Source organism: Psittacula echo (genome assembly GCF_963264785.1).
Source record: "Psittacula echo genome assembly, chromosome: 5".
Lineage (NCBI taxonomy): Eukaryota > Metazoa > Chordata > Aves > Psittaciformes > Psittacidae > Psittacula > Psittacula echo.
In genome coordinates this window covers 7,908,590-7,973,264 of record NC_137739.1, presented here as the reverse complement: position 1 = coordinate 7,973,264, position 64,675 = coordinate 7,908,590, and the positions used below count along the sequence as shown (strand labels likewise).

At 43.9% G+C, this 64,675-nt stretch overlaps 3 protein-coding genes and 1 pseudogene across 4 annotated transcripts; all 4 read right to left on the bottom strand.

The window, feature by feature from the left end:
• Positions 1-7,963: 7,963 nt before the first annotated feature.
• Positions 7,964-17,380, bottom strand: LOC308222338 (ubiquitin carboxyl-terminal hydrolase 42-like; annotated as a pseudogene). Its single transcript has 16 exons — positions 17,211-17,380; positions 17,113-17,165; positions 15,832-16,032; positions 14,499-14,609; positions 14,236-14,338; positions 14,008-14,075; positions 13,800-13,870; positions 13,173-13,255; positions 12,414-12,525; positions 11,654-11,794; positions 11,352-11,452; positions 10,754-10,892; positions 9,330-10,054; positions 9,056-9,186; positions 8,862-8,950; positions 7,964-8,591 (listed from the first exon to the last, which is right to left on the bottom strand). The product of its transcript is annotated as a ubiquitin carboxyl-terminal hydrolase 42-like (transcript).
• A 3,442-nt stretch (positions 17,381-20,822) lies between these two features.
• On the bottom strand, positions 20,823-30,491 carry LOC308222337 (ubiquitin carboxyl-terminal hydrolase 42-like; the record flags this gene model as incomplete). Its single annotated transcript, XM_080620235.1, has 14 exons — positions 20,823-22,299; positions 22,970-23,058; positions 23,443-24,174; positions 24,875-25,013; positions 25,473-25,573; positions 25,775-25,915; positions 26,535-26,646; positions 27,294-27,376; positions 27,921-27,991; positions 28,129-28,196; positions 28,357-28,459; positions 28,608-28,718; positions 29,727-29,927; positions 30,290-30,491. The coding sequence occupies 14 exons, from the start codon at positions 30,489-30,491 to the stop codon at positions 20,823-20,825; spliced, it is 3,630 nt and encodes a 1,209-aa protein (XP_080476361.1).
• Positions 30,492-34,431: 3,940 nt separating this feature from the next.
• On the bottom strand, positions 34,432-44,182 carry LOC308222336 (ubiquitin carboxyl-terminal hydrolase 42-like; the record flags this gene model as incomplete). Its single annotated transcript, XM_080620234.1, has 14 exons — positions 34,432-35,908; positions 36,435-36,523; positions 36,911-37,639; positions 38,340-38,478; positions 38,938-39,038; positions 39,240-39,380; positions 40,000-40,111; positions 40,759-40,841; positions 41,386-41,456; positions 41,594-41,661; positions 41,822-41,924; positions 42,085-42,195; positions 43,418-43,618; positions 43,981-44,182. 14 exons carry the CDS (start codon positions 44,180-44,182, stop codon positions 34,432-34,434), a joined length of 3,627 nt encoding a protein of 1,208 aa, XP_080476360.1.
• Positions 44,183-48,421: 4,239 nt separating this feature from the next.
• Positions 48,422-58,317, bottom strand: LOC308222335 (ubiquitin carboxyl-terminal hydrolase 42-like; the record flags this gene model as incomplete). Its single annotated transcript, XM_080620233.1, has 14 exons — positions 48,422-49,898; positions 50,569-50,657; positions 51,043-51,774; positions 52,475-52,613; positions 53,073-53,173; positions 53,375-53,515; positions 54,135-54,246; positions 54,894-54,976; positions 55,521-55,591; positions 55,729-55,796; positions 55,957-56,059; positions 56,220-56,330; positions 57,553-57,753; positions 58,116-58,317. 14 exons carry the CDS (start codon positions 58,315-58,317, stop codon positions 48,422-48,424), a joined length of 3,630 nt encoding a protein of 1,209 aa, XP_080476359.1.
• Positions 58,318-64,675: the final 6,358 nt, after the last annotated feature.

The following is a 64,675-nucleotide window of genomic DNA, read 5'->3' as shown; positions in this document are numbered from 1 at the left end:
AGTGCAAGGCTGTGAAAAGCAGCCAATAAAGTATTTCTGGAGAAATGTGAGATTACAAAAGCACTAATAAGCCGTGAAGCACTTTTGTATCAGTTCTTCCCTTCTGAAAATCTATTTATTCAACCAGGTGAGGATGCCTGCCTAGAAGCAGGAAGGAAATGCCTTGGGAGTTAATTTGCTGTATTTAGTTGAAGTTCTTCTACCCAGCAGGAATAACTATTTGAGAGTAATGTGTAACTAAGGCGATTGTAGCAGGAAATGTAGTATTTCTTAGCATTAAAATCTCCGAACAACACAGCTTAGATAAATCAGAAAGATTATTCAGATGCCCTGTGTTTCCTACAGGTTCTCCACTCACTGGTCTCCTGATGCAGGACCAGTGAAGAAGAAGTGTGTCACAGTCTGATAGCATTTAATAATAAAAATTAAAATCACCCTATGAATTTGTCTTCAGCTGGCCACTTTAGAGAGACAAAACCAGGCAACTGAGAGTTTTTCCTAACTCACTCACTCCCAACCAAGGGAGAAACCATCTAACAAAATTGTGCAATCCTCTGAAATCCTGCAGGACAATGGGCAAAAGCATTATGAGTTGAGTTCTCTATGAGGTTGTACAAAACATACGAAGCAAGTGAAAAATGTGGCACCAGATCAGGTCCCACAAAACAAGTTATTTGCCTTAACTGTCTTCAGTGAGCTGTCGAATATATTTTCACCCTCCACCCTTCTGCTCACACTCATGGGGTGGAGCTGGTTTGTGCTGGGGACACTGGGGCCTTCCACATTTTTCCTTTTCTTTAGGGCCCATGGGGTTTCTTTCAGGCCACTCTAGCACCAGCTTTTCCAATTTATCACTGGGTAATCCATCCATTCAATCTTTAGGAATAGCCTGTCATCACCCCAATGTCCACAACCCTTGCCTCTTCTCAGGACTATTTCTAGCTCCTGGGCAAATACTTTCTTCTCTGTCTTTCGATCAGGTGAACGCAGTCCTTCCAGGGCAGCAACGGCCCTTTCACTTTGGGATGTTGCTCTTATCTTTCCCTGTAACTGGATCCCCATGGCTTCCAAGGAGTCGGGAAGAGCCCGAATGAGGGAAGTCCTGTGTTTTCGGGATCGACCGCTATCATCATCGGGGCCTCCTGTTTAAGTTCCCGATCGTACATCCTTTGCAGACATGCTGCTTTCTGCACATTTGCTACCCACTGGTCGACTGCCCCTGTGATGGCGAGGGGATCTCCCCTCTCCAAAGGGTCAAGTCCTCCAGCCCACTAAGCTGCTCTTGGAGTTAAGGACCAGGGTGCGCAGTGGTCGCCGGTGGTTAAAAATACTGCTGGCCCCAAATATCCCTCAGCTTCCTTCTCACTCCGTAAAAATCCACCTCCCCCAGACAGCGATACTCTCCAAACAGATTCTGTTTCTGATTCCTTTGGAGTACGACCCGATTGCTTTTGAAGTTTAGCTCACTCCGGAGCAGGATAACGGAACCTCTCTGGTGGCAAGCGGTGGGAATTGGTTCTCTCCGCCTTCCTAAGCAGATTCCCTATTTATCAAGGGGCGGAGAGAAGCGGCAGGAACGTTTCACTTTTCTACGCTTAGTCCCGCCTCTCCCAGGGCCCTGTGGGGATATTCAGTTGTTTTCTCCGCCCTGTGCAGGGGCGCTTTTCTCTGCAAGGAGTTGCTCTTTCAGGGCACATTGCAAGCAGTTAGCCTGATTTTTCTCATTGTCTAACGGTTCTTTTAAGTTAACTACCTGGTCCTGCAGGGCTCGGACCAGGTCTGGTGAAGTTTGTATGAACTGAGATTCAGCTGTTTGTTGTTCTGCGCCAGCCTCCGGTGCAGCAGTCAAGATGGCGCCCAGTACGGCGCAGACAACGGAGTTACCCTCTCCGGGCCGCAGTTTTGCGTCCTTTTGCAGGGCGCTTATTCGATCTGTTACACTTTGCAAATTATGCCGATTTTTCTCGGCCCATTCTGCCCCTGGCAGAGAGAGGCGAGCCTTCTGTTTCTCTAAAAGACCACACAACACATCTCTGCCCTCAGGGGCAGCTTCACTGCTATCCATTTCTGAACGGGACGATCGCCTCAGGGAGGCAGCACGTTTTGCTTCAACGAAACCCACCTCTGAAGTCCCTGAGAGGCCCGCACCTCACGCAAACCAAGTTAAATACAGCAATAGGTTGGGGTTGTCACCTCAGGGGGGCAGCAGGTCTGTTTCAACAGAATCCACCCCTTACGTCCCCGAGAGGCACACACGTAATACCTTTTTACTTTCATAAAAAAGAATCCAGCTGCCAAGCTAGGAAACTCGCAGTTCTTTGATCACTTTAACCGTAACTGGAAGCCAGGTAGGTACACGAAGTAGAGAGGCACTCGAAGCTCCCGCTGCCCCGCTGTCGGAGCCCAGTTCCGCTTCCTGCTACTGCTGGCGACCCCGAGCCCCGGGACCGCGATTAGTACGGAGCAGCCAGAGCGGCCCCGGGGTTGCGTCTGTCCGAACGGGGGTTCGGGTTTGTCAGCTGCGGGGTCTGCTGCTCTGTCCGCCCCGGGGTCGGGCTCTGTGTCAGGGACTTGTTGTGTGCCAGAGAAAGCACGTAATTGGCGGGAGGAGGTGCATAAGTTAAACACTGCAGAGTAGCATTAAGGTAACACGTATTGCCCAGATTCTGCAGTCCAACTCCAACATTCAGTGGCTGTTGCCAATCCATGCAGATTTTCTCAGGTGGAAAAAGAATTCTTTGTGGTGGGGCAATTCCATCGTTAACAACTGCAAGAAAATTAGATTTCCAAAACTATTTACGGTTTCTGTTTGACAAAGGATGTTTAAAAGGTAGCACTCTGCAGCAGCACCCAAACCCACCAGGTCTACTCCACAACGCAAAAAACCGTGATGGAACAGCTTAAACACTGCCACTTGAATTTGCAGGTCAACAGACTCTTTTGAACTATGGTTTATTTATCCGTTTCAATTCTTCCAGTACAAGACAAACTACCACTCTGGCCTTTTTCCTTATTGTAACTTAAACCACAAATTTACATTTGTAATTCTATGCTAATAAATACAAGAACTAAGATGGAAAAACATGCGAGTAACTAGCAGAGCAGGTAGCCCTACAGATGCCAGACCTCCTCGGGAGCAGGGTTAGCATTCAGAGACTTGTGAATAATGGAAGCCATAAACACAAAGGTAAAATGTATTTTTCTCTGCACAACACAGAAGACCTGGGTAAGTCTGTGTATTCTAAAAAGCTCCTCAAAACCGATTGTTACAAGTGGATTTTTAAATCGATAAAACCGTAGGTTTTCCAGCACCAGTCCCTTCAGTTGCCTTAGGCGACTCACAAATTTACAGCCTAGCGCTGAAGGCTTTATTCATCACAACCCTGTTTTATATCAGCGCAACAAATGAGAACTGCGTTTTCTACTTTTCGTTTTGGTTTTTTTTGGTTTTTTTTTGAAGGGGGGAAGGACAGAAGGCACACTTACTTAGCTCTCCCTGGCCAAAAGGCTTGGGTTTTTCAGAGGTTCTGCAATAAACAGAACCTCCCGGTCCCTTCTTTGGCTCTTCTGCAGGAGGTACTTGGCCCAAGTTTGTGGTGGATGGTGTTGTTTTCCTCGCGTGACATTTGTTGGCCCGCCTGAATGACAGGTTTTTAAATATTGCAGATATTCTCCTCATTATAGTCATTGTTCGTATCTGGAACAGAGGTAAAAGTCCTGGTTGACTTAAGAATATCACGGAGCATTCCAGAAGGAGATCCTGTCACTCAGTCTCAAAGAAATAACTTGAAGAACTAAGTAACTGGTAAAAATTATTATAAAACCCCAAACAACAACCAAACTAAAAACCCCACTCACAAAACTGCGTTTAAGTGGGCAGTAGCGATTACGCATTTGTCTCATGACAAAACAAACATTTGCAGCAGTGACTGTAAAAAAACCAGTAACATACACAAAAATGCCTAAGTAGAAATAAGGAGCAATACAAAACTACTACAGGTAGACATGAAGACATGAAGGCACTTTTATGTCTCTTAATGGCAAACTCCATTTCCACAAAGCAACGCTACCGGCAGAAAAAAGTCCAAAGCGAGTGAAAAAAAAAAAAAAAGAGGAACATCCCGAACACAAACACGCCGCACTCGTTTACTGTCATAAAAAAGAATGCAGCTGCCAAGCTGGGAAACTCGCAGTTATTCCAGTTAAGGAAGATATTAACTGGAAGCCAGTTAGGTACACGAAGTAGAGAGGCATTCGAAGCTCTCATTCCTCGCTGTCGGAGCCCAGCAAGGCTTCCTGCCACTACTGGCGCCTCCGAGATCGGGGACCGCGAGTTGTACGGAGCAGAGAGCGGCCTGAGGGTCTGCGTCTCTCCGCACAGGGGTGCCCTCTGTGTCCGCACAGGAGCCGCAGTTTGTGACCCCCCAGGGGTCTCGCTGTCCTCCCAGGGGTGCGTGCCCAGTGTTTCACCGCGGTCTGAGGGTCTGCTTCTCCCGGGTCGCAAGATAAGCTCTCAAAGTCGGTTAACGTCCAGTCCGAAATGGAACTGCCCGGCCTTCCATCACCAGCGCTGAGCCTGAGGCACCTACCCGCTCACCCTCCGCTCTGCCTTTCCGAGGCGTTTTGGTCCCTAAAAGCATTTTGGCACCGCTGCTCTCACGGACCGGCGCGGCACGCAGCACGTCCGCTGTCGGGAGCGGCAAGAGCCCAAACACAGCCAAACCAACCCGACCCTGACGCGGCAGGCGAGGGCAGAGCACGGCTCCGAGGGATCCCTCGCTTCCCCTCGCCTCGCCCTTCTCCCTCCACCTCACGCTCCGACCCAGCCCCACCGGGCACCTCCGGCCCGCGGCAACCGGTGCTGCGGGGGCAGGCGCAGCGCCGCCCCGCCTCAGCGCTCTCCCGCCCCGTCCCGCCCCGCCCCGGTCCTGCCGGGCCAGGCGGTGGTGGCCGTGGCGGCGGTGGCGGCGTCGGCGGGGCTGGGTCCGTCCGCCCCATACTGGGGACGTCGCCCAGCCCCGCCCCGACGGGGAGTCCCACCCCTCCGCTGCCCGGCAGGCAGGAGGACAGCGGCCGGGTGCCCGACCGGCGCCACAGCGGCCGCCAGAGCTGAGAAGAGCCCAGCCCAGCCGAGCCGAGCCGAGCCGGGCCGAGCCGGCTGCTCCCGCCGCTCTCTTTCCCTTCTTTTTGCCGTGCCGGCTCCGCTCAGCAGCTGAGCTGTGTGGCCACTTCCATCAGCCGCGGTGCCAGTGCAGTGCAGGCAGAGAAATGTACAGGAAACTTCGGCTCAGCCGGACTGGCTTAAAATTGACGCTATTCTGACAAAATAAGCTCTACGTTACTGCAACATTTTGAACCGCTTTAAACTGGTACAAAACTGAACCTCTGCCAACTGAGCAGCAACTAGAATGCTTTCTAGGTGAAAACAATGCATATTTTTCAGATTTAGTACATCCCTATGTAGATATGCTGGCTGGAAAAGCTAGGTCTCTTGTAGACCAAATCCTACAAGCTAAGACTTGTGGCTTACCAGTTCCATTTCTAGATTTTCTTAGAAAATGTTTCTAGCTACAGTTTGAATATAAAATGTAAACGCCGCACAGATAGGGACTGATCTAAGTAGTAACTTGGCGTACACAAGTGATTTGCATGACATACTCTGTATCAATCATTGTTTAAAATGTGACGTTCTATGTAAATCCACTGCAATCGTAACGTTTTCATTTATCAGGAGGACCTGTTGCTTCAGCCTGGAGCCTTTCTCTAAAATAAAGTGTGAAACCCTACTGTTGCATAGCTCCTCATTTACCAAGAATACATGGGAGGTGCGTGCTGATTTACTGGTTTCAGAGGTTAAGATCTGATTTTGCAACTGCTCTTGTAAGTCAAAGGCCTCTTTGCCTACCTTTAGGCACACTGATTTAAATTGACAGGTTTACTTTTTCAGAGAGAAAATTCCTCACCTGCAAAATAGATTGTTCTTGTAAAGCTGAACACTCATAGCTGTGTTGCTGTGAATGTTACTCCATTAAGAGCTGGTTTCCCACCCTGAATTAAAGAGGGATTTTGTCCGTTCCCTTCCATGAGCTTCAGTCAAATATAAGGCAAGAACAACTCAGATCTCTTGTCCTCAAGTCGATTAATCAGACCAGACAGATAAGTCAGAGGAACTGTATTTCATTGAGGTTCCCAATCACTGCTCTCCTGATGCAGGACCAGTGAATATGAAGTGCATCACAGTTTGATAGCATTTAATAATAAAAATTAAAATCACCCTATGAATTTGTCTGGAGCTAGCCACTTTAGAGAGACAAAGACAACTGAGACTTCAGGCAAGTGACAGTATATTCAGAGAACGGAATTGAAACGTATGGATTTTGTCTTGATGGTAAATGTTTCAATCAGAAATTCTAAGTTTTGATGGTCCACATCGATAAAGTCCAGTTTGAAGATAAAGAGTTGTTGTTTTTGAAGGCAAAGATTCATCTTTTTTGATGGCAAATCCAGGTTCGATGATAAACAGTCAGGTTTGGTGCAAACAGTCAGGTTTGGTGGTAAAAAGTCACATTTGATGGTAGAGAGTCAGTTCTGATGGTAAAGGCAGGTTCAATGGAAAACAGGTTTGGTGCTAAAGCGTCAGGTTTGATGGCAAAGCCAGGCTTGATGGTAAACAGTCAGTTTTGATGGTAGAGTCATTCTTGATGGTAAACAGCCAGGTTTCAGGGTAAACCATCAGCCTTGATTGTACACAGTTTTGATGGTAAAGAGTCAGGTTTGACGATGAGACGTAGCTGGTTTTGTCAGTAGGTTTAGTTTAGGTAGCGAAGGATTCCATCAGTGAGCTTTGCATCTGAAAGACAAAAGAAGCCAAAGTCACTCCATGTCATGACATTCAATGTCAAACCCTGTCTCAGTGGTTTGGTTTCTGAAAGAGAAGTCTCAAGCCTGCACACAGCTCCACCTGCTCTGTGACTATATTATCCGACGGACTTGAGAAGGCAGCTTCCCCACTTCCAAACTGACTGCAGTTTGGATCTATGCTAAGGTGAAAATTCCTACTTGAGACCCATTCATTTAATATTTTTAAAGACAGACCTTCCACAACAGGAAGTTCGTTAACATCTATGGACCTGAGGAAATACTCAAATTCTGCAGACTTAACAAATTGCTTTTCACAGCCCTCATATCCCACTTGTGTTGCAAGCAGTGGATCAAAGTGGGGTTCTAGCACTGTGTTTATCGGCTAACATCTCTTACGCCTACACAGATAGTGCACTAATCTTAATGCCCCTGACCTGTGTAGTGGGGTGCAAGACATTGAATTTCTTCCTATACTTTTGACTGGTTTAGAAAGAACCAGATTTGGCCACCTGCTGGCAAAACCATTCACTAAAGCCAAACCAGTCCCAGTCACTGCAAATGCGGAAGGCTGAGGGAAACACGCAGCTTAAAAATAGGAAAACGGATGCAGCGTTTGATGCGTGTATGGAATGTTACTTCTTTTACCACAGGTGATGACTTGCTGTGTGTCACCTATTTTGTAGTAATTTCTGCACATCTGACTTTGGATGCAGCAAACATAAGCCCTCAGATTAAGGACCAGTAAGTCTTGGTTTGTACACAAATCCTGACAGGGGCTATTTGTGGAATATGTGGAATTAAAAATACATAATTGTTGTAACCTAATCAAGAACAGTGCGCAGATCTGGCTCTGCCCTGGGTTCAGCAGGCTGGGCTTAAACCACGACAGGTTCTTAACTTTGTGCTCCAGGTCTAGCGTTCTAACGCTATTCAGCAACATCTTTCCTACGTTGGCTTGACCAACCTAATGACCAGCCTAATGACCAACTGGTAGTCAGATTATGCTATATAAATCACTTAGAAACAATGGGGAAAAGGCAGGCATGAGAAACACACAGAAAAGAGTTAGGAAAAAAATGGCAGATTATGCTGGAATCCCTGCTTACTTGTAATCCTTCTCTCGATATCTATCATCTATCTTGAGGCGTTTCTTTTCCACTTCGCTTTCGCTTCCTTCTGTGTCACGGTATTTCCTCTTGCCAAGCCTCGGTTTTTCATTTGCCCAGATAGAGTTCTCAAATTGTGCACAAGCTGAGGCAGGTGGAGGTGCGTACCCTTCCCGAGAGTGTTTTTCCGACTGCTGCTGAGGTACTGAACCATGACGGAAGTTCTCTCTGTGGCTGCTCAAGTGATGGGCTCCTTCCTCTCTGCCGTGAGCGGTGTGAGCCCATCTGCTGTGGCAGTGATGATCCCTACGTGATTTGTAGAACTGACTCAATTTGTCAAAGTCTTCAACAAAATGAGAGGACTTCCTCTCTCTACCAACTCGTGTTCCATGAACAGAGTCATAAACCTCGTGATATCTGCGTTTTTCCCATCTCCATGCTTCATCTTGATAGTATCTTTCCCTGCTCCAGGTTCTCTCTCCTTTGGAATGGTAATACCTATTCCTGTCTTGTTCTGTTCTTTCTCTGCTTCGGGATCTATAACGAGAGTATTTTCCTGAGCTTCTGCCATTATTTGGACTGTTTCTTTCCTTATGGGAAGGTCTGTATTGGCTTGCACATATCCTAGGATGCAAAAAAAGAGAACAGAGAAAGAATTCCAATGGTAAAAAGTGGGAAATCATCCTATGAAGAAACAGAAGCATTCCAGGAGGCATCTGCCTGTGTTTAGTACCAGAATAATACATGCTCGGTGCTGACATCTGCAACCCTACATGTACAGTGTGGAATTTGCTGTACTGGTTCAAAGCTTTCTACTAAATAGAATTAGTAAAGGGGTAAAACAACGATAAACTTGTATGAAATCTTGTTTTCATCAGAGTATACCCGGTTTACCTTGTTTGCGCTGACAGCCTGTTCAGGTGGCTGTAGGCCAGGGATTCTAAGATTATTTCTTGAGGAATCGGTGACTCAGCTTCAGGTACCTACAATTAAAATGCAGACGTTAACAGACAAAAATATACTACCTTTAGCTGAAAACTGTTTCAAAATTTCCTCATTAGTTATTAAGCAAGATCACTTTGCCTTACGTGCACTATTGCCAAATCACACATCACCCCTTCCCCACCCCCAATATATTTATGAAACTTATCAAGTACTATCTCAGCTGAACTTTTGTGAAGCTGACATGTTCTCACATGCCAGTTCAGCTCTGCAAATTCTAAGGGGACAACAGCACAAAGTGTTAACGATGAAATTTGTGCTGTGTGTTTTCACAGTATTTCACATGAATTAGGAACATTTTAACGCTCCTGAATACTAAGGACACCATAGGTGAGAAGTTCTAGATGGAACAAACATAACTCGCTGGTTCAAGCAATCCATTTGTTTTAGCAAAGAAAATCTCAGAAGGTTTAGCAGGCTGGACCCGGCAAGCAAAATCGTCAAGTTTCAGTCCCTTTTTGTTTAGATCCAATATCTAAACTAACAGCACCATTTAGTGAATCATTTTTTGGCAGCTCATGATGGGATCTCTCTTTTTCAGCCCTCTCACAGGGAGAATGGGAATTCTGCAATGTGCTGACCACCTTCCCAATCACAATTCCATTGGAAGATATGCTGAAATTCATTTTAAATGCCTCAGATTTTCCTGAAGACTCTGCACTGGAAGGAACCGTAGCATCGGAGCCAAGTGTAGGACTTACATTCACTGCTGGCTCTACAATCATTTCATCAGGAACTTCCTGTCTGGAAATGTCAGCAGCAACTGCCACTGTGGAGGCATCTGAGGTAGACTCTGCTCTGAAAGAGTTTGTAATTGTGGAGGAAGGAATGGCCTTGCTGAGATCCTCATTCTCCAAAGCACTGGTAAGATGGCCAGCCTGTGACACGGTCTGCCGCTCAGGCAATATGTTATGAATACTGTTAGTGATCTTCTGGGCTTTCGATGGATCCGTAGCTGAAGGCCTGGTAATTGCCCAGTTTTGAATGCAAGCTGTTGGTAGAGCTGAAGATAGCCTTTTTATGGAGATACCAACAGGATTTGTATCCTCTTCTAGGGGTCCATTTCCATTTAAATGACTTGAATTCTGTATTTAAAAAGAAAAGATTGCAAGATGAATATGTGCAATCACACAGCACTTATGAAAACATTAAATTCTCCTACTAAATATTTCTACAAATTGCCTCACTACATAAGAAGAAAAACACCCCACTTCCAATATCGACCTAAGTCCAACAAGTGTGTTTAATTCCTGCTGCTTTTGGTTTACTGCATATTGGTATCAAATGAGCGTCAGTTTTGAAACCCACACAAACAACTTAACATTGACTAAAGCTCTTCCCAAATGTATTTACTTTCCCCTTTAAACATTCCCCGAAAACACTGCAATAATTGCTCTGGTACGCAGGACCAAGAAAAATCGTTTTCACTGACTCAGCTAAATGAACACTGGCGGAGTGATATTGAATTATTACTACTACTATTGTTCTTATCATCATCATCATCATCAGGAATTAATAGGCTCCTTCAAGCGTCTGAAAAGCGTAGCTCCCAGTGCTTTAGAAAGCACTTTGAGTTGGAAGTATAATGAAGTAGCATGGCTGCACAATTTAGGATTAGCCACTGTTGGAATAATTCTGGCTGTTGCTGACGGTTGTGAAGAAAGCTGCAGTGTGGGAGGGAAAATAAAACTCAGACGCTACAAAACAACAACACACCCCCCACCCCCAGTCAAAAGAAAACAACATTATCAATTTGGTGCCATTATCTGCTCCCTGCAAATTACCTTAATCATATGAGGAGGAAGCTGCGGTCCCATAAATCCATCCTGCTTACTATTAGGCCCCCACTGACCAAGGAATGAACAGGGGTCAGACGGTGCTGGTAAGTAAAAACCACGTTCTCCAAGTGTCAAATCATAGCGCCTTGGGAAAAAAGCAGTGATCTCAGTTTAGAGTTTTTCTTTCAGCCTGGTCTTGGATTAAACCCCCTTCTAAAATTTTATAAGAACAGATGATGTGACACACAAGACATGTACAAAAGGCTCAACCAAGACTACAAACTAAAAAACAGACAATGGTCTCCCTACAATGACTATCCTTGCCAGAGCGACAGCTCACCCTTACATCATCTATGGCGTAATTTCTCCTCTTCTACATTAGCCAGCTACAAAGACCAGATAGACAGCAATGTACACAAGCGCACCAGTTTAACGCCAAGCAATGAAAGGCAGTAAACGCTGTGGGCAAGTTCAGGTTAGACAGAACCAAATTCCAGAAATTGTAATCTTTTCCTAGCACAGAAATAACAACACCTGAAAAAAAGACAAGTATCAGTAACAGGAAAGTAAATATATTCTGAACAGGTTCAGGAGTTGGTATTACCTGACATAAAAAAGTAAATAAGCTTGCTGATTGAGAACCGTTTGGATATCAGAAGGCTCCACTACGGCATCATTCATTCGATACCAAAATCCATTGCCCGCCTGCAAATTAAAGACAGTGACATCTTTAGACAAAATGCATGTTGCTCAAATGCCGTCACAGGTAGAACTCTTGAGCACAAACCATCCAAACCAAATCAAATGGAACACACCATCCAACTTTTCCCCATCAAAACGGTGGTTACCAGTAACATTGATTTTCTTTGTTTATTTCACCCTGGGAGAAATCAAGCTGGTACCCACCTTTATGAAGCAGATATAGTGTCCTGCACTGCAGCCAAACCCCAAATGAACAAGAACTGCATATAAAGAATAGATGAGTGGTTCTCCCATCGATTGGGACATATAGGCTCGAAGATCCAAATATTCAGGGTATTTTACATCCTAAACACAAAACAGGAAGATTCAAAAATTACCCGGAATCACTTGGTGGAACAGCCTGAGAAAAACCCTTCTGAAAACACAGGCTAGGATCACACAAATATATTCTTGATTCATTGAAAAATACCTCTTCTCAGAAACAACATTTAGTCATTTAAGCTGCAGAGAACTCTTTTCTGCAGAATTAGCTCTAAGAGTGAGGTATACCCCTATGGTTACCGTAAGCCACAGTTGTTAGATGGACTTTTCTTAGACTATTGTTATTAGTCTCTAGTTACAGCCTGCAAGCATTAACAACTTTTAAATCATAGAATCACAGAATCATAGAATAGTTAGGCTTGGAAAGGACCTTAAGATCATCTAGATCCAGCCCCCCTGCCATGGGCAGGGACACCTCCCACTAAACCATGCCACCCAAGGCTCTGTCCAACCCGACTTTGAACACCGCCAGGGATGGAGCAGTCACAGCTTCCCCGGGCAACCCATTCCAGTGCCTCACCACCCTAACAGTAAAGAATTTCTTCCTTATACCCAATCTAAACTTCCCCTGTTTAAAATGATATTTTCTTGGGGAAATCTCCCATTCCAAGAAGATAAAGCTGCTTTACAGCTGCAAATATACCTTGTTGATCTTGCCACCAGTAAAATCTGCAAATCTTTTCAGCGATATGACGAGAACTTTGGAGGAGCGATGTATTGTGTACCTCTTGGAGGCAGAAACCATGTTTTCGCACCTTAAAAACCAGCACGGACAAACGGTTAACGGCAAATTCTTCCCCCTCCCAAAACTCAAACAAGTGTTCATCTCTCGCACAGGCTTATGAACCCATACGCTGCACTTCAGGCTTGTTAACAGACAGAAGGTAACAGGATGTAAGCGGACAGCTCTACAAAACAAAGGATTTAGAACATTATCTTTCGATAGCCAAGCAAACATCTGAGCATCTATCCTAATGACAAAAAGGAAAGGCTTCCCAACAATTCAGCATGAGAACCCTGCAAGACATTTTTTAGTGAGCCATTAGAGGCTGCTCATGTTAACGACCACCGTTCACACGCACTGAGACCCAATCCCACTTTGTTCCACAGGGAACACTAGGACCTTCAGCAAGCTGATTGTTGCCTCCCACCCCAAATCCTTGTCCTTAGCTCCATGCTTCAGCTCACCACTACTTAGCAGACATCCCCTGTAACTTCTGGCCAGACAAATATTTCTGTGTGCAACCTCACTCTTACGAAGGCTAATAAACACCAGTAGAAGCAGCAGTAAGGAATAAAAGTCTAATATGAGCTAATGGCCAGAATTCTTCTATTTCCAGATATTCATGTGATACATGAAACGCGTTCTCTTGTGTTCAGATGGAATTAGTAAGAATCTTACTTGCTACACTTATAGCTGTTTTCTCCGCCCAGTTGTTCAGGTTTCACAAATTGTTCTAGAGCCTCGGTGACAGACGTAACGGCCTGGATGAATAAGAAAGTAGAGCACTAAGTCACTGGAAAAGCAAAACTTCAAACACTTCCTGGTAGTTTGCGAGAGAACCTTGCTAGTTCATCCTCAAGCAACCTACTGCCAACCGGCAACCACTGTGAAGGAGGCAGAAACCTCAGAGTACGCTGAGCATTTACCTCCTGTGGAAACGATTCTACTCTGAAACAAAACAATAAAGTTTGCAGTGCCACAGACAGCTCCTGTGCTATGCTATGGCATCAAGAATGAGAACAGTGAAACCCATCAGCCTAAGGACAGACGTATGCTGAAGCAGAATAATGGAGAAGTGTGAGAGTATAGGTGTTTGTGTAGACATAATTACTGTTTTTACAGCTTAAACCCACTGCAAACATGGAGAGCATCTAGATGCCTTCCACACAAGACCAAAGGATTGCCGCTCCCATCCAGCATCAAGCTCTTTCCTTTTAGCAGTGTATCTTTTTCAGTAAAATGCCTTTCTTTGGAAGGCTCTACAGGTCCCCATACAGCTCAACCCATATTCACAAAACACCTTACCTCTATATCCAAAGTAATATCGAGGAATGGTTCGTACGTATCAGAAACGGCTTGGCAGTTCAAGCATTTCACTGGAATCAAAATACAAATGCTTAACACTGACTGGACAAATTTAAAGTCTTCACACGTATTACTTTAGTCAAAGTCCTTTACTACAGACAAACAGACACAGACCAGTTCAAAGGAGAGGAAGATTTTTAACAAGTACCTTGGGATCTTAGGTATCCTCCAAATATTTGATAAATAAGTGTGGTGGCTTGAGAAGATATGTCCAACCTGGAAAGAAATGATAAATCAGACCTCAGATGATGCGAGGCTCAGATTTAACTCTTCAAACAGTTTTTACCAAGGACACGGATTTTAATGCAGTATAGTAAAGAAAGGAGTAAAAGGGGCTAGAGAACAATCAAAAGTTAAATAATTTGTTTATGCTTACTTGGTGCTTCCATTCAAGCAAGTTTTCTGCAAAGCATCAACAGTGAAGGACAAGAATTCATGTGCATCCTCTTGACTGCCGTAACGGAAATGCTTTCCTATTCCTAATAAATAAGAAGGTGGTCATATTTATCTCGTAGAAATTGAAAGAAAACTTGTATTTCTAATATCTTCCTTCCAAGCATCAAAATCATTTCTATGCATCAAATAGTTCTTTGAAAAGTTACCAAATATATCAAAATAAAACCATCTGAAATTACTTACTTTTAAGGCCATGGATAACAGATGTAGGTTTGATAGCGTTATTAGAGCAACACAGGACTTGGTTAATGTGAGCTTCCAATGTACACATCATACAGAAGCCTTTTTCATGACCTGAAGAGTGAAAGAAGCAACAGTCTAGCCAAATATGCATTGCTACAAAAAAACCAAAAACCAGCCTTATGAATTAATACTCTTTAAGCTAAAGGTACAATGTGCATTCTTCATGTGCATCCTCTTCTCCTAAGGCGTCAATATCCCGACAGTTTTGTGGCATTTTAAGACGCAATCCTGTACAGAATTTAAATGATGACTGAGTTTGCATTAAAATGCATTTTCTGATGAGCAATCTAAGTCACTATTGCAATGACTTTTTTTTTTTTTGCAGGCTGACACGAATGTGAACTCCACAGGCTGCCGAATATATGACAAAACACTACTGACATTGATGACACAGCACTAAGAGAGAATGCCTGTTATTTTCAGCATACTGCTGTGAGGTGAGCTACGTGACACAGAGCTAAGAAACCTCCGGGAGAAAGGAAAGATTAAATTATTTCTGCCCTCCCTTTTGCAACAGGGTTCTTAACTGGAAACATTTTTATCTATGTTAAAAAAACACACTTACATTTCTAGGAATAAACACTAAGATGCCAAACCAAAAAGCATGCATGTACCTTTGTCAAAATAGACCTAGAAGGATACGAAAAGAGGCTCTTACGCCTAAATCAATTCAAGCATAGAAGTGCAAAGAATACAAATTCCAACGTTCAAAAAATACGAACTTTTAACTAGAATAAAACCAGTCTACATTTTAATACTGCCCCACACAGATTTCCATTTCAGGACAGCAGAAATTGGCTCGTAGTGCTTTCTAGGGTGTGGGCCTTTTTAATGGGTCAAGAGTGAACGTGTCATTTATTGCAATATTAATACACTACGGTATCTAGGCTGCAGACACAAAGAAGCTATGATGCCAACATCCTAAATTTTACCTCCTTTCTACCAGCAGGAAACCCAAATCCCAAATGTTCATCAAATGCCTTCCTTTGCAACATACTTCTTTATTCACACAAAGCAAGAAATGGTCTTTACTTGCAAGTTTACCATTGTGCATTAAATGAACAAATGAACTTTATATGCCATTCTGAGCTCCCTGCTAAATAACCATGGAATCACAGAATCACTTAGGCTGGAAAAGACCGCGAAGATGGCGTTCAAAGCTGGCTTCTACAGGTAAAACTGGAAAGCCACGAGTTTTCTCCACAGAATCCCTGTTGTTCTTCCACCTTTGCAGCTGCCCAACATATTTATAATAATACTAGAAAGTACTCACATGACTTGCTGTGTTCAAGAGACAGCATGTAATTGGCCAGAGGAGGTGTGTACGTCAAACACTGCAGAGTAGCATTAAGGTAACACGTATTGCCCAGATTCTGCAGTCCAACTCCAACATTCAGTGGCTGTTGCCAATCCATGCAGATTTTCTCAGGTGGAAAAAGAATTTCACGTGGTGGGGCAATTCCATCGTTAACAACTGCAAGAAAATTAGATTTCCAAAAATATTTACGGTTTCTGTTTGAAAAGGCTGTTTAAAAGGTAGCATTCTGCAGGAGCGCCCAGAAGAACCAGGTCTACTCCACAACCCAAAAACACATGATGGAACAGCTGAAACACTGCCACTTGAATTTGCAGGTCAACACACTGCTTTGAACCATCATTTTCCAGCACCAGTCCCTTCAGTTGCCTTAGGGGACTCACAAAATTGCAGCCTAGTGCTGAAGGCTTTATTCATCACAACCCTGTTTTATATCAGTGCAACAAATGAGAACTGTGTTTTCTAACTTTTGGGGTTTTTGTTCTGAAGAAAAGGGGGGAAGGACAGAAGGCACACTTACTTAGCTCTCCCTGGCCAAAAGGCTTGGGTTTTTCCGTGTTTCTACAATAAATAGAACCTCCTGGTCCCTTCTTTGGCTCTTCTGCAGGTTGTACCCAGCCAAAGTTTGCGGTGCATGCTGTCACTTTCTTGGCACGCCATTTGTTGGCCCACCTGAATGACAGCTTTTTAAATATTGAAGGTATTCTCCTCTTTATAGTCATCGTTCATATCTGTATCAAAGATAAAAGTTCTGGTTGACTTCAAAATATCACAAAGCATTCCAGAAGGAGATCCTGTCACGCAGTCGCAAAGAAATAACTTGAAGGACTAAATAGCTGGTAACAAATATTAAAAAAACCCCAAACGACAACAACCAAACTAAAAACCCCACTCACAAAACTGTGTTTAAGTGGGGAGCAGCGATTACGCATTTGTCTCATGACAAAACAAACATTTGCAGCAGTGACTGTAAAACAACAACATACACAAAAATGCCTAAGTAGAAATAAGGAGCAACAGGAAACTACTACAGGTGGACATGAAGACATGAAGGCACTTCTATGTCTCTAAATTGCAAACTATATTTCCACAAAGCAACACTACAGGAAGACAAAAAAGCCCAAACCAAACCAACTACAGAAAAGTAAAACCAAACCCCCGAAAAAAAACCAAAAACCAAACACACACACACAAATTCGAAATAAGGAACATCCCGAACGGACACACACACACACACACACCCCCACACCCCCAGAGGCCACACTTGTTTGCTTTCATAAAAAATAATCCATCTGCCAACCCAGGAAACCCGCAGTCAATTATCACTTTAACCTTACCTGGAAGCGAAGGGCTCCGAGTTTGTCAGCTCCGGGGTCGTGACCGTGGTCTCCGTCCGCCCAGGGGTTTCTCTGCTCTCCCAAGGCGCGTCTGCCCAGTGTTTCACCGGGGTCTGAGGGTCTGCTTCTCCCGGGTCGCAAGATAAGCTCTCAAAGTCGGTTAACGTCATAGTACCAGTTCCAAATGGAACTGCCCGGCCTTCCGTCACCAGCGCTGAGCCTGAGGCACCTACCCGCTCACCCTCCGCTCTGCCTTTCCGAGGCGTTTTGGTCCCTAAAAGCATTTTGGCACCGCTGCTCTCACGGACCGGCGCGGCACGCAGCACGTCCGCTGTCGGGAGCGGCAAGAGCCCAAACACAGCCAAACCAACCCGACCCTGACGCGGCAGGCGAGGGCAGAGCACGGCTCCGAGGGATCCCTCGCTTCCCCTCGCCTCGCCCTTCTCCCTCCACCTCACGCTCCGACCCAGCCCCACCGGGCACCTCCGGCCCGCGGCAACCGGTGCTGCGGGGGCAGGCGCAGCGCCGCCCCGCCTCAGCGCTCTCCCGCCCCGCCCCGCCCCGCCCCGGTCCTGCCGGGCCAGGCGGTGGTGGCCGTGGCGGCGGTGGCGGCGGTGGCGGCGTCGGCGGGGCTGGGTCCGTCCGCCCCATACTGGGGACGTCGCCCAGCCCCGCCCCGACGGGGAGTCCCACCCCTCCGCTGCCCGGCAGGCAGGAGGACAGCGGCCGGGTGCCCGACCGGCGCCACAGCGGCCGCCAGAGCTGAGAAGAGCCCAGCCCAGCCGAGCCGAGCCGGGCCGAGCCGGCTGCTCCCGCCGCTCTCTTTCCCTTCTTTTTGCCGTGCCGGCTCCGCTCAGCAGCTGAGCTGTGTGGCCACTTCCATCAGCCGCGGTGCCAGTGCAGTGCAGGCAGAGAAATGTACAGGAAACTTCGGCTCAGCCGGACTGGCTTAAAATTGACGCTATTCTGACAAAATAAGCTCTACGTTACTGAAACATTTTGAACCGCTTTAAACTGGTACAAAACTGAACCTCTGCCAACTGAGCAGCAACTAGAATGCTTTCTAGGTGAAAACAATGCATATTTTTCAGATTTAGTACATCCCTATGGTAGATATGCTGGCTGGAAAAGCTAGGTCTCTTGTAGACCAAATCCTACAAGCTAAGACTTGTGGCTTACCAGTTCCATTTCTAGATTTTCTTAGAAAATGTTTCTAGCTACAGTTTGAATATAAAATGTAAACGCTGCACAGATAGGGACTGATCTAAGTAGTAACTTGGCGTACACAAGTGATTTGCATGACATACTCTGTATCAATCATTGTTTAAAATGTGACGTTCTATGTAAATCCACTGCAATCGTAACGTTTTCATTTATCAGGAGGACCTGTTGCTTCAGCCTGGAGACTGTCTCTAAAATAAAGTGTGAAACCCTACTGTTGCATAGCTCCTCATTTACCAAGAATACATGGGAGGTGCGTGCTGATTTACTGGTTTCAGAGGTTAAGATCTGATTTTGCAACTGCTCTTGTAAGTCAAAGGCCTCTTTGCCTACCTTTAGGCACACTGATTTAAATTGACAGGTTTACTTTTTCAGAGAGAAAATTCCTCACCTGCAAAATAGATTGTTCTTGTAAAGCTGAACACTCATAGCTGTGTTGCTGTGAATGTTACTCCATTAAGAGCTGGTTTCCCACCCTGAATTAAAGAGGGATTTTGTCCGTTCCCTTCCATGAGCTTCAGTCAAATATAAGGCAAGAACAACTCAGATCTCTTGTCCTCAAGTCGATTAATCAGACCAGACAGATAAGTCAGAGGAACTGTATTTCACTGAGGTTCCCAATCACTGCTCTCCTGATGCAGGACCAGTGAATATGAAGTGCATCACAGTTTGATAGCATTTAATAATAAAAATTAAAATCACCCTATGAATTTGTCTGGAGCTAGCCACTTTAGAGAGACAAAGACAACTGAGACTTCAGGCAAGTGACAGTATATTAAGAGAACGGAATTAAAACGTATGGATTTTGTCTTGATGGTAAATGTTTCAATCAGAAATTCTAAGTTTTGATGGTCCACATCGATAAAGTCCAGTTTGAAGATAAAGAGTCGTTGTTTTTGAAGGTAAAGATTCATCTTTTTTGATGGCAAATCCAGGTTCGATGATAAACAGTCAGGTTTGATGCAAACAGTCAGGTTTGGTGGTAAAAAGTCACATTTGATGGTAGAGAGTCAGTTCTGATGGTAAAGGCAGGTTCAATGGAAAACAGGTTTGGTGCTAAAGCGTCAGGTTTGATGGCAAAGCCAGGCTTGATGGTAAACAGTCAGTTTTGATGGTAGAGTCATTCTTGATGGTAAACAGCCAGATTTCAGGGTAAACCATCAGCCTTGATTGTACACAGTTTTGATGGTAAAGAGTCAGGTTTGACGATGAGACGTAGCTGGTTTTGTCAGTAGGTTTAGTTTAGGTAGCGAAGGATTCCATCAGTGAGCTTTGCATCTGAAAGACAAAAGAAGCCAATGTCACTCCATGTCATGACATTCAATGTCAAACCTTGTCTCAGTGGTTTGGTTTCTGAAAGAGAAGTCTCAAGCCTGCACACAGCTCCACCTGCTCTGTGACTATATTATCCGACGGACTTGAGAAGGTAGCTTCCCCACTTCCAAACTGACTGCAGTTTGGATCTATGCTAAGGTGAAAATTCCTACTTGAGACCCATTCATTTAATATTTTTAAAGACAGACCTTCCACAACAGGAAGTTCGTTAACATCTATGGACCTGAGGAAATACTCAAATTCTGCAGACTTAACAAATTGCTTTTCACAGCCCTCATATCCCACTTGTGTTGCAAGCAGTGGATCAAAGTGGGGTTCTAGCACTGTGTTTATCGGTTAACATCTCTTACGCCTACACAGATAGTGCACTAATCTTAATGCCCCTGACCTGTGGAGTGGGGTGCAAGACATTGAATTTCTTCCTATACTTTTGACTGGTTTAGAAAGAACCAGATTTGGCCACCTGCTGGCAAAACCATTCACTAAAGCCAAACCAGTCCCAGTCATTGCAAATGCGGAAGGCTGAAGGAAACACGCAGCTTAAAAATAGGAAAACGGATGCAGCGTTTGATGCGTGTATGGAATGTTATTTCTTTTACCACAGGTGATGACTTGCTGTGTGTCACCTATTTTGTAGTAATTTCTGCACATCTGACTTTGGATGCAGCAAACATAAGCCCTCAGATTAAGGACCAGTAAGTCTTGGTTTGTACACAAATCCTGACAGGGGCTATTTGTGGAATATGTGGAATTAAAAATACATAATTGTTGTAACCTAATCAAGAACAGTGCGCAGATCTGGCTCTGCCCTGGGTTCAGCAGGCTGGGCTTAAACCACGACAGGTTCTTAACTTTGTGCTCCAGGTCTAGCGTTCTAACGCTATTCAGCAACATCCTTCCTATGTTGGCTTGACCAACCTAATGACCAGCCTGATGACCAACACCTAGTCAGATTATCCTACATAAATCACTTAGAAACAATGGGGAAAAGGCAGGCATGAGAAACACAGAGAAAAGTGTTAGGAAAAAAATGGCAGATTATGCTGGAATCCCTGCTTACTTGTAATCCTTCTCTCGATATTTATCTTTGGACTTCTTTTTCTTCTTGACCTTCTCATCTTTTTTCATTCTTTGGTCATCTGTCTTGCGGCATTTCTTTCCCATTTCACTTTCCCTTCCTTCTCTGTCACTGTATTTCCTCTTGCCAAGTCTAAGTTTTTCATTTTCCCAGAAAGCGTTGTCAAAATGTGCACGAGCTGAGGCAGGTGGAGGTGCGTGCCTTTCCCGAGAGTGTTTTTCAGACTGCCGCTGAGGTACTGAACCATGACGGAAGTTCTCTCTGTGGCTGCTCAAGTGATGGGCTCCTTCCTTTCTGCCGTGAGCGGTGTGAGCCCATCTGCTGTGGCAGTGATGATCCCTACGTGATTTGTAGAACTGACTCAATTTGTCAAAGTCCTTATCAAAATGAGAGGACTTCCTCTCTCTACCATCTCCTGTTCCATGAACAGAGTAATAACCCTTGTAACAGCTGCGTTTTTCCCATCTCCGTGCTTCATCTTGATAGTATCTTTCCCCGCTCCAAGTTCTCTCTCCTTTGGAATGGGAATACCTATTTCTGTCTTGTTCTGTTCTTTCTCTGCTTCGTGATCTATAACGAGAGTATTTTCCTGAGCTTTTGCCGTTATTTGGACTGCTTCTTTCATTATGGGAAGGTCTGTACTTCCTTTCATTGTAATAGTCCTGCTTATGATGATATTGCTTATTTGTTTCCATGCTGCGAGAGCGCCTCCTTTTGTAGGAACGATCATCCGCTTTGCTCCTGCTTTGCTTCTGCTCTTTAATCTCAGAGTATTGTCTCTTCTTTCGGTAGCGTTCTTTGTCAGGGTTTTTGGAGTCGTGTATCTTCTCCTCGTATTTTTGCCTATTATCCTCTTCGCATTTTTTATTATTCAGCCCCTCATTTTGCCTGGAGAACTGACTCTCCAGAACTTTATCCAGCTTTGCAATAGAAGAGTCATTAACAGGTGGTACCTCTACATAGTTATTAGAAATGTCCTCTGTATCTTGGCATTTATCTGTAATACCTAGAGATGCAGGCTTTTTAGGACTACATTCAATGTCAGACTTCACAAAGGAAGTTTGCCCTAATTTCTCTTCACTCTCAGGAGACCCTTTGATATACGAAGGATCTCCTTTTGCAATGAGTGCAGGTTCTTTTGGTCTTCTTGGTTTGTCTTTGTCTCTGCTGTCTTCGGACTCACACTGCCCAACGTATTCCCATTCAGTATCCAAGGACTTTTTCCTGACCTTGTGCTGACCATTGATACTGGGTTGTACGTTATCAGCTTTTGTTATAATACTTTCAGCAACTTCTTTGGTAGCAATGGTTTCACAGTCTGATACAGTAAAAGGACTCTCAATCTCACAGCCAAGGTCGGAAAGAGGCGTCCCGGATTGTTCATAAACAGACACTGTTTCCGTCACTACGGTTTCCATAAGACGATCGCCCTCAGACTTCTGAGGTGCAGGGACACTGCACAAAATAAAAACACATTTTTCACTTGGAAAAGTTCACCTAAAAGATAAATGTTGGGAGCACAAATCCCCTTAAGTAAAAGATTTGCTGGCTACTGGTAAACTCTGTCTGTTTCTAAACTCCCTTACACGGTTTGGAAACTGTAGCTTTCTAAAGAGACTCTGTAAGGCAGTCCCCTTTAGAAACCGATTCTTATACATTCAGCAGCGCCCAGAGAAGGTGTTTTTCTTCTCTTGAGCCTGCAAGGAGTACATTAAAAACCCACACCCAGCACATTTGTCTCCCTCTGCTCACTGCTCTACATCACATCAGTAGCCAGCACCACTAGGTTCGCTCTCCCCTAACTAGAAAAAAGTCAACTCATTAATGTCCGTCCCTCCCCCCAAAATGGGAGGGCAGGAGGTGGGGAATTTACATTGGAAAAAGAAATCCAATCGTTAAAAAAAGGAAAATAATTCCGTGAAGAAACAGAACTATTCTGAGAGGCATCTGCTCGTATTTAATATCAGAATAATACATCTTCAGTGCTGATGTCTGCAACCCTACATGTACAGTGTGGAATTTGCTGTACTGGTTCAAAGCTTTCTACTAAATAGAATTAGCAAAGGGGTAAAACAATGATAAACTTGGATGAAATCTTGTTTTCATCAGAGTATACCCGGTTTACCTTGTTTGCGCTGACAGCCTGTTCAGGTGGCTGTAGGCCAGGGATTCTAAGATTATTTCTTGAGGAATCGGTGACTCAGCTTCAGGTACCTACAATTAAAATGCAGACGTTAACAGACAAAAATATACTACCTTTAGCTGAAAACTGTTTGCAAAATTTCCTCATTAGTTATTAAGCAAGATCACTTTGCATTACGTGCACTATTGCCATTTCAAACATCACCCCTTCCCCACCCCCAATATATTTATGAAACTTATCAAGTACTATCTCAGCTGAACTTTTCTGAAGCTGACATATTCTCACATGCCAGTTCAGCTCTGCAAATTCTAAGGGGACAACAGCACAAAGTGTTAACGATGAAATTTGTGCTGTGTGTTTTCACAGTATTTCACATGAATTAGGAACATTTTAACGCTCCTGAATACTAAGGACACCATAGGTGAGAAGTTCTAGATGGAACAAACATAACTCACTGGTTCAAGCAATCCATTTGTTTCAGGGAAGAAAATCTCAGAAGGTTTAGCAGGTTGGACTTCACAAGTAAAATCATCAAGTTTCAGTCCATTTTGTTTAGATCCAATATCTAAACTAACAGCACCATTTAGTGAATCATTTTTTGGCAGCTCATGATGGGCACTCTCTTTTTCAGCCCTCTCACAGAAAGAATGGGAATTCTGCAATGTGCCGACCGCCTCCCAAATCACAATTCCGTTGGAAGATACGCTGAAATTCATTTTAAACACGCCATTCGACGCCTCAGATTTTCCTGAAGACTCTGCACTGGAAGGAACCGTAGCATCGGAGCCGAGTGTAGGACTTCCATTCACTGCTGGCTCTACAAACATTTCATCAGGAACTTCCTGTCTGGAAATGTCAGCAGCAACTGCCACTGTAGAGGCATCTGAGGTAGACTCTGCTCTGAAAGAGTTTGTAATTGTGGAGGAAGGAACGGCCTTGCTGAGATCCTCATTCTCCAAAGCACTGGTAAGATGGCCAGCCTGTGACACGGTCTGCCGCTCAGGCAATTTGTTATTAATACTTCTAGTGATCTTCTGGGCTTTTGATGGATCCGTAGCTGAAGGCCTGGTAATTGCCCAGTTTTGAATGCAAGCTGTTGGTAGAGCTGAAGATAGCCTTTTTATGGAGATACCAACAGGATTTGTATCCTCTTCTAGGGGTCCATTTCCATTTAAATGACTTGAATTCTGTATTTAAAAAGAAAAGATTGCAAGATGAATATGTGCAATCACACAGCACTTATGAAAACATTAAATTCTCCTACTAAATATTTCTACAAATTGCCTCACCACCTAAGAAGAAAAAACACCCCACTTCCAATATCGACCTAAGTCCAACAAGTGTGTTTAATTCCTGCTGCTTTTGATTTACTGCATATTGGTATCAAATGAGCCTCATTTTTGAAACCCACACAAACAACTTAACATTGACTAAAGCTCTTCCCAAATGTATTTACTTTCCCCTTTAAACATTCCTCGAAAACACTGTAATAATTGCTCTGGTACGCAGGACCAAGAAAAATCGTTTTCACTGACTCAGCTAAAGTAACACTGGCGGAGTGATATTGAATTATTACTACTACTATTGTTCTTATCATCATCATCATCATCAGGAATTAATAGGCTCCTTCAAGCGTCTGAAAAGCGTAGCTCCCAGTGCTTTAGAAAGCACTTTGAGTTGGAAGTATAATGAAGTAGCATGGCTGCACAATTTAGGATTAGCCACTGTTGGAATAATTCTGGCTGTTGCTGACGGTTGTGAAGAAAGCTGCAGTGTGGGAGGGAAAATAAAACTCAGACGCTACAAAACAACAACACACCCCCCACCCCCAGTCAAAAGAAAACAACATTATCAATTTGGTGCCATTATCTGCTCCCTGCAAATTACCTTAATCATATGAGGAGGAAGCTGCGGTCCCATAAATCCGTCCTGCTTACTATTAGGCCCCCACTGACCAAGGAATGAGCAGGGGTCAGACGGTGCTGGTAAGTAAAAACCACGTTCTCCAAGTGTCAAATCATAGCGCCTTGGGAAAAAAGCAGTGATCTCAGTTTAGAGTTTTTCTTTCAGCCTGGTCTTGGATTAAACCCCCTTCTAAAATTTGAAAAGAACAGATGATGTGACACACAAGACATGTACAAAAGGCTCAACCAAGACTACAAACTAAAAAACAGACAATGGTCTCCCTACAATGACTATCCTTGCCAGAGCGACAGCTCACCCTTACATCATCTATGGCGTAATTTCTCCTCTTCTACATTAGCCAGCTACAAAGACCAGATAGACAGCAATGTACACAAGCGCACCAGTTTAACGCCAAGCAATGAAAGGCAGTAAACGCTGTGGGCAAGTTCAGGTTAGACAGAACCAAATTCCAGAAATTGTAATCTTTTCCTAGCACAGAAATAACAACACCTGAAAAAAAGACAAGTATCAGTAACAGGAAAGTAAATATATTCTGAACAGGTTCAGGAGTTGGTATTACCTGACATAAAAAAGTAAATAAGCTTGCTGATTGAGAACCGTTTGGATATCAGAAGGCTCCACTACGGCATCATTCATTCGATACCAAAATCCATTGCCCGCCTGCAAATAAAAGACAGTGACATCTTTAGACAAAATGCATGTTGCTCAAATGCCGTCACAGGTAGAACACTACAGCACAAACCATCCAAACCAAATCAAACAGAACACACCATCCAACTTTTCCCCATCAAAACGGTGGTTACCAGTAACATTGATTTTCTTTGTTTATTTTACCCTGGGAGAAATCAAGCTGGTACCCACCTTTATGAAGCAGATATAGTGTCCTGCACTGCAGCCAAACCCCAAATGAACAAGAACTGCATATAAAGAATAGATGAGTGGCTCTCCCATCGATTGGGACATATAGGCTCGAAGATCCAAATATTCAGGGTATTTTACATCCTAAACACAAAACAGGAAGATTCAAAAATTACCCGGAATCACTTGGTGGAACAGCCTGAGAAAAACCCTTCTGAAAACACAGGCTAGGATCACACAAATATATTCTTGATTCTTATAAAAATACCTCTTCTCAGAAACAACATTTAGTCATTTAAGCTGCAGAGAACTCTTTTCTGCAGAATTAGCTCTAAGAGTGAGGTATACCCCTATGGTTACCGTAAGCCACAGTTGTTAGATGGACTTTTCTTAGACTATTGTTATTAGTCTCTAGTTACAGCCTGCAAGCATTAACAACTTTTAAATCATAGAATCACAGAATCATAGAATAGTTAGGCTTGGAAAGGACCTTAAGATCATCTAGATCCAGCCCCCCTGCCATGGGCAGGGACACCTCCCACTAAACCATGCCACCCAAGGCTCTGTCCAACCCGACTTTGAACACCGCCAGGGATGGAGCAGTCACAGCTTCCCCGGGCAACCCATTCCAGTGCCTCACCACCCTAACAGTAAAGAATTTCTTCCTTATACCCAATCTAAACTTCCCCTGTTTAAAATGATATTTTCTTGGGGAAATCTCCCATTCCAAGAAGATAAAGCTGCTTTACGGCTGCAAATATACCTTGTTGATCTTGCCACCAGTAAAATCTGCAAATCTTTTCAGCGATATGACGAGAACTTTGGAGGAGCGATGTATTGTGTACCTCTTGGAGGCAGAAACCATGTTTTCGCACCTTAAAAACCAGCACAGACAAACGGTTAACGGCAAATTCTTCCCCCTCCCAAAACTCAAACAAGTGTTCATCTCTCGCACAGGCTTATGAACCCATACGCTGCACTTCAGGCTTGTTAACAGACAGAAGGTAACAGGATGTAAGCGGACAGCTCTACAAAACAAAGGATTTAGAACATTATCTTTCGATAGCCAAGCAAACATCTGAGCATCTATCCTAATGACAAAAAGGAAAGGCTTCCCAACAATTCAGCATGAGAACCCTGCAAGACATTTTTTAGTGAGCCATTAGAGGCTGCTGACGTTAACGACCACCGTTCACACGCACTGAGACCCAATCCCACTTTGTTCCACAGGGAACACTAGGACCTTCAGCAAGCTGATTGTTGCCTCCCACCCCAAATCCTTGTCCTTAGCTCCATGCTTCAGCTCACCACTACTTAGCAGACATCCCCTGTAACTTCTGGCCAGACAAATATTTCTGTGTGCAACCTCACTCTTACGAAGGCTAATAAACACCAGTAGAGGCAGCAGTAAGGAATAGAAGTCTAATATGAGCTAATGGCCAGAATTCTTCTATTTCCAGATATTCATGTGATACATGAAACGCGTTCTCTTGTGTTCAGATGGAATTAGTAAGAATCTTACTTGTTGCACTTATAGCTGTTTTCTCCGCCCAGTTGTTCAGGTTTCACAAATTGTTCTAGAGCCTCGGTGACAGACGTAACGGCCTGGATGAATAAGAAAGTAGAGCACTAAGTCACTGGAAATGCAAAACTTCAAACGCTTCCTGGTAGTTTGCGAGAGAACCTTGCTAGTTCATCCTCAAGCGACCTACTGCCAACCGGCAACCACTGTGAAGGAGGCAGAAACCTCAGAGTACGCTGAGCATTTACCTCCTGTGGAAACGATTCTACTCTGAAACAAAACAATAAAGTTTGCAGTGCCACAGACAGCTCCTGTGCTATGCTATGGCATCAAGAATGAGAACAGTCAAACCCATCAGCCTAAGGACAGACGTATGCTGAAGCAGAATAATGGAGAAGTGTGAGAGTATAGGTGTTTGTGTAGACATAATTACTGCTTTTACAGCTTAAACCCACTGCAAACATGGAGAGCATCTAGATGCCTTCCACACAAGACCAAAGGATTGCCGCTCCCATCCAGCATCAAGCTCTTTCCTTTTAGCAGTGTATCTTTTTCAGTAAAATGCCTTTCTTTGGAAGGCTCTACAGGTCCCCATACAGCTCAACCCATATTCACAAAACACCTTACCTCTATATCCAAAGTAATATCGAGGAATGGTTCGTACGTATCAGAAACGGCTTGGCAGTTCAAGCATTTCACTGGAATCAAAATACAAATGCTTAACACTGACTGGACAAATTTAAAGTCTTCACACGTATTACTTTAGTCAAAGTCCTTTACTACAGACAAACAGACACAGACCACTTCAAAGGAGAGGCAGATTTTTAACAAGTACCTTGGGATCTTAGGTATCCTCCAAATATTTGATAAATAAGTGTGGTGGCTTGAGAAGATATGTCCAACCTGGAAAGAAATGATAAATCAGACCTCAGATAATGCGAGGCTCAGAGTTAACTCTTCAAACAGTTTTTACCAAGGACATTCATTTTAATATAGCATAGTAAAGAAAGGAGTAAAAGGGGCTAGAGAACATTTAAAGTTTAAATAAGTGGTTTATGCGTACGTGGTGCTTCCATTCAAGCAAGCTTTCTGCAAAGCATCAACAGTGAAGGACAAGAATTCATGTGCATCCTCTTGACTGCCGTAACAGAAATGTTTTCCTATTCCTAATAAATAAGAAGGAGGTTATATTTATTTCCTAAAAAATGAAAGAAAACTCACGTTTCTAAAAGTATCAAAATCATTTCTACGCATCAAATAGTGCTTTGAAAAGTTACCAAATATATCAAAATAAAACCATCTGAAATTACTTACTTATAAGGCCATTGATAACAGACATAGGTGGGATAGCATTATTAGAGAAACACAGGGCCTGGTTAATGTGAGCTTCCAATGTACACATCATACAGAAGCCTTTTTCATGACCTGAAGAGTGAAAGAAGCAACACAGTCGAGTCAAATAAGCATTGCCACCAAAAGAGAACAAAACCAAAAAACAATATCCATGAAAAACGCTATAGATATTGATGACACAGCGCTGAGAGGGAATGCCTGTTATTTTCAGCATACTGCTGTTAGGTGAGCTACGTGACACAGAGATAAGAATCCTCTGGGAGAAAGGAAAGATTAAAGGAAGTATGTACGAGTATTTCTGCCCTCCCTTTTGTAACAGGGTTCTTAACTGGAAACTTTTTTACCTATGTTAAAAAAACACAGTTAAATTTCTAGGAATAAACATTAAGATGCCAAACCAAAAAGCATCCATGTACCTTTGTCAAAATAGACCTAGAAGGATACGAAAAGAGGCTCTTACGCCTAAATCAGTTCAACCGTAGAATGGAAATACGAAGAACACAAATTCCAAGGTTCAAAAAATACGAACTTTTAACTAGAATAAAACCAGTCTACATTTTAATACTGCCCCACACAAATTTCCATTTCAGGACAGCAGAAATTGGCTCGTAGTGCTTTCTAGGGTGTGGGCCTTTTTAATGGGTCAAGAGTGAACGTGTCATTTATTGCAGTATTAACACACTACGGTATCTAGGCTGCAGACACAAAGAAGCTATGATGCCAACATCCTAAATTTTACCTCCTTTCTACCAGCAGGAAACCCAAATCCCAAATGTTCATCAAATGCCTTCCTTTGCAACGTACTTCTTTATTCACACAAAGCAAGAAATGGTCCTTACTTGCAACTTTACCATTGTGCATTAAATGAACAAATGAACTTTATATGCCATTCCGAGCTCCCTGCTAAATAACCATGGAATCACAGAATCATTTAGGCTGGAAAAGACCGCGAAGATCGCGTTCAAAGCCGGCTTCTACAGGTAAAACGGGAAAGCCGCGAGTTTTCTCCACAGAATCCTTGTTCTTCTTCCACCTTTGCAGCTGCCCAACATATTTATAATAATGCTAGAAAGTACTCACATGACTTGCTGTGTTCAAGAGACAGCATGTAATTGGCCAGAGGAGGTGTGTACGTCAAACACTGCAGAGTAGCATTAAGGTAACACGTATTGCCCAGATTCTGCAGTCCAACTCCAACATTCAGTGGCTGTTGCCAATCCATGCAGATTTTCTCAGGTGGAAAAAGAATTTCACGTGGTGGGGCAATTCCATCGTTAACAACTGCAAGAAAATTAGATTTCCAAAACTATTTACGGTTTCTGTTTGAAAAAGGCTGTTTAAAAGGCAGCATTCTGCAGGAGCACCCAGAAGAACCAGGTCTACTCCACAACCCAAAAACACATGATGGAACAGCTGAAACACTGCCACTTGAATTTGCAGGTCAACACACTGCTTTGAACCATCATTTTCCAGCACCAGTCCCTTCAGTTGCCTTAGGGGACTCACAAAATTGCAGCCTAGCGCTGAAGGCTTTATTCATCACAACCCTGTTTTATATCAGTGCAACAAATGAGAACTGCGTTTTCTAACTTTTGGGGTTTTTGTTCTGAAGAAAAGGGGGGAAGGACAGAAGGCACACTTACTTAGTTCTCCCTGGCCAAAAGGCTTGGGTTTTTCCGTGCTTCTACAATAAATAGAACCTCCTGGTCCCTTCTTTGGCTCTTCTGCAGGTTGTACCCAGCCAAAGTTTGCGGTGCATGCTGTCACTTTCTTGGCACGCCATTTGTTGGCCCACCTGAATGACAGCTTTTTAAATATTGAAGGTATTCTCCTCTTTATAGTCATCGTTCATATCTGTATCAAAGATAAAAGTTCTGGTTGACTTCAAAATATCACAAAGCATTCCAGAAGGAGATCCTGTCACTCAGTCGCAAAGAAATAACTTGAAGGACTAAATAGCTGGTAACAAATATTAAAAAAACCCCAAACGACAACAACCAAACTAAAAACCCCACTCACAACACTGTGTTTAAGTGGGGAGCAGCGATTACGCATTTGTCTCATGACAAAACAAACATTTGCAGCAGTGACTGTAAAACAACAACATACACAAAAATGCCTAAGTAGAAATAAGGAGCAACAGGAAACTACTACAGGTAGACATGAAGACATGAAGGCACTTCTATGTCTCTAAATTGCAAACTATACTTCCACAAAGCAACACTACAGGAAGACAAAAAAGCCCAAACCAAACCAACAACAGAAAAGTAAAACCAAACCCCCGAAAAAAACCAAAAACCAAACACACACACACAAATTCGAAATAAGGAACATCCCGAACGGACACACACACCCACACCCACACCCCCAGAGGCCACACTTGTTTGCTTTCATAAAAAATAATCCATCTGCCAACCCAGGAAACCCGCAGTCAATTATCACTTTAACCTTACCTGGAAGCGAAGGGCTCCGAGTTTGTCAGCTCCGGGGTCGTGACCGTGGTCTCCGTCCGCCCAGGGGTTTCTCTGCTCTCCCAAGGCGCGTCTGCCCAGTGTTTCACCGGGGTCTGAGGGTCTGCTTCTCCCGGGTCGCAAGATAAGCTCCCAAAGTCGGTTAACGTCATAGTACCAGTTCCAAATGGAACTGCCCGGCCTTCCGTCACCAGCGCTGAGCCTGAGGCACCTACCCGCTCACCCTCCGCTCTGCCTTTCCGAGGCGTTTTGGTCCCTAAAAGCATTTTGGCACCGCTGCTCTCACGGACCGGCGCGGCACGCAGCACGTCCGCTGTCGGGAGCGGCAAGAGCCCAAACACAGCCAAACCAACCCGACCCTGACGCGGCAGGCGAGGGCAGAGCACGGCTCCGAGGGATCCCTCGCTTCCCCTCGCCTCGCCCTTCTCCCTCCACCTCACGCTCCGACCCAGCCCCACCGGGCACCTCCGGCCCGCGGCAACCGGTGCTGCGGGGGCAGGCGCAGCGCCGCCCCGCCTCAGCGCTCTCCCGCCCCGTCCCGCCCCGCCCCGGTCCTGCCGGGCCAGGCGGTGGTGGCCGTGGCGGCGGTGGCGGCGTCGGCGGGGCTGGGTGCGTCCGCCCCATACTGGGGACGTCGCCCAGCCCCGCCCCGACGGGGAGTCCCATCCCTCCGCTGCCCGGCAGGCAGGAGGACAGCGGCCGGGTGCCCGACCGGCGCCACAGCGGCCGCCAGAGCTGAGAAGAGCCCAGCCGAGCCGAGCCGAGCCGAGCCGGGCCGAGCCGGCTGCTCCCGCCGCTCTCTTTCCCTTCTTTTTGCCGTGCCGGCTCCGCTCAGCAGCTGAGCTGTGTGGCCACTTCCATCAGCCGCGGTGCCAGTGCAGTGCAGGCAGAGAAATGTACAGGAAACTTCGGCTCAGCCGGACTGGCTTAAAATTGACGCTATTCTGACAAAATAAGCGCTACGTTACTGAAACATTTTGAACCGCTTTAAACTGGTACAAAACTGAACCTCTGCCAACTGAGCAGCAACTAGAATGCTTTCTAGGTGAAAACAATGCATATTTTTCAGATTTAGTACATCCCTATGTAGATATGCTGGCTGGAAAAGCTAGGTCTCTTGTAGACCAAATCCTACAAGCTAAGACTTGTGGCTTACATCAAGCTTACATTACAGCTTACTTGTGCTGATTTACTGGTTTCAGAGGTTAAGATCTGATTTTGCAACTGCTCTTGTAAGTCAAAGGCCTCTTTGCCTACCTTTAGGCACACTGATTTAAATTGACAGGTTTACTTTTTCAGAGAGAAAATTCCTCACCTGCAAAATAGATTGTTCTTGTAAAGCTGAACACTCATAGCTGTGTTGCTGTGAATGTTACTCCATTAAGAGCTGGTTTCCCACCCTGAATTAAAGAGGGATTTTGTCCGTTCCCTTCCATGAGCTTCAGTCAAATATAAGGCAAGAACAACTCAGATCTCTTGTCCTCAAGTCGATTAATCAGACCAGACAGATAAGTCAGAGGAACTGTATTTCACTGAGGTTCCCAATCACTGCTCTCCTGATGCAGGACCAGTGAATATGAAGTGCATCACAGTTTGATAGCATTTAATAATAAAAATTAAAATCACCCTATGAATTTGTCTGGAGCTAGCCACTTTAGAGAGACAAAGACAACTGAGACTTCAGGCAAGTGACAGTATATTAAGAGAACGGAATTAAAACGTATGGATTTTGTCTTGATGGTAAATGTTTCAATCAGAAATTCTAAGTTTTGATGGTCCACATCGATAAAGTCCAGTTTGAAGATAAAGAGTCGTTGTTTTTGAAGGCAAAGATTCATCTTTTTTGATGGCAAATCCAGGTTCGATGATAAACAGTCAGGTTTGGTGCAAACAGTCAGGTTTGGTGGTAAAAAGTCACATTTGATGGTAGAGAGTCAGTTCTGATGGTAAAGGCAGGTTCAATGGAAAACAGGTTTGGTGCTAAAGCGTCAGGTTTGATGGCAAAGCCAGGCTTGATGGTAAACAGTCAGTTTTGATGGTAGAGTCATTCTTGATGGTAAACAGCCAGGTTTCAGGGTAAACCATCAGCCTTGATTGTACAGTTTTGATGGTAAAGAGTCAGGTTTGACGATGAGACGTAGCTGGTTTTGTCAGTAGGTTTAGTTTAGGTAGCGAAGGATTCCATCAGTGAGCTTTGCATCTGAAAGACAAAAGAAGCCAAAGTCACTCCATGTCATGACATTCAATGTCAAACCCTGTCTCAGTGGTTTGGTTTCTGAAAGAGAAGTCTCAAGCCTGCACACAGCTCCACCTGCTCTGTGACTATATTATCCGACGGACTTGAGAAGGTAGCTTCCCCACTTCCAAACTGACTGCAGTTTGGATCTATGCTAAGGTGAAAATTCCTACTTGAGACCCATTCATTTAATATTTTTAAAGACAGACCTTCCACAACAGGAAGTTCGTTAACATCTATGGACCTGAGGAAATACTCAAATTCTGCAGACTTAACAAATTGCTTTTCACAGCCCTCATATCCCACTTGTGTTGCAAGCAGTGGATCAAAGTGGGGTTCTAGCACTGTGTTTATCGGTTAACATCTCTTACGCCTACACAGATAGTGCACTAATCTTAATGCCCCTGACCTGTGTAGTGGGGTGCAAGACATTGAATTTCTTCCTATACTTTTGACTGGTTTAGAAAGAACCAGATTTGGCCACCTGCTGGCAAAAGCATTCACTAAAGCCAAACCAGTCCCAGTCATTGCAAATGCGGAAGGCTGAAGGAAACTCGCAGCTTAAAAATAGGAAAACGGATGCAGCGTTTGATGCGTGTATGGAATGTTATTTCTTTTACCACAGGTGATGACTTGCTGTGTGTCACCTATTTTGTAGTAATTTCTGCACATCTGACTTTGGATGCAGCAAACATAAGCCCTCAGATTAAGGACCAGTAAGTCTTGGTTTGTACACAAATCCTGACAGGGGCTATTTGTGGAATATGTGGAATTAAAAATACATAATTGTTGTAACCTAATCAAGAACAGTGCGCAGATCTGGCTCTGCCCTGGGTTCAGCAGGCTGGGCTTAAACCACGACAGGTTCTTAACTTTGTGCTCCAGGTCTAGCGTTCTAACGCTATTCAGCAACATCCTTCCTATGTTGGCTTGACCAACCTAATGACCAGCCTGATGACCAACACCTAGTCAAATTATCCTACATAAATCACTTAGAAACAATGGGGAAAAGGCAGGCATGAGAAACACAGAGAAAAGTGTTAGGAAAAAAAATGGCAGATTATGCTGGAATCCCTGCTTACTTGTAATCCTTCTCTCGATATTTATCTTTGGACTTCTTTTTCTTCTTGACCTTCTCATCTTTTTTCATTCTTTGGTCATCTGTCTTGCAGCATTTCTTTCCCATTTCACTTTCCCTTCCTTCTCTGTCACTGTATTTCCTCTTGCCAAGTCTAAGTTTTTCATTTTCCCAGAAAGCGTTGTCAAAATGTGCACAAGCTGAGGCAGGTGGAGGTGCGTGCCTTTCCCGAGAGTGTTTTTCAGACTGCCGCTGAGGTACTGAACCATGACGGAAGTTCCCTCTGTGGCTACTGAAGTGATGGGCTCCTTCCTCCCTGGAGTGACTGGTGCGAGCCCATCTGCTCTGGCAGTGATGATCCCTACGTGATTTGTAGAACTGACTCAATTTGTCAAAGTCCTTATCAAAATGAGAGGACTTCCTCTCTCTACCATCTCCTGTTCCATGAACAGAGTAATAACCCTTGTAACACCTGCGTTTTTCCCATCTCCGTGCTTCATCTTGATAGTATCTTTCCCTGCTCCAAGTTCTCTCTCCTTTGGAATGGGAATACCTATTCCTGTCTTGTTCTGTTCTTTCTCTGCTTCGCGATCTATAACGAGAGTATTTTCCTGAGCTTCTGCTGTTGTTTGGACTGCTTCTTTCATTATGGGAAGGTCTGTACTTCCTTTCATTGTAATAGTCCTGCTTATGATGATATTGCTTATTTGTTTCCATGCTGCGAGAGCGCCTCCTTTTGTAGGAACGATCATCCGCTTTGCTCCTGCTTTGCTTCTGCTCTTTAATCTCAGAGTATTGTCTCTTCTTTCGGTAGTGTTCTTTGTCAGGTTTTTTGGAGTCGTGTATCTTCTCCTCGTATTTTTGCCTATTATCCTCTTCGCATTTTTTATTATTCAGCCCTTCATTTTGTCTGGAGAACTGACTCTCCAGAACTTTATCCAGCTTTGCAATAGAAGAGTCATTAACAGGTGGTACCTCTACATAGTTATTAGAAATGTCCTCCGTATCTTGGCATTTATCTGTAATACCTAGAGATGCAAGTTTTTTAGGACTACATTCAATGTCAGACTTCACAGAGGAAGTTTGCCCTAATTTCTCTTCACTCTCAGGAGACCCTTTGATATACGAAGGGTCTCCTTTTGCAATGAGTGCAGGTTCTTTTGGTCTTCTTGGTTTGTCTTTGTCTCTGCTGTCTTCGGACTCACACTGCCCAACGTATTCCCATTCAGTATCCAAGGATTTTTTCCTAACCTTGTGCTGACCGTTGATACTGGGTTGTACGTTATCAGCTTTTGTTATAATACTTTCAGCAACTTCTTTGGTAGCAATGGTTTCACAGTCTGATACAGTAAAAGGACTCTCAATCTCACAGCCAAGGTTGGAAAGAGGCGTCCTGGATTGTTCATAGACAGACACTGTTTCCGTCACTACGGTTTCCATAAGACGATCGCCCTCAGACTTCTGAGGTGCAGGGACACTGCACAAAATAAAACCACATTTTTCACTTGGAAAAGTTCACCTAAAAGATAAATGTTAGGAGCAAAAATCCCCTTAAGTAAAAGATTTGCTGGCTACTGGTAAACTCTGTCTGTTTCTAAACTCCCTTACACGGTTTGGAAACTGTAGCTTTCTAAAGAGACTCTGTAAGGCAGTCCCCTTTAGAAACCGATTCTTATTCATTCAGCAGCGCCCAGAGAAGGTGTTTTTCTTCTCTTGAGCCTGCAAGGAGTACATTAAAAACCCACACCCAGCACATTTGTCTCCCTCTGCTCACTGCTCTACATCACATCAGTAGCCAGCACCACTAGGTTCGCTCTCCCCTAACTAGAAAAAAGTCAACTCATTAATGTCAGTCCCTCCCCCCAAAATGGGAGGGCAGGAGGTGGGGAATTTACATTGGAAAAAGAAATCCAATCGTTAAAAAAAGGAAAATAATTCCGTGAAGAAACAGAACTATTCTGAGAGGCATCTGCTCGTATTTAATATCAGAATAATACATTTACCTTGTTTGCGCTGACAGCCTGTTCAGGTGGCTGTAGGCCAGGGATTCTAAGATTATTTCTTGAGGAATCGGTGACTCAGATTCAGGTACCTACAATTAAAATGCAGACGTTAACAGACAAAAATATACTACCTTTAGCTGAAAACTGTTTGCAAAATTTCCTCATTAGTTATTAAGCAAGATCACTTTGCCTTACGTGCACTATTGCCATTTCACACATCACCCCTTCCCCACCCTCCCAAATATATTTATGAAACTTATCAAGTACTATCTCAGCTGAACTTTTCTGAAGCTGACATGTTCTCACATGCCAGTTCAGCTCTGCAAATTCTAAGGGGACAACAGCACAAAGTGTTAACGATGAAATTTGTGCTGTGTGTTTTCACAGTATTTCACATGAATTAGGAACATTTTAACGCTCCTGAATACTAAGGACACCATAGGTGAGAAGTTCTAGATGGAACAAACATAACTCACTGGTTCAAGCAATCCATTTGTTTCAGGGAAGAAAATCTCAGAAGGTTTAGCAGGTTGGACTTCACAAGTAAAATCATCAAGTTTCAGTCCATTTTGTTTAGATCCAATATCTAAACTAACAGCACCATTTAGTGAATCATTTTTTGGCAGCTCATGATGGGAACTCTCTTTTTCAGCCCTCTCACAGAAAGAATGGGAATTCTGCAATGTGCCGACCGTCTCCCAAATCACAATTCCGTTGGAAGATACGCTGAAATTCATTTTAAACACGCCATTCGACACCTCAGATTTTCCTGAAGACTCTGCACTGGAAGGAACCGTAGCATCGGAGCCGAGTGTAGGACTTCCATTCACTGCTGGCTCTACAAACATTTCATCAGGAACTTCCTGTCTGGAAATGTCAGCAGCAACTGCCACTGTAGAGGCATCTGAGGTAGACTCTGCTCTGAAAGAGTTTGTAATTGTGGAGGAAGGAACGGCCTTGCTGAGATCCTCATTCTCCAAAGCACTGGTAAGATGGCCAGCCTGTGACACGGTCTGCCGCTCAGGCAATTTGTTATTAATACTTCTAGTGATCTTCTGGGCTTTCGATGGATCCGTAGCTGAAGGCCTGGTAATTGCCCAGTTTTGAATGCAAGCTGTTGGAGCTGAAGATAGCCTTTTTATGGAGATACCAACACGATTTGTATCCTCTTCTAGGGGTCCATTTCCATTTAAATGACTTGAATTCTGTATTTAAAAAGAAAAGATTGCAAGATGAATATGTGCAATCACACAGCACTTATGAAAACATTAAATTCTCCTACTAAATATTTCTACAAATTGCCTCACTACCTAAGAAGAAAAAACACCCCACTTCCAATATCGACCTAAGTCCAACAAGTGTGTTTAATTCCTGCTGCTTTTGATTTACTGCATATTGGTATCAAATGAGCCTCATTTTTGAAACCCACACAAACAACTTAACATTGACTAAAGCTCTTCCCAAATGTATTTATTTTCCCCTTTAAACATTCCCCGAAAACACTGCAATAATTGCTCTGGTACGCAGGACCAAGAAAAATCGTTTTCACTGACTCAGCTAAATGAACACTGGCGGAGTGATATTGAATTATTACTACTACTATTGTTCTTATCATCATCATCATCATCAAGAACTAATAGGCTCCTTCAAGCGTCTGAAAAGCGTAGCTCCCAGTGCTTTAGAAAGCACTTTGAGTTGGAAGTATAATGAAGTAGCATGGCTGCACAATTTAGGATTAGCCACTGTTGGAATAATTCTGGCTGTTGCTGACGGTTGTGAAGAAAGCTGCAGTGTGGGAGGGAAAATAAAACTCAGACGCTACAAAACAACAACACACCCCCCACCCCCAGTCAAAAGAAAACAACATTATCAATTTGGTGCCATTATCTGCTCCCTGCAAATTACCTTAATCATATGAGGAGGAAGCTGCGGTCCCATAAATCCGTCCTGCTTACTATTAGGCCCCCACTGACCAAGGAATGAGCAGGGGTCAGACGGTGCTGGTAAGTAAAAACCACGTTCTCCAAGTGTCAAATCATAGCGCCTTGGGAAAAAAGCAGTGATCTCAGTTTAGAGTTTTTCTTTCAGCCTGGTCTTGGATTAAACCCCCTTCTAAAATTTGAAAAGAACAGATGATGTGACACACAAGACATGTACAAAAGGCTCAACCAAGACTACAAACTAAAAAACAGACAATGGTCTCCCTACAATGACTATCCTTGCCAGAGCGACAGCTCACCCTTACATCATCTATGGCGTAATTTCTCCTCTTCTACATTAGCCAGCTACAAAGACCAGATAGACAGCAATGTACACAAGCGCACCAGTTTAACGCCAAGCAATGAAAGGCAGTAAATGCTGTGGGCAAGTTCAGGTTAGACAGAACCAAATTCCAGAAATTGTAATCTTTTCCTAGCACAGAAATAACAACACCTGAAAAAAAGACAAGTATCAGTAACAGGAAAGTAAATATATTCTGAACAGGTTCAGGAGTTGGTATTACCTGACATAAAAAAGTAAATAAGCTTGCTGATTGAGAACTGTTTGGATATCAGAAGGCTCCACTACGGCATCATTCATTCGATACCAAAATCCATTGCCCGCCTGCAAATAAAAGACAGTGACATCTTTAGACAAAATGCATGTTGCTCAAATGCCATCACAGGTAGAACTCTTCAGCACAAACCATCCAAACCAAATCAAACAGAACACACCATCCAACTTTTCCCCATCAAAACGGTGGTTACCAGTAACATTGATTTTCTTTGTTTATTTTACCCTGGGAGAAATCAAGCTGGTACCCACCTTTATGAAGCAGATATAGTGTCCTGCACTGCAGCCAAACCCCAAATGAACAAGAACTGCATATAAAGAATAGATGAGTGGCTCTCCCATCGATTGGGACATATAGGCTCGAAGATCCAAATATTCAGGGTATTTTACATCCTAAACACAAAACAGGAAGATTCAAAAATTACCCGGAATCACTTGGTGGAACAGCCTGAGAAAAACCCTTCTGAAAACACAGGCTAGGATCACACAAATATATTCTTGATTCATTGAAAAATACCTCTTCTCAGAAACAACATTTAGTCATTTAAGCTGCAGAGAACTCTTTTCTGCAGAATTAGCTCTAAGAGTGAGGTATACCCCTATGGTTACCGTAAGCCACAGTTGTTAGATGGACTTTTCTTAGACTATTGTTATTAGTCTCTAGTTACAGCCTGCAAGCATTAACAACTTTTAAATCATAGAATCACAGAATCATAGAATAGTTAGGCTTGGAAAGGACCTTAAGATCATCTAGATCCAGCCCCCCTGCCATGGGCAGGGACACCTCCCACTAAACCATGCCACCCAAGGCTCTGTCCAACCCGACTTTGAACACCGCCAGGGATGGAGCAGTCACAGCTTCCCCGGGCAACCCATTCCAGTGCCTCACCACCCTAACAGTAAAGAATTTCTTCCTTATACCCAATCTAAACTTCCCCTGTTTAAAATGATATTTTCTTGGGGAAATCTCCCATTCCAAGAAGATAAAGCTGCTTTACGGCTGCAAATATACCTTGTTGATCTTGCCACCAGTAAAATCTGCAAATCTTTTCAGCGATATGACGAGAACTTTGGAGGAGCGATGTATTGTGTACCTCTTGGAGGCAGAAACCATGTTTTCGCACCTTAAAAACCAGCACAGACAAACGGTTAACGGCAAATTCTTCCCCCTCCCAAAACTCAAACAAGTGTTCATCTCTCGCACAGGCTTATGAACCCATACGCTGCACTTCAAGCTTGTTAACAGACAGAAGGTAACAGGATGTAAGCGGACAGCTCTACAAAACAAAGGATTTAGAACATTATCTTTCGATAGCCAAGCAAACATCTGAGCATCTATCCTAATGACAAAAAGGAAAGGCTTCCCAACAATTCAGCATGAGAACCCTGCAAGACATTTTTTAGTGAGCCATTAGAGGCTGCTCATGTTAACGACCACCGTTCACACGCACTGAGACCCAATCCCACTTTGTTCCACAGGGAACACTAGGACCTTCAGCAAGCTGATTGTTGCCTCCCACCCCAAATCCTTGTCCTTAGCTCCATGCTTCAGCTCACCACTACTTAGCAGACATCCCCTGTAACTTCTGGCCAGACAAATATTTCTGTGTGCAATCTCACTCTTACGAAGGCTAATAAACACCAGTAGAGGCAGCAGTAAGGAATAAAAGTCTAATATGAGCTAATGGCCAGAATTCTTCTATTTCCAGATATTCATGTGATACATGAAACGCGTTCTCTTGTGTTCAGATGGAATTAGTAAGAATCTTACTTGCTACACTTATAGCTGTTTTCTCCGCCCAGTTGTTCAGGTTTCACAAATTGTTCTAGAGCCTCGGTGACAGACGTAACGGCCTGGATGAATAAGAAAGTAGAGCACTAAGTCACTGGAAATGCAAAACTTCAAACGCTTCCTGGTAGTTTGCGAGAGACCCTTGCTAGTTCATCCTCAAGCGACCTACTGCCAACCGGCAACCACTGTGAAGGAGGCAGAAACCTCAGAGTACGCTGAGCATTTACCTCCTGTGGAAACGATTCTACTCTGAAACAAAACAATAGAGTTTGCAGTGCCACAGACAGCACCTGTGCTATGCTATGGCATCAAGAATGAGAACAGTGAAACCCATCAGCCTAACGACAGATGTATGCTGAAGCAGGATAATGGAGAAGTGTGAGAGTATAGGTGTTTGTGTAGACATAATTACTGCTTTTACAGCTTAAACCCACTGCAAACATGGAGAGCATCTAGATGCCTTCCACACAAGACCAAAGGATTGCCGCTCCCATCCAGCATCAAGCTCTTTCCTTTTAGCAGTGTATCTTTTTCAGTAAAATGCCTTTCTTTGGAAGGCTCTACAGGTCCCCATACAGCTCAACCCATATTCACAAAACACCTTACCTCTATATCCAAAGTAATATCGAGGAATGGTTCGTACGTATCAGAAACGGCTTGGCAGTTCAAGCATTTCACTGGAATCAAAATACAAATGCTTAACACTGACTGGACAAATTTAAAGTCTTCACACGTATTACTTTAGTCAAAGTCCTTTACTACAGACAAACAGACACAGACCAGTTCAAAGGAGAGGAAGATTTTTAACAAGTACCTTGGGATCTTAGGTATCCTCCAAATATTTGATAAATAAGTGTGGTGGCTTGAGAAGATATGTCCAACCTGGAAAGAAATGATAAATCAGACCTCAGATGATGCGAGGCTCAGATTTAACTCTTCAAACAGTTTTTACCAAGGACACGGATTTTAATGCAGTATAGTAAAGAAAGGAGTAAAAGGGGCTAGAGAACAATCAAAAGTTAAATAATTTGTTTATGCTTACTTGGTGCTTCCATTCAAGCAAGTTTTCTGCAAAGCATCAACAGTGAAGGACAAGAATTCATGTGCATCCTCTTGACTGCCGTAACGGAAATGCTTTCCTATTCCTAATAAATAAGAAGGTGGTCATATTTATCTCGTAGAAATTGAAAGAAAACTTGTATTTCTAGTATCTTCCTTCCAAGTATCAAAATCATTCCTATGCATCAAATAGTTCTTTGAAAAGTTACCAAATATATCAAAATAAAACCATCTGAAATTACTTACTTTTAAGGCCATGGATAACAGATGTAGGTTTGATAGCATTATTAGAGCAACACAGGACTTGGTTAATGTGAGCTTCCAATGTACACATCATACAGAAGCCTTTTTCATGACCTGAAGAGTGAAAGAAGCAACAGTCTAGCCAAATATGCATTGCTACAAAAAAACCAAAACCCAGCCTTATGAATTAATAGTCTTTAAGCTAAAGGTACAATGTGCATTCTTCATGTGCATCCTCTTCTCCTAAGGCGTCAATATCCCGACAGTTTTGTGGCATTTTAAGACACAATCCTGTACAGAATTTAAATGATGACTGAGTTTGCATTAAAATGCATTTTCTGATGAGCAATCTAAGTCACTATTGCAATGACTTTTTTTTTTTTTGCAGGCTGACACGAATGTGAACTCCACAGGCTGCCGAATATATGACAAAACACTACTGACATTGATGACACAGCACTAAGAGAGAATGCCTGTTATTTTCAGCATACTGCTGTGAGGTGAGCTACGTGACACAGAGCTAAGAAACCTCCGGGAGAAAGGAAAGATTAAATTATTTCTGCCCTCCCTTTTGCAACAGGGTTCTTAACTGGAAACATTTTTATCTATGTTAAAAAAACACACTTACATTTCTAGGAATAAACACTAAGATGCCAAACCAAAAAGCATGCATGTACCTTTGTCAAAATAGACCTAGATGGAGATGAAAAGAGGCTCCTATGCCTAAATCAATTCAAGCATAGAAGTGCAAAGAACACAAATTCCAACGTTCAAAAAATACGAACTTTTAACTAGAATAAAACCAGTCTACATTTTAATACTGCCCCACACAGATTTCCATTTCAGGACAGCAGAAATTGGCTCGTAGTGCTTTCTAGGGTGTGGGCCTTTTTAATGGGTCAAGAGTGAACGTGTCATTTATTGCAATATTAACACACTACGGTATCTAGGCTGCAGACACAAAGAAGCTATGATGCCAACATCCTAAATTTTACCTCCTTTCTACCAGCAGGAAACCCAAATCCCAAATGTTCATCAAATGCCTTCCTTTGCAACGTACTTCTTTATTCACACAAAGCAAGAAATGGTCCTTACTTGCAACTTTACCATTGTGCATTAAATGAACAAATGCACTTTATATGCCATTCCGAGCTCCCTGCTAAATAACCATGGAATCACAGAATCATTTAGGCTGGAAAACACCGCGAAGATCGCGTTCAAAGCCGGCTTCTACAGGTAAAATGGGAAAGCCGCGAGTTTTCTCCACAGAATCCCTGTTCTTCTTCCACCTTTGCAGCTGCCCGACATACTTATAATAATGCTAGAAAGTACTCACATGACTTGCTGTGTTCAAGAGACAGCATGTAATTGGCCAGAGGAGGTGTGTATGTCAAACACTGCAGAGTAGCATTAAGGTAACACGTATTGCCCAGATTCTGCAGTCCAACTCCAACATTCAGTGGCTGTTGCCAATCCATGCAGATTTTCTCAGGTGGAAAAAGAATTTCACGTGGTGGGGCAATTCCATCGTTAACAACTGCAAGAAAATTAGATTTCCAAAAATATTTACGGTTTCTGTTTGAAAAAGGCTGTTTAAAAGGTAGCATTCTGCAGGAGCACCCAGAAGAACCAGGTCTACTCCACAACCCAAAAACACATGATGGAACAGCTGAAACACTGCCACTTGAATTTGCAGGTCAACACACTGCTTTGAACCATCATTTTCTAGCACCAGTCCCTTCAGTTGCCTTAGGGGACTCACAAAATTGCAGCCTAGCGCTGAAGGCTTTATTCATCACAACCCTGTTTTATATCAGTGCAACAAATGAGAACTGCGTTTTCTAACTTTTGGGGTTTTTGTTCTGAAGAAAAGGGGGGAAGGACAGAAGGCACACTTACTTAGCTCTCCCTGGCCAAAAGGCTTGGGTTTTTCCGTGCTTCTACAATAAATAGAACCTCCTGGTCCCTTCTTTGGCTCTTCTGCAGGTTGTACCCAGCCAAAGTTTGCGGTGCATGCTGTCACTTTCTTGGCACGCCATTTGTTGGCCCACCTGAATGACAGCTTTTTAAATATTGAAGGTATTCTCCTCTTTATAGTCATCGTTCATATCTGTATCAAAGATAAAAGTTCTGGTTGACTTCAAAATATCACAAAGCATTCCAGAAGGAGATCCTGTCACTCAGTCGCAAAGAAATAACTTGAAGGACTAAATAGCTGGTAACAAATATTAAAAAAACCCCAAACGACAACAACCAAACTAAAAACCCCACTCACAACACTGTGTTTAAGTGGGGAGCAGCGATTACGCATTTGTCTCATGACAAAACAAACATTTGCAGCAGTGACTGTAAAACAACAACATACACAAAAATGCCTAAGTAGAAATAAGGAGCAACAGGAAACTACTACAGGTAGACATGAAGACATGAAGGCACTTCTATGTCTCTAAATTGCAAACTATACTTCCACAAAGCAACACTACAGGAAGACAAAAAAGCCCAAACCAAACCAACAACAGAAAAGTAAAACCAAACCCCCGAAAAAAAAACCAAAAACCAAACACACACACACACACAAATTCGAAATAAGGAACATCCCGAACGGACACACACACACACACACACCCACACCCCCACCCCCACACCCCCAGAGGCCACACTTGTTTGCTTTCATAAAAAATAATCCATCTGCCAACCCAGGAAACCCGCAGTCAATTATCACTTTAACCTTACCTGGAAGCGAAGGGCTCCGAGTTTGTCAGCTCCGGGGTCGTGACCGTGGTCTCCGTCCGCCCAGGGGTTTCTCTGCTCTCCCAAGGCGCGTCTGCCCAGTGTTTCACCGGGGTCTGAGGGTCTGCTTCTCCCGGGTCGCAAGATAAGCTCCCAAAGTCGGTTAACGTCATAGTACCAGTTCCAAATGGAACTGCCCGGCCTTCCGTCACCAGCGCTGAGCCTGAGGCACCTACCCGCTCACCCTCCGCTCTGCCTTTCCGAGGCGTTTTGGTCCCTAAAAGCATTTTGGCACCGCTGCTCTCACGGACCGGCGCGGCACGCAGCACGTCCGCTGTCGGGAGCGGCAAGAGCCCAAACACAGCCAAACCAACCCGACCCTGACGCGGCAGGCGAGGGCAGAGCACGGCTCCGAGGGATCCCTCGCTTCCCCTCGCCTCGCCCTTCTCCCTCCACCTCACGCTCCGACCCAGCCCCACCGGGCACCTCCGGCCCGCGGCAACCGGTGCTGCGGGGGCAGGCGCAGCGCCGCCCCGCCTCAGCGCTCTCCCGCCCCGCCCCGCCCCGGTCCTGCCGGGCCAGGCGGTGGTGGCCGTGGCGGCGGTGGCGGCGTCGGCGTCGGCGGGGCTGGGTCCGTCCGCCCCATACTGGGGACGTCGCCCAGCCCCGCCCCGACGGGGAGTCCCACCCCTCCGCTGCCCGGCAGGCAGGAGGACAGCGGCCGGGTGCCCGACCGGCGCCACAGCGGCCGCCAGAGCTGAGAAGAGCCCAGCCGAGCCGAGCCGAGCCGAGCCGGGCCGAGCCGGCTGCTCCCGCCGCTCTCTTTCCCTTCTTTTTGCCGTGCCGGCTCCGCTCAGCAGCTGAGCTGTGTGGCCACTTCCATCAGCCGCGGTGCCAGTGCAGTGCAGGCAGAGAAATGTACAGGAAACTTCGGCTCAGCCGGACTGGCTTAAAATTGACGCTATTCTGACAAAATAAGCGCTACGTTACTGAAACATTTTGAACCGCTTTAAACTGGTACAAAACTGAACCTCTGCCAACTGAGCAGCAACTAGAATGCTTTCTAGGTGAAAACAATGCATATTTTTCAGATTTAGTACATCCCTATGTAGATATGCTGGCTGGAAAAGCTAGGTCTCTTGTAGACCAAATCCTACAAGCTAAGACTTGTGGCTTACCAGTTCCATTTCTAGACTTTCTTAGAAAATGTTTCTAGCTACAGTTTGAATATAAAATGTAAACGCCGCACAGATAGGGACTGATCTAACTCATAACTTGGCGTACACAAGTGATTTGCATGACATACTCTGTATCAATCATTGTTTACAATGTGACGTTCTATGTAAATCCACTGCAATGGTAACGTTTTCATTTATCAGGAGGACCTGTTGCTTCAGCCTGGAGACTGTCTCTAAAATAAAGTGTGAAACCCTACTGTTGCATAGCTCCTCATTTACCAAGAATACATGGGAGGTGCGTGCTGATTTACTGGTTTCAGAGGTTAAGATCTGATTTTGCAACTGCTCTTGTAAGTCAAAGGCCTCTTTGCCTACCTTTAGGCACACTGATTTAAATTGACAGGTTTACTTTTTCAGAGAGAAAATTCCTCACCTGCAAAATAGATTGTTCTTGTAAAGCTGAACACTCATAGCTGTGTTGCTGTGAATGTTACTCCATTAAGAGCTGGTTTCCCACCCTGAATTAAAGAGGGATTTTGTCCGTTCCCTTCCATGAGCTTCAGTCAAATATAAGGCAAGAACAACTCAGATCTCTTGTCCTCAAGTCGATTAATCAGACCAGACAGATAAGTCAGAGGAACTGTATTTCACTGAGGTTCCCAATCACTGCGCTCCTGATGCAGGACCAGTGAATATGAAGTGCATCACAGTTTGATAGCATTTAATAATAAAAATTAAAATCACCCTATGAATTTGTCTGGAGCTAGCCACTTTAGAGAGACAAAGACAACTGAGACTTCAGGCAAGTGACAGTATATTAAGAGAACGGAATTAAAACGTATGGATTTTGTCTTGATGGTAAATGTTTCAATCAGAAATTCTAAGTTTTGATGGTCCACATCGATAAAGTCCAGTTTGAAGATAAAGAGTTGTTGTTTTTGAAGGCAAAGATTCATCTTTTTTGATGGCAAATCCAGGTTCGATGATAAACAGTCAGGTTTGGTGCAAACAGTCAGGTTTGGTGGTAAAAAGTCACATTTGATGGTAGAGAGTCAGTTCTGATGGTAAAGGCAGGTTCAATGGAAAACAGGTTTGGTGCTAAAGCGTCAGGTTTGATGGCAAAGCCAGGCTTGATGGTAAACAGTCAGTTTTGATGGTAGAGTCATTCTTGATGGTAAACAGCCAGGTTTCAGGGTAAACCATCAGCCTTGATTGTACAGTTTTGATGGTAAACAGTCAGGTTTGACGATGAGACGTAGCTGGTTTTGTCAGTAGGTTTAGTTTAGGTAGCGAAGGATTCCATCAGTGAGCTTTGCATCTGAAAGACAAAAGAAGCCAAAGTCACTCCATGTCATGACATTCAATGTCAAACCCTGTCTCAGTGGTTTGGTTTCTGAAAGAGAAGTCTCAAGCCTGCACACAGCTCCACCTGCTCTGTGACTATATTATCCGACGGACTTGAGAAGGTAGCTTCCCCACTTCCAAACTGACTGCAGTTTGGATCTATGCTAAGGTGAAAATTCCTACTTGAGACCCATTCATTTAATATTTTTAAAGACAGACCTTCCACAACAGGAAGTTCGTTAACATCTATGGACCTGAGGAAATACTCAAATTCTGCAGACTTAACAAATTGCTTTTCACAGCCCTCATATCCCACTTGTGTTGCAAGCAGTGGATCAAAGTGGGGTTCTAGCACTGTGTTTATCGGTTAACATCTCTTACGCCTACACAGATAGTGCACTAATCTTAATGCCCCTGACCTGTGTAGTGGGGTGCAAGACATTGAATTTCTTCCTATACTTTTGACTGGTTTAGAAAGAACCAGATTTGGCCACCTGCTGGCAAAACCATTCACTAAAGCCAAACCAGTCCCAGTCACTGCAAATGCGGAAGGCTGAGGGAAACACGCAGCTTAAAAATAGGAAAACGGATGCAGCGTTTCATGCGTGTATGGAATGTTATTTCTTTTACCACAGGTGATGACTTGCTGTGTGTCACCTATTTTGTAGTAATTTCTGCACATCTGACTTTGGATGCAGCAAACATAAGCCCTCAGATTAAGGACCAGTAAGTCTTGGTTTGTACACAAATCCTGACAGGGGCTATTTGTGGAATATGTGGAATTAAAAATACATAATTGTTGTAACCTAATCAAGAACAGTGCGCAGATCTGGCTCTGCCCTGGGTTCAGCAGGCTGGGCTTAAACCACGACAGGTTCTTAACTTTGTGCTCCAGGTCTAGCGTTCTAACGCTATTCAGCAACATCCTTCCTATGTTGGCTTGACCAACCTAATGACCAGCCTGATGACCAACACCTAGTCAGATTATCCTACATAAATCACTTAGAAACAATGGGGAAAAGGCAGGCATGAGAAACACAGAGAAAAGTGTTAGGAAAAAAAATGGCAGATTATGCTGGAATCCCTGCTTACTTGTAATCCTTCTCTCGATATTTATCTTTGGACTTCTTTTTCTTCTTGACCTTCTCATCTTTTTTCATTCTTTGGTCATCTGTCTTGCGGCATTTCTTTCCCATTTCACTTTCCCTTCCTTCTCTGTCACTGTATTTCCTCTTGCCAAGTCTAAGTTTTTCATTTTCCCAGAAAGCGTTGTCAAAATGTGCACGAGCTGAGGCAGGTGGAGGTGCGTGCCTTTCCCGAGAGTGTTTTTCAGACTGCCGCTGAGGTACTGAACCATGACGGAAGTTCCCTCTGTGGCTACTGAAGTGATGGGCTCCTTCCTCCCTGGAGTGACTGGTGTGAGCCCATCTGCTCTGGCAGTGATGATCCCTACGTGATTTGTAGAACTGACTCAATTTGTCAAAGTCCTTATCAAAATGAGAGGACTTCCTCTCTCTACCATCTCCTGTTCCATGAACAGAGTAATAACCCTTGTAACACCTGCGTTTTTCCCATCTCCGTGCTTCATCTTGATAGTATCTTTCCCTGCTCCAAGTTCTCTCTCCTTTGGAATGGGAATACCTATTTCTGTCTTGTTCTGTTCTTTCTCTGCTTCGCGATCTATAACGAGAGTATTTTCCTGACCTTCTGCTGTTATTTGGACTGCTTCTTTCATTATGGGAAGGTCTGTACTTCCTTTCATTGTAATAGTCCTGCTTATGATGATATTGCTTATTTGTTTCCATGCTGCGAGAGCGCCTCCTTTTGTAGGAACGATCATCCGCTTTGCTCCTGCTTTGCTTCTGCTCTTTAATCTCAGAGTATTGTCTCTTCTTTCGGTAGTGTTCTTTGTCAGGTTTTTTGGAGTCGTGTATCTTCTCCTCGTATTTTTGCCTATTATCCTCTTCGCATTTTTTATTATTCAGCCCTTCATTTTGCCTGGAGAACTGACTCTCCAGAACTTTATCCAGCTTTGCAATAGAAGAGTCATTAACAGGTGGTACCTCTACATAGTTATTAGAAATGTCCTCTGTATCTTGGCATTTATCTGTAATACCTAGAGATGCAGGTTTTTTAGGACTACATTCAATGTCAGACTTCACAAAGGAAGTTTGCCCTAATTTCTCTTCACTCTCAGGAGACCCTTTGATATACGAAGGATCTCCTTTTGCAATGAGTGCAGGTTCTTTTGGTCTTCTTGGTTTGTCTTTGTCTCTGCTGTCTTCGGACTCACACTGCCCAACGTATTCCCATTCAGTACCCAAGGATTTTTTCCTGACCTTGTGCTGACTGTTGATACTGGGTTGTACGTTATCAGCTTTTGTTATAATACTTTCAGCAACTTCTTTGGTAGCAATGGTTTCACAGTCTGATACAGTAAAAGGACTCTCAATCTCACAGCCAAGGTTGGAAAGAGGCGTCCCGGATTGTTCATAGACAGACACTGTTTCCGTCACTATGGTTTCCATAAGACGATCGCCCTCAGACTTCTGAGGTGCAGGGACACTGCACAAAATAAAACCACATTTTTCACTTGGAAAAGTTCACCTAAAAGATAAATGTTGGGAGCACAAATCCCCTTAAGTAAAAGATTTGCTGGCTACTGGTAAACTCTGTCTGTTTCTAAACTCCCTTACACGGTTTGGAAACTGTAGCTTTCTAAAGAGACTCTGTAAGGCAGTCCCCTTTAGAAACCGATTCTTATACATTCAGCAGCGCCCAGAGAAGGTGTTTTTCTTCTCTTGAGCCTGCAAGGAGTACATTAAAAACCCACACCCAGCACATTTGTCTCCCTCTGCTCACTGCTCTACATCACATCAGTAGCCAGCACCACTAGGTTCGCTCACCCCTAACTAGAAAAAAGTCAACTCATTAATGTCAGTCCCTCCCCCCAAAATGGGAGGGCAGGAGGTGGGGAATTTACATTGGAAAAAGAAATCCAATCGTTAAAAAAAGGAAAATAATTCCGTGAAGAAACAGAACTATTCTGAGAGGCATCTGCTCGTATTTAATATCGGAATAATACATCTTCAGTGCTGATGTCTGCAACCCTACATGTACAGTGTGGAATTTGCTGTACTGGTTCAAAGCTTTCTACTAAATAGAATTAGCAAAGGGGTAAAACAATGATAAACTTGGATGAAATCTTGTTTTCATCAGAGTATACCCGGTTTACCTTGTTTGCGCTGACAGCCTGTTCAGGTGGCTGTAGGCCAGGGATTCTAAGATTATTTCTTGAGGAATTGGTGACTCAGCTTCAGGTACCTACAATTAAAATGCAGACGTTAACAGACAAAAATATACTACCTTTAGCTGAAAACTGTTTGCAAAATTTCCTCATTAGTTATTAAGCAAGATCACTTTGCCTTACGTGCACTATTGCCATTTCAAACATCACCCCTTCCCCACCCCCAAATATGTTTATGAAACTTATCAAGTACTATCTCAGCTGAACTTTTCTGAAGCTGACATGTTCTCACATGCCAGTTCAGCTCTGCAAATTCTAAGGGGACAACAGCACAAAGTGTTAACGATGAAATTTGTGCTGTGTGTTTTCACAGTATTTCACATGAATTAGGAACATTTTAACGCTCCTGAATACTAAGGACACCATAGGTGAGAAGTTCTAGATGGAACGAACATAACTCACTGGTTCAAGCAATCCATTTGTTTTAGCAAAGAAAATCTCAGAAGTTTTAGCAGGTTGGACTTCGCAAGTAAAATCATCAAGTTTCAGTCCATTTTGTTTAGATCCAGTATCTAAACTAACAGCACCATTTAGTGAATCATTTTTTGGCAGGTCATGATGGGAACTCTCTTTTTCAGCCCTCTCACAGGGAGAATGGGAATTCTGCAATGTGCCAACCGCCTCCCAAATCACAATTCCGTTGGAAGATACGCTGAAATTCATTTTAAACACGCCATTCGACGCCTCAGATTTTCCTGAAGACTCTGCACTGGAAGGAACCGTAGCATCGGAGCCGAGTGTAGGACTTCCATTCACTGCTGGCTCTACAAACATTTCATCAGGAACTTCCTGTCTGGAAATGTCAGCAGCAACTGCCACTGTAGAGGCATCTGAGGTAGACTCTGCTCTGAAAGAGTTTGTAATTGTGGAGGAAGGAACGGCCTTGCTGAGATCCTCATTCTCCAAAGCACTGGTAAGATGGCCAGCCTGTGACACGGTCTGCCGCTCAGGCAATTTGTTATTAATACTTCTAGTGATCTTCTGGGCTTTTGATGGATCCGTAGCTGAAGGCCTGGTAATTGCCCAGTTTTGAATGCAAGCTGTTGGTAGAGCTGAAGATAGACTTTTTATGGAGATACCAACACGATTTGTATCCTCTTCTAGGGGTCCATTTCCATTTAAATGACTTGAATTCTGTATTTAAAAAGAAAAGATTGCAAGATGAATATGTGCAATCACACAGCACTTATGAAAACATTAAATTCTCCTTCTAAATATTTCTACAAATTGCCTCACCACCTAAGAAGAAAAAACACCCCACTTCCAATATCAACCTAAGTCCAACAAGTGTGTTTAATTCCTGCTGCTTTTGGTTTACTGCATATTGGTATCAAATGAGCCTCATTTTTGAAACCCACACAAACAACTAAACATTGACTAAAGCTCTTCCCAAATGTATTTACTTTCCCCTTTAAACATTCCTCGAAAACACTGCAATAATTGCTCTGGTACGCAGGACCAAGAAAAATCGTTTTCACTGACTCAGCTAAATGAACACTGGCGGAGTGATATTGAATTATTACTACTACTATTGTTCTTATCATCATCATCATCATCAGGAATTAATAGGCTCCTTCAAGCATCTGAAAAGCGTAGCTCCCAGTGCTTTAGAAAGCACTTTGAGTTGGAAGTATAATGAAGTAGCATGGCTGCACAATTTAGGATTAGCCACTGTTGGAATAATTCTGGCTGTTGCTGACGGTTGTGAAGAAAGCTGCAGTGTGGGAGGGAAAATAAAACTCAGACGCTACAAAACAACAACACACCCCCCACCCCCAGTCAAAAGAAAACAACATTATCAATTTGGTGCCATTATCTGCTCCCTGCAAATTACCTTAATCATATGAGGAGGAAGCTGCGGTCCCATAAATCCGTCCTGCTTACTATTAGGCCCCCACTGACCAAGGAATGAGCAGGGGTCAGACGGTGCTGGTAAGTAAAAACCACGTTCTCCAAGTGTCAAATCATAGCGCCTTGGGAAAAAAGCAGTGATCTCAGTTTAGAGTTTTTCTTTCAGCCTGGTCTTGGATTAAACCCCCTTCTAAAATTTGAAAAGAACAGATGATGTGACACACAAGACATGTACAAAAGGCTCAACCAAGACTACAAACTAAAAAACAGACAATGGTCTCCCTACAATGACTATCCTTGCCAGAGCGACAGCTCACCCTTACATCATCTATGGCGTAATTTCTCCTCTTCTACATTAGCCAGCTACAAAGACCAGATAGACAGCAATGTACACAAGCGCACCAGTTTAACGCCAAGCAATGAAAGGCAGTAAATGCTGTGGGCAAGTTCAGGTTAGACAGAACCAAATTCCAGAAATTGTAATCTTTTCCTAGCACAGAAATAACAACACCTGAAAAAAAGACAAGTATCAGTAACAGGAAAGTAAATATATTCTGAACAGGTTCAGGAGTTGGTATTACCTGACATAAAAAAGTAAATAAGCTTGCTGATTGAGAACTGTTTGGATATCAGAAGGCTCCACTACGGCATCATTCATTCGATACCAAAATCCATTGCCGGCCTGCAAATAAAAGACAGTGACATCTTTAGACAAAATGCATGTTGCTCAAATGCCGTCACAGGTAGAACACTACAGCACAAACCATCCAAACCAAATCAAATAGAACACACCATCCAACTTTTCCCCATCAAAACGGTGGTTACCAGTAACATTGATTTTCTTTGTTTATTTCACCCTGGGAGAAATCAAGCTGGTACCCACCTTTATGAAGCAGATATAGTGTCCTGCACTGCAGCCAAACCCCAAATGAACAAGAACTGCATATAAAGAATAGATGAGTGGCTCTCCCATCGACTGGGACATATAGGCTCGAAGATCCAAATATTCAGGGTATTTTACATCCTAAACACAAAACAGGAAGATTCAAAAATTACCCGGAATCACTTGGTGGAACAGCCTGAGAAAAACCCTTCTGAAAACACAGGCTAGGATCACACAAATATATTCTTGATTCTTATAAAAATACCTCTTCTCAGAAACAACATTTAGTCATTTAAGCTGCAGAGAACTCTTTTCTGCAGAATTAGCTCTAAGAGTGAGGTATACCCCTATGGTTACCGTAAGCCACAGTTGTTAGATGGACTTTTCTTAGACTATTGTTATTAGTCTCTAGTTACAGCCTGCAAGCATTAACAACTTTTAAATCATAGAATCACAGAATCATAGAATAGTTAGGCTTGGAAAGGACCTTAAGATCATCTAGATCCAGCCCCCCTGCCATGGGCAGGGACACCTCCCACTAAACCATGCCACCCAAGGCTCTGTCCAACCTGACTTTGAACACCGCCAGGGATGGAGCAGTCACAGCTTCCCCGGGCAACCCATTCCAGTGCCTCACCACCCTAACAGTAAAGAATTTCTTCCTTATACCCGATCTAAACTTCCCCTGTTTAAAATGATATTTTCTCGGGGAAATCTCCCATTCCAAGAAGATAAAGCTGCTTTACGGCTGCAAATATACCTTGTTGATCTTGCCACCAGTAAAATCTGCAAATCTTTTCAGCGATATGACGAGAACTTTGGAGGAGCGATGTATTGTGTACCTCTTGGAGGCAGAAACCATGTTTTCGCACCTTAAAAACCAGCACAGACAAACGGTTAACGGCAAATTCTTCCCCCTCCCAAAACTCAAACAAGTGTTCATCTCTCGCACAGGCTTATGAACCCATACGCTGCACTTCAGGCTTGTTAACAGACAGAAGGTAACAGGATGTAAGCGGACAGCTCTACAAAACAAAGGATTTAGAACATTATCTTTCGATAGCCAAGCAAACATCTGAGCATCTATCCTAATGACAAAAAGGAAAGGCTTCCCAACAATTCAGCATGAGAACCCTGCAAGACATTTTTTAGTGAGCCATTAGAGGCTGCTCATGTTAACGACCACCGTTCACACGCACTGAGACCCAATCCCACTTTGTTCCACAGGGAACACTAGGACCTTCAGCAAGCTGATTGTTGCCTCCCACCCCAAATCCTTGTCCTTAGCTCCATGCTTCAGCTCACCACTACTTAGCAGACATCCCCTGTAACTTCTGGCCAGACAAATATTTCTGTGTGCAACCTCACTCTTACGAAGGCTAATAAACACCAGTAGAGGCAGCAGTAAGGAATAAAAGTCTAATATGAGCTAATGGCCAGAATTCTTCTATTTCCAGATATTCATGTGATACATGAAACGCGTTCTCTTGTGTTCACATGGAATTAGTAAGAATCTTACTTGCTACACTTATAGCTGTTTTCTCCGCCCAGTTGTTCAGGTTTCACAAATTGTTCTAGAGCCTCGGTGACAGACGTAACGGCCTGGATGAATAAGAAAGTAGAGCACTAAGTCACTGGAAATGCAAAACTTCAAACGCTTCCTGGTAGTTTGCGAGAGAACCTTGCTAGTTCATCCTCAAGCGACCTACTGCCAACCGGCAACCACTGTGAAGGAGGCAGAAACCTCAGAGTACGCTGAGCATTTACCTCCTGTGGAAACGATTCTACTCTGAAACAAAACAATAAAGTTTGCAGTGCCACAGACAGCTCCTGTGCTATGCTATGGCATCAAGAATGAGAACAGTCAAACCCATCAACCTAAGGACAGACGTATGCTGAAGCAGAATAATGGAGAAGTGTGAGAGTATAGGTGTTTGTGTAGACATAATTACTGCTTTTACAGCTTAAACCCACTGCAAACATGGAGAGCATCTAGATGCCTTCCACACAAGACCAAAGGATTGCCGCTCCCATCCAGCATCAAGCTCTTTCCTTTTAGCAGTGTATCTTTTTCAGTAAAATGCCTTTCTTTGGAAGGCTCTACAGGTCCCCATACAGCTCAACCCATATTCACAAAACACCTTACCTCTATATCCAAAGTAATATCGAGGAATGGTTCGTACGTATCAGAAACGGCTTGGCAGTTCAAGCATTTCACTGGAATCAAAATACAAATGCTTAACACTGACTGGACAAATTTAAAGTCTTCACACGTATTACTTTAGTCAAAGTCCTTTACTACAGACAAACAGACACAGACCAGTTCAAAGGAGAGGAAGATTTTTAACAAGTACCTTGGGATCTTAGGTATCCTCCAAATATTTGATAAATAAGTGTGGTGGCTTGAGAAGATATGTCCAACCTGGAAAGAAATGATAAATCAGACCTCAGATGATGCGAGGCTCAGATTTAACTCTTCAAACAGTTTTTACCAAGGACACGGATTTTAATGCAGTATAGTAAAGAAAGGAGTAAAAGGGGCTAGAGAACAATCAAAAGTTAAATAATTTGTTTATGCTTACTTGGTGCTTCCATTCAAGCAAGTTTTCTGCAAAGCATCAACAGTGAAGGACAAGAATTCATGTGCATCCTCTTGACTGCCGTAACGGAAATGCTTTCCTATTCCTAATAAATAAGAAGGTGGTCATATTTATCTCGTAGAAATTGAAAGAAAACTTGTATTTCTAATATCTTCCTTCCAAGTATCAAAATCATTCCTATGCATCAAATAGTTCTTTGAAAAGTTACCAAATATATCAAAATAAAACCATCTGAAATTACTTACTTTTAAGGCCATGGATAACAGATGTAGGTTTGATAGCATTATTAGAGCAACACAGGACTTGGTTAATGTGAGCTTCCAATGTACACATCATACAGAAGCCTTTTTCATGACCTGAAGAGTGAAAGAAGCAACAGTCTAGCCAAATATGCATTGCTACAAAAAAACCAAAACCCAGCCTTATGAATTAATAGTCTTTAAGCTAAAGGTACAATGTGCATTCTTCATGTGCATCCTCTTCTCCTAAGGCGTCAATATCCCGACAGTTTTGTGGCATTTTAAGACACAATCCTGTACAGAATTTAAATGATGACTGAGTTTGCATTAAAATGCATTTTCTGATGAGCAATCTAAGTCACTATTGCAATGACTTTTTTTTTTTTTGCAGGCTGACACGAATGTGAACTCCACAGGCTGCCGAATATATGACAAAACACTACTGACATTGATGACACAGCACTAAGAGAGAATGCCTGTTATTTTCAGCATACTGCTGTGAGGTGAGCTACGTGACACAGAGCTAAGAAACCTCCGGGAGAAAGGAAAGATTAAATTATTTCTGCCCTCCCTTTTGCAACAGGGTTCTTAACTGGAAACATTTTTATCTATGTTAAAAAAACACACTTACATTTCTAGGAATAAACACTAAGATGCCAAACCAAAAAGCATGCATGTACCTTTGTCAAAATAGACCTAGATGGAGATGAAAAGAGGCTCCTATGCCTAAATCAATTCAAGCATAGAAGTGCAAAGAACACAAATTCCAACGTTCAAAAAATACGAACTTTTAACTAGAATAAAACCAGTCTACATTTTAATACTGCCCCACACAAATTTCCATTTCAGGACAGCAGAAATTGGCTCGTAGTGCTTTCTAGGGTGTGGGCCTTTTTAATGGGTCAAGAGTGAACGTGTCATTTATTGCAGTATTAACACACTACGGTATCTAGGCTGCAGACACAAAGAAGCTATGATGCCAACATCCTAAATTTTACCTCCTTTCTACCAGCAGGAAACCCAAATCCCAAATGTTCATCAAATGCCTTCCTTTGCAACGTACTTCTTTATTCACACAAAGCAAGAAATGGTCCTTACTTGCAACTTTACCATTGTGCATTAAATGAACAAATGAACTTTATATGCCATTCCGAGCTCCCTGCTAAATAACCATGGAATCACAGAATCATTTAGGCTGGAAAAGACCGCGAAGATCGCGTTCAAAGCCGGCTTCTACAGGTAAAACGGGAAAGCCGCGAGTTTTCTCCACAGAATCCCTGTTCTTCTTCCACCTTTGCAGCTGCCCAACATATTTATAATAATGCTAGAAAGTACTCACATGACTTGCTGTGTTCAAGAGACAGCATGTAATTGGCCAGAGGAGGTGTGTACGTCAAACACTGCAGAGTAGCATTAAGGTAACACGTATTGCCCAGATTCTGCAGTCCAACTCCAACATTCAGTGGCTGTTGCCAATCCATGCAGATTTTCTCAGGTGGAAAAAGAATTTCACGTGGTGGGGCAATTCCATCGTTAACAACTGCAAGAAAATTAGATTTCCAAAACTATTTACGGTTTCTGTTTGAAAAAGGCTGTTTAAAAGGCAGCATTCTGCAGGAGCACCCAGAAGAACCAGGTCTACTCCACAACCCAAAAACACATGATGGAACAGCTGAAACACTGCCACTTGAATTTGCAGGTCAACACACTGCTTTGAACCATCATTTTCCAGCACCAGTCCCTTCAGTTGCCTTAGGGGACTCACAAAATTGCAGCCTAGCGCTGAAGGCTTTATTCATCACAACCCTGTTTTATATCAGTGCAACAAATGAGAACTGCGTTTTCTAACTTTTGGGGTTTTTGTTCTGAAGAAAAGGGGGGAAGGACAGAAGGCACACTTACTTAGTTCTCCCTGGCCAAAAGGCTTGGGTTTTTCCGTGCTTCTACAATAAATAGAACCTCCTGGTCCCTTCTTTGGCTCTTCTGCAGGTTGTACCCAGCCAAAGTTTGCGGTGCATGCTGTTACTTTCTTGGCACGCCATTTGTTGGCCCACCTGAATGACAGCTTTTTAAATATTGAAGGTATTCTCCTCTTTATAGTCATCGTTCATATCTGTATCAAAGATAAAAGTTCTGGTTGACTTCAAAATATCACAAAGCATTCCAGAAGGAGATCCTGTCACTCAGTCGCAAAGAAATAACTTGAAGGACTAAATAGCTGGTAACAAATATTAAAAAAACCCCAAACGACAACAACCAAACTAAAAACCCCACTCACAACACTGTGTTTAAGTGGGGAGCAGCGATTACGCATTTGTCTCATGACAAAACAAACATTTGCAGCAGTGACTGTAAAACAACAACATACACAAAAATGCCTAAGTAGAAATAAGGAGCAACAGGAAACTACTACAGGTGGACATGAAGACATGAAGGCACTTCTATGTCTCTAAATTGCAAACTATACTTCCACAAAGCAACACTACAGGAAGACAAAAAAGCCCAAACCAAACCAACAACAGAAAAGTAAAACCAAACCCCCGAAAAAAACCAAAAACCAAACACACACACACACACACAAATTCGAAATAAGGAACATCCCGAACGGACACACACACACACACACACACACACCCCCACACCCCCAGAGGCCACACTTGTTTGCTTTCATAAAAAATAATCCATCTGCCAACCCAGGAAACCCGCAGTCAATTATCACTTTAACCTTACCTGGAAGCGAAGGGCTCCGAGTTTGTCAGCTCCGGGGTCGTGACCGTGGTCTCCGTCCGCCCAGGGGTTTCTCTGCTCTCCCAAGGCGCGTCTGCCCAGTGTTTCACCGGAGTCTGAGGGTCTGCTTCTCCCGGGTCGCAAGATAAGCTCTCAAAGTCGGTTAACGTCATAGTACCAGTTCCAAATGGAACTGCCCGGCCTTCCATCACCAGCGCTGAGCCTGAGGCACCTACCCGCTCACCCTCCGCTCTGCCTTTCCGAGGCGTTTTGGTCCCTAAAAGCATTTTGGCACCGCTGCTCTCACGGACCGGCGCGGCACGCAGCACGTCCGCTGTCGGGAGCGGCAAGAGCCCAAACACAGCCAAACCAACCCGACCCTGACGCGGCAGGCGAGGGCAGAGCACGGCTCCGAGGGATCCCTCGCTTCCCCTCGCCTCGCCCTTCTCCCTCCACCTCAGGCTAAGTCCCAGCCCCGCCCCGCCCCTCCCCGCCCCGGGTGTCCCTTTCCGCGCTCGCAGCTCGAGGACCGTCCGGAAGCAGGACCGCAGCAGCGAGCAGCCTAGGGCGGCTCCGTGCTCATGGCAACTAACGGACGGGACGCGAGGGCGGCGAGAAGTGGAACCCTTCGAAGCGCTCGATTCCCCGGGGGGGGGCGGCAGGCCCCGCGAGGAGCCGCCGCCTCCTCGCCAAGCAAGGAACAACGCCGCTCACGCCTCGGGATCTGGGGTTTTTACCACGATGCTTTTCTACTCCGAGTGCGCCTTCTGTTCTTAAGGGAAAGCCCCTAATTCCATGATGGAGGCACAGGGTGGCTTTTTTGGACTGCTGCTGGTAGCAGGCAGGGTTTCACAAACTTGTTCAACCTGAGCCGTGCCTACTGTGCCAGTGACCGCTTGGGAGACCCAGTGCTTTATCAAAGCAATTTTGCTTGTTGGAGTTGCAGAGCAGCTCGGGATACAGCACAGGGAAACGTGCCGTCCTGGCAAAGCCACAGACTGACCAAGGTGATGTGTTTCAAATCCCCTTTTGACTGTCAAGGAGAGGCCGTTTGCTTGTTCCAGCCTTGCTGATGTGCCTTGTTTTGCATGAGGTGTCATGCTGCCAGTGTTCTGCTTTATTGCATGTTTGCGATAAAGGCTGAGAGGAAAAGAACAAAGTAAACTTTTCTACACCTTAGATTTTCCCCAGAGTGTGTGCAATTGTGGTCTGCTTGGATGACTGTTCAGATACAAGTACTTTCAAGGGACTGAAACTCAACCAAAGGAGGTACAATCCTCGAACAAGTGTCCGTGGGGAGATACCTTTGCTTAATGGAACACATTTAAACTCTTTCTAGAAAGGATTTTGAGTCGTACGCCCTGCGTTTGCAGAGCAGCGTGATCTCAGAGCTGCTCACATCACCTGTTTCGAGTCTTCTGGTCCGCAACTTCAGGTTTTGTTCTTCAGCAATGCATGCATCAGTTTGAGCTCTGTACAAGTACAGTTGTAATGCAAATAAGCCAGATCAGTGGTACCAATGAGTGCAAGGCTGTGAAAAGCAGCCAATAAAGTATTTCTGGAGAAATGTGAGATTACAAAAGCACTAATAAGCCGTGAAGCACTTTTGTATCAGTTCTTCCCTTCTGAAAATCTATTTATTCAACCAGGTGAGGATGCCTGCCTAGAAGCAGGAAGGAAATGCCTTGGGAGTTAATTTGCTGTATTTAGTTGAAGTTCTTCTACCCAGCAGGAATAACTATTTGAGAGTAATGTGTAACTAAGGCGATTGTAGCAGGAAATGTAGTATTTCTTAGCATTAAAATCTCCGAACAACACAGCTTAGATAAATCAGAAAGATTATTCAGATGCCCTGTGTTTCCTACAGGTTCTCCACTCACTGGTCTCCTGATGCAGGACCAGTGAAGAAGAAGTGTGTCACAGTCTGATAGCATTTAATAATAAAAATTAAAATCACCCTATGAATTTGTCTTCAGCTGGCCACTTTAGAGAGACAAAACCAGGCAACTGAGAGTTTTTCCTAACTCACTCACTCCCAACCAAGGGAGAAACCATCTAACAAAATTGTGCAATCCTCTGAAATCCTGCAGGACAATGGGCAAAAGCATTATGAGTTGAGTTCTCTATGAGGTTGTACAAAACATACGAAGCAAGTGAAAAATGTGGCACCAGATCAGGTCCCACAAAACAAGTTATTTGCCTTAACTGTCTTCAGTGAGCTGTCGAATATATTTTCACCCTCCACCCTTCTGCTCACACTCATGGGGTGGAGCTGGTTTGTGCTGGGGACACTGGGGCCTTCCACATTTTTCCTTTTCTTTAGGGCCCATGGGGTTTCTTTCAGGCCACTCTAGCACCAGCTTTTCCAATTTATCACTGGGTAATCCATCCATTCAATCTTTAGGAATAGCCTGTCATCACCCCAATGTCCACAACCCTTGCCTCTTCTCAGGACTATTTCTAGCTCCTGGGCAAATACTTTCTTCTCTGTCTTTCGATCAGGTGAACGCAGTCCTTCCAGGGCAGCAACGGCCCTTTCACTTTGGGATGTTGCTCTTATCTTTCCCTGTAACTGGATCCCCATGGCTTCCAAGGAGTCGGGAAGAGCCCGAATGAGGGAAGTCCTGTGTTTTCGGGATCGACCGCTATCATCATCGGGGCCTCCTGTTTAAGTTCCCGATCGTACATCCTTTGCAGACATGCTGCTTTCTGCACATTTGCTACCCACTGGTCGACTGCCCCTGTGATGGCGAGGGGATCTCCCCTCTCCAAAGGGTCAAGTCCTCCAGCCCACTAAGCTGCTCTTGGAGTTAAGGACCAGGGTGCGCAGTGGTCGCCGGTGGTTAAAAATACTGCTGGCCCCAAATATCCCTCAGCTTCCTTCTCACTCCGTAAAAATCCACCTCCCCCAGACAGCGATACTCTCCAAACAGATTCTGTTTCTGATTCCTTTGGAGTACGACCCGATTGCTTTTGAAGTTTAGCTCACTCCGGAGCAGGATAACGGAACCTCTCTGGTGGCAAGCGGTGGGAATTGGTTCTCTCCGCCTTCCTAAGCAGATTCCCTATTTATCAAGGGGCGGAGAGAAGCGGCAGGAACGTTTCACTTTTCTACGCTTAGTCCCGCCTCTCCCAGGGCCCTGTGGGGATATTCAGTTGTTTTCTCCGCCCTGTGCAGGGGCGCTTTTCTCTGCAAGGAGTTGCTCTTTCAGGGCACATTGCAAGCAGTTAGCCTGATTTTTCTCATTGTCTAACGGTTCTTTTAAGTTAACTACCTGGTCCTGCAGGGCTCGGACCAGGTCTGGTGAAGTTTGTATGAACTGAGATTCAGCTGTTTGTTGTTCTGCGCCAGCCTCCGGTGCAGCAGTCAAGATGGCGCCCAGTACGGCGCAGACAACGGAGTTACCCTCTCCGGGCCGCAGTTTTGCGTCCTTTTGCAGGGCGCTTATTCGGTCTGTTACACTTTGCAAATTATGCCGATTTTTCTCGGCCCATTCTGCCCCTGGCAGAGAGAGGCGAGCCTTCTGTTTCTCTAAAAGACCACACAACACATCTCTGCCCTCAGGGGCAGCTTCACTGCTATCCATTTCTGAACGGGACGATCGCCTCAGGGAGGCAGCACGTTTTGCTTCAACGAAACCCACCTCTGAAGTCCCTGAGAGGCCCGCACCTCACGCAAACCAAGTTAAATACAGCAATAGGTTGGGGTTGTCACCTCAGGGGGGCAGCAGGTCTGTTTCAACAGAATCCACCCCTTACGTCCCCGAGAGGCACACACGTAATACCTTTTTACTTTCATAAAAAAGAATCCAGCTGCCAAGCTAGGAAACTCGCAGTTCTTTGATCACTTTAACCGTAACTGGAAGCCAGGTAGGTACACGAAGTAGAGAGGCACTCGAAGCTCCCGCTGCCCCGCTGTCGGAGCCCAGTTCCGCTTCCTGCTACTGCTGGCGACCCCGAGCCCCGGGACCGCGATTAGTACGGAGCAGCCAGAGCGGCCCCGGGGTTGCGTCTGTCCGAACGGGGGTTCGGGTTTGTCAGCTGCGGGGTCTGCTGCTCTGTCCGCCCCGGGGTCGGGCTCTGTGTCAGGGACTTGTTGTGTGCCAGAGAAAGCACGTAATTGGCGGGAGGAGGTGCATAAGTTAAACACTGCAGAGTAGCATTAAGGTAACACGTATTGCCCAGATTCTGCAGTCCAACTCCAACATTCAGTGGCTGTTGCCAATCCATGCAGATTTTCTCAGGTGGAAAAAGAATTCTTTGTGGTGGGGCAATTCCATCGTTAACAACTGCAAGAAAATTAGATTTCCAAAACTATTTACGGTTTCTGTTTGACAAAGGATGTTTAAAAGGTAGCACTCTGCAGCAGCACCCAAACCCACCAGGTCTACTCCACAACGCAAAAAACCGTGATGGAACAGCTTAAACACTGCCACTTGAATTTGCAGGTCAACAGACTCTTTTGAACTATGGTTTATTTATCCGTTTCAATTCTTCCAGTACAAGACAAACTACCACTCTGGCCTTTTTCCTTATTGTAACTTAAACCACAAATTTACATTTGTAATTCTATGCTAATAAATACAAGAACTAAGATGGAAAAACATGCGAGTAACTAGCAGAGCAGGTAGCCCTACAGATGCCAGACCTCTTCGGGAGCAGGGTTAGCATTCAGAGACTTGTGAATAATGGAAGCCATAAACACAAAGGTAAAATGTATTTTTCTCTGCACAACACAGAAGACCTGGGTAAGTCTGTGTATTCTAAAAAGCTCCTCAAAACCGATTGTTACAAGTGGATTTTTAAATCGATAAAACCGTAGGTTTTCCAGCACCAGTCCCTTCAGTTGCCTTAGGCGACTCACAAATTTACAGCCTAGCGCTGAAGGCTTTATTCATCACAACCCTGTTTTATATCAGCGCAACAAATGAGAACTGCGTTTTCTACTTTTCGTTTTGGTTTTTTTTTGGTTTTTTTTTGAAGGGGGGAAGGACAGAAGGCACACTTACTTAGCTCTCCCTGGCCAAAAGGCTTGGGTTTTTCAGAGGTTCTGCAATAAACAGAACCTCCCGGTCCCTTCTTTGGCTCTTCTGCAGGAGGTACTTGGCCCAAGTTTGTGGTGGATGGTGTTGTTTTCCTCGCGTGACATTTGTTGGCCCGCCTGAATGACAGGTTTTTAAATATTGCAGATATTCTCCTCATTATAGTCATTGTTCGTATCTGGAACAGAGGTAAAAGTCCTGGTTGACTTAAGAATATCACGGAGCATTCCAGAAGGAGATCCTGTCACTCAGTCTCAAAGAAATAACTTGAAGAACTAAGTAACTGGTAAAAATTATTATAAAACCCCAAACAACAACCAAACTAAAAACCCCACTCACAAAACTGCGTTTAAGTGGGCAGTAGCGATTACGCATTTGTCTCATGACAAAACAAACATTTGCAGCAGTGACTGTAAAAAAACCAGTAACATACACAAAAATGCCTAAGTAGAAATAAGGAGCAATACAAAACTACTACAGGTAGACATGAAGACATGAAGGCACTTTTATGTCTCTTAATGGCAAACTCCATTTCCACAAAGCAACGCTACCGGCAGAAAAAAGTCCAAAGCGAGTGAAAAAAAAAAAAAAAGAGGAACATCCCGAACACAAACACGCCGCACTCGTTTACTGTCATAAAAAAGAATGCAGCTGCCAAGCTGGGAAACTCGCAGTTATTCCAGTTAAGGAAGA